Source organism: Myxocyprinus asiaticus, chromosome 35 (genome assembly GCF_019703515.2).
Source record: "Myxocyprinus asiaticus isolate MX2 ecotype Aquarium Trade chromosome 35, UBuf_Myxa_2, whole genome shotgun sequence".
NCBI classification, from domain to species: Eukaryota; Metazoa; Chordata; class Actinopteri; order Cypriniformes; family Catostomidae; genus Myxocyprinus; species Myxocyprinus asiaticus.
The window spans coordinates 27372127-27444215 of record NC_059378.1 but is presented as its reverse complement, the minus strand read 5'-3'; the positions used below and the strand labels follow the sequence as shown (position 1 = coordinate 27444215).

General features: G+C 40.6%; 1 protein-coding gene across 1 annotated transcript; it reads right to left on the bottom strand.

Moving 5' to 3' along the window:
* Positions 1-17337: 17337 nt before the first annotated feature.
* LOC127425943 (sodium- and chloride-dependent GABA transporter 3-like) lies at positions 17338-56673 on the bottom strand. The gene is made up of 15 exons (XM_051672298.1): positions 56461-56673; positions 55522-55758; positions 54219-54353; positions 53919-54059; positions 53366-53447; positions 51978-52110; positions 43335-43469; positions 33422-33525; positions 33020-33144; positions 29044-29156; positions 28694-28831; positions 26573-26675; positions 24040-24140; positions 23763-23933; positions 17338-19769 (listed from the first exon to the last, which is right to left on the bottom strand). Exons 2-15 carry the CDS (start codon positions 55742-55744, stop codon positions 19620-19622), a joined length of 1854 nt encoding a protein of 617 aa, XP_051528258.1. The 5' UTR covers positions 55745-55758; positions 56461-56673; the 3' UTR covers positions 17338-19619.
* Positions 56674-72089: the final 15416 nt, after the last annotated feature.

Below are 72089 nucleotides of genomic sequence, written 5' to 3'. Positions count from 1 at the left end.
ACATCCATCCAGCACGTTTTCATGCACCAACAATTAAAAAACAGCGCAGACTGGCTAAAGAACGTGTCCATGATGCGTTTGTGCTCAAAACAGTTTTGTTGTTCATTAATAGTTAGACCAAAGTAGACTTTGTTTGTCCTTCTGTCTATGTTTATGAACTGAAGCACTAGTGAGTGGGGGACAAGGATGAGATTATTTTAAGTAGGCGTTAATGTTTTTGAGCTGTAGAGGCAGTCATGAATTAATGTACCCCAAATGACATTGGGAAGTCACGGAAATGTAAGCGCAGCGTAGTTCTAGCAGGAAGACTCGCAGCTGTATATCATCGCACCATTAGCTAGGTAACTCCTAGCCAATCATGTGTCAGCCATTGCTAAATAAGTCTACTTACAATCTGTCATGTTGCTGTATCAGTGTGCCTGCACTGTAACCTCAACCACCCCACCGCCACCAGTTGAGTCCTGTCCTGCATGGGGTTAGGCTCCTCACCCTTGCCTCCTATCTCCAGCAGGATCAGATGGTTCCCTGTACAACTTCTTCGGACCGCCAGACAGGGCTTACGCCAAAGAGAGATATTACATTCCAGTTTCATATTCATCAAATAAATGTCATCTTAAACTTTACTCAAGTCTGCAAGTCTTCCTGATAGAAGTAGAGATGAGGCTTTTGCAGCTTGGTATCAACAAATTTCCTTTGGCACAGCTTTGGCCCAAATAAACAGCTGAAATGTGGCCCAGCTCAGAAAGTGAATGATGGCCCAAATCTGGAACAGATATTTTTTGCCAGAACCAAACCAAAACAGTGTCATAACTCCACCAGTAGAAAGCCAAATTAGTAAAGCTTGTGTGGGCCATACATGGGCCTTATATGTAATTCTTGTTTGGCTGAGTTCTGTTAAGGCCTGATGGCCTTTATTGGGCCATATATGGCTGATAGACTAAATGCCAGTATTCTCCCAGAATTTAACCAGAAGAACACCAAGCCTACTCAATATTTTAATTTACTGCACAATAAATCAAACATAAACCACAAAATTAAATCACAATCTTTTTTTATTTGAAGTAAAAATAATATGTTACACATTACAGAAGTGTGTTGATGTTGGTAGTAACACTGGAAGTGGTTAGATACAGCAGTTGTGAGGAGAGAAAGGAGTGGGAAAAATGGCCACTATCCTATATTTAAGTTGCTGCTGCAGTGACAGTATCACTCCACCACCAATAGGAATTGAAAGAAGATGCTACAACAACGAGACCAACAAATGGAATTGTTGAACAGGCAGAGGTGTGGACTCTCACACCTGCCTACATGTGTTTTTCCAAGTAAAAACCTAATGTTAACCACAAGTTAACTTTTCCATAATATCTTCCAATATTTGGAGCTCTATACATTATCATAGCAAAGGGAATGCAACAACACTGGGACTACAGGTAAATTGGCATGTGTCAACATAATTCGGTACGGCCTCAAAATTGGTCTCAGAAAAGTTTCTCTTCTGTGCTTGTCTACTCTTTAGCCTCCATGTGTATGCTGCAAAATTATCTACTACTACATCCACTCACTTCTGCAAATCATTGTTCTCTATAGAAATCTGTAGCAGTGAGTGAACGTGCCATTTGGTACCAACACAAATGGCACAAAATCACTCTCCAAAAACCTTCACATTCACTGTACCTCTGTGGTGGAATGATCTATCCATCTCCATAAGAAGAGATTGATCTCTTTCTACCTTTAAAAAACACCTAAAGACAACTCTTCTATGAACAATTGACTCAAATGTTAATGCATTTACTGTGTGCCAGTTGAAGTGTACTGTTATTTAGAAAATAAAATAGACATTGTATTTTTATTGTCTCATATTGCCAACATATATGCACAAACTTTTACTTTAGTATTTTCTGAGCAGTTCTGGAACTTTGTATTGCAGCACCTCTCATGTTAATGTCTACCTAGAATGAATCACCTTTTTTATTATTCCTCATTTGTCAGTAGCTTTGGATCCTCTGCTAATGTATAGATGTAAATGTAAAATGTAAATGTACAGGTATCTACACTAAAACCTCACACAAAATTTCTGAAAAGTTACTAAATCCAAGTGATCTTTGTAATTATTTGACTAAAGTGGCTCTGTGCCAGTTTAGTAAAATGGCATTGTAGGGGCCTCAGTTTATATCAGGGCCCCTCTCTACCTGTCACAGGAATGAAAAGTGGCTACATTTTGATTGGATCGTGGTGGACCAACACCAACAAATGCCAAGCAGACAAAGGCCAGACACCTCATGTGGGGCATTAAGGAAGGCCCAGATCAACCTCCACATTGAAAGGTACTTCAAGAGTGTTTTCTTCTTGCCAAAATCATGTGCAACATCTCAAACCCCCCATCCTAAGGTTAGGCTAAGATGGCCATAAAAATTCCTTACTTAACTTGCCATGTGGCAAAAGCTGAAACAGAGAAGCCGCAAAGAAAGACAAAATGTGCATACGTATGCCCTAAAATGGACATCAACTGCAACATCGCAGAGGCAACCCCGTTACAATGGTGCTGCGACCGTGCCTCTGGAATCAGTGTGCCAAAAAGGAGTGTTGTAGATATCCGGAGAAGTTTGTGCTGTGGGTGACGTGTGCATGAGCGTCAGGAGCTGTTCGACACAGTACCGCTTTTCACCACAAGAGAGAGTAAAGGACAGCGTTTGGTCATTGAAAATAATGCAGTACCAGCGTCCATCTGCATTTGTTTATTCTAGAACATTTGCTAACTTTGAAGAAGTACTATTTTAAAGACTGACCAAAAAAAAAAAAAAAAAAAAAATGGTAAGTTTGAATACTGAACTTTGCAGAAATGAGAAAAATATGTTTTATTGATATCAAAATAATTTTGTGTGGAGTGAAATTCTAACAAAAAACACTTCAAGGACTGAACTTTGAAAACTATAAAATATTTTTGGGACTGAATTTTCTGAATAATTTTTTTCTCTCTCTCTCTTTAAGGGCTGTTTTCTTTCTTTCTTTTTTTTTTTAAAGCAATGGTAGGGCTGTTTATTTGATTGTGGGTTTTTAATGTGATTGAAATGTGATGTGAAAAGCTCTTATTCTGAGTACATTTTTATTTCTTTATTAGAGAGAAGAATTACAAGGGGATATTTATTATTATTATTATTATTATTATTATTATTATTTTAATTCAGTAATACCTAAAAAAAAAAATTGCTGGAAAGAGCTAAAAATAACCAACAGGCAATTATTTTTGTCTTGTTTAGTACTTTGAACATGAAGTACAGTTTTGGGAGAGGTAGAGGTTTATTTATGTTCAGTCTTATGCCATCAGTTGGGAGAGGCAGATTTTCTTTCCTATCACATCTACTCCTAAGTTTACCCCAGAAAATGTGCCATATACATACGAAAATTCAGAATCAGCACCAAACCAGTTTGCCATTGGTGGTTTAAGTCCACCTGGTTCAAAAGAGAGTGAAACATCCATGGACTTAATAGTAGGCATGGCAGAATGAATTGGACATTCTATTGGGGGAAAGCATTGCTTTCTTGCTTAGAGTCTAAAGTGCACAGACTCATCTATCTTGAACAGGGTTCTAAAATCTGAAATCACAGAACCTGTTTGTAGAGGTCTGCATGGGTCCACCTTAACCCGAGGACCCGAGACCCGACCCGGGACCCTTGCGGGTTCGGATCCACGTTTTATACGGTCAGCTGGGTCTGGTCCCATTCTATTGCTGTGGATACCGGGTCTGTTTAACATTATGTGTAATACCCGAGTCGATCCGAGAAGACCCGGCCAGAATGAGCTGAGTGATGTCAGAGGCAGAGCGGAGTTAAGGCACACGATAGCAGGCCTTCCCCACCTTCCATGACCTGGAAGGGAGACAAGGGGAGGGAAAAACAAAACAAGAATAAGAGGAGAGGGAAAGGCCAACGCGGAGTGACAGTGAGAGAGAGAGAGAGAGAGGAGAGAGAGGAAAAACGTACTCGCCGGTTCCCAGACACGCCATCGCCTGGTCCTTGATCACTCCTCCACCCTTTGGCAGACAACAGCCACTTCTCCCCGGGCAGACCAGAGCCAGTCCTCTGACCCCTGGTGGATGGAACGCCCCTCCGTGTTTCGGCGGCCGGTAGGGAACTCCTCTGCCCCTGGCAGTGGCTCTACCGCTCCAGGCAGTTGGCAGTGAGCCCCTCCTCCCCCACGGATGGCGGCCATTCTTCCGACCCCGCCGCATTTCCATGTCCGGTAGGGAACTCCTCTGCCCCTGGCAGTGGCCCCACTTCTCCAGGGGGCCAGCAGTGAGCCCCTCTTCCCCTCGTGGATGGCGGCCATTCCTTCACGTCCAGGCGGCCGGTAGCAACTCCTCCATCCCCCGGCGGATGGCAACGGCTGCTCCTTTGGGGTGGATGGTAGTGGCGAGGACTCTACAACGGCGCATCCCTCCTCCTTCCCGGGCTTCAGCACCAGTTTAACAGGGTTCAATGGAAAGAAGGAGGCGGGAACCGGACGAAGCATCAAAGTAATGTTTTTAATAAACTTAAACACAAAGACACACAAACAAATGCATATAGGGCAGCTGCCTGTAGCTCTCTCTCTCCCGAACTGCCACATCTCGTTGCACCTATCCCTCTCCTCGGCTGACTAGCCCGATTGGGGGCCAGGCATGCGTAGTCATGGCCCAGCCCCGCCCTCCTCCTTGTCGCATTCTGATTGTACAGTTGTACTGCAGAACATGCAAAAACTTCAGCCATATAATTAATAATAATTATATTTATTTATCACACATTTGCACATATACAGTGAAATTCTTTTTTTCACATATCCCAGCTAAGCTGGGGTCAGAGTGCAGGGTCAGCCATGTTACAGTGCCCCTGGAGCAGATAGGGTCAAGGGCCTTGCTCAAGGGCCCAACAGTGGCATCTTGGCGGTGCTGGGGCTGGAAACCCTGACCTTCTGATCAGTAACCCAGAGCCTTAACCACTGAGCCACCACTGCCCAGTTTGCTTTTCACTATAGGTGCAAAAGTTGAAGTCAAGGCTATGCTCGACAGTGGGTCAATGGCTTGTACCCTGAGCTCCAGAATTCTACCACAACTGCTGAGTGCAGGTGTGTTGTCTAGCCCTTCTCTTGCCCAAACAGAGGTAGTTTTGGTAGGATGTGGTGGCACCAGATCAAGTCCTTTAGGAGTGTGTGAGCTAGAGATGGATGTGTACGGCTGTCACATCACTGTTCCGACTTTGGTAGTTGACGGCCAGGGTTATGATCTCATTCTTGGCAGTAACCTGTTAAAACATCTAATTCGTCAGCTAAGGAACTCTGAGGAATTATTCATGAGTGTGTCCAAACATGAACATGAAATTACCGAACAAGACAAGATAACTGAGCTTCTAGCCAGTGTAGAGAGGTGGAAAGACATTACTGTCCCTGACATAGTAGGAAGTGTCAAGATCAAAAAGGCAGCGTCTCTTGAGCCTATGAGTGAAAATTTAGTCTGGGGCAGACTGCAAAGTGTTAATGACATTTCAGCTGGTAGTGCTGTCATTCTGGAACAGAGCAGGGTGAAGTCTAGACCAAGGTCAGTGCTGATTGGAAAAACAGTGGCTTTGCTTCGAAAGGATGGATGGGTTCCGCTTAAAGTGATAAACCCTTCTGATAAAGTTGTTACTTTGAAGTGAAATTCCAAGCTTGCTGATGCTTTTCATTGTATGGCCTTGCAAGACTTTGACTGTTCCGACATGTATGATGGTTCCTCACTCAATTTGGAGCACAAAGTACAGAAAACAGCTGACGTTCTGACTGATCGGCAGGGTGAAGTAATGAACAGCACACCTGACTTTCTTGACGCACAAGACAAAACAAGTGTTGCTGATGAAACGGCGGTTTTACGTGATTTAGGCTTAACTGACTTAGACATTGACTCTTATGATGTATCTTTGGAGTGCAAGGCAAAACTCATTCAGCTTATAGCTCCATACCATTCCATCTTTTCAAGACACAAGTTGGACTGCGGAAAGGTGACAGGCTTTGTTCATCGGATTCGTCTCAGTGAAGACAAATCCTTTCGCCATATCGGCATCTTGCTCCCAATCAGGAAAATCCAGTAGTGAGTTTGCGTCACCTCTTGTCCTAGTTTGGAAGAAGTCAGGGGATTTGAGAATATGCACGTATTTACGTTGGATTAATGCTCGTACCATCAAAGATGCACACCCTCTTCCTCATCAGGCGGATGCTCTTGCTGCGTTGGGTGGAAATGCCTACTTCTCGACCATGGACCTCACTTCTGGTTACTATAATGTAGAGGTGCAGGAAGATGACCTGAAATACACAGCTTTTACATCACCATTCAGATTATATGAATATAATCGTTTACTGCAGGGCCTGTGTAACAGTCCGTCCACCTTCATACGGATGATGTTGCCGATATTTGGGGATCAAAATTTTATCACCCTACTATGTTACTTAGATGATGTCCTGGTGTTTGCACCCACAGAAGAGCTGGCATTAGAGTGCCTGGAAATAGTGTTTAAGCATCTAGAGGCTCATAATCTAAAGCTTGCTCCAAAGAATTGCCATCTACTAGAACTATGCTGCGCTTACATTTCTGCAACTTTCCGACGTCATTTGGGGTACATTAATTCATGACTGATGCGTCCCAATATTTTGGGACACATCATCAGTGCTGATTGTATTGCTACGGACCCAGAAAAAGTCAGAGCCATTAATGCTGTCACCGAGGATGATCGTATGGTAGACGGTACTGATATTCCTTGTCAGAAGAAGATACAGTCTTTTCTGGGCATGGTAGTGTTTTACCAACAGTTTATTGAAGACTGGTCAGCCATTGCCAAACCTTTGTTTAACCTGACTACGGGAATCAAGGCTCCACGTGGTAAAGGCAAGAAGCGCCACATTCATCAGAGAGAGTTGTCTGCTTCTGATTGGACTGAAGAGTGCAGACAAGCATTTAACAAACTGAAGCAAACCTTGCTTGATCAAGTCCTTTTGGCTCATCCAGATTTCAATGAGCGGTTCCTACTGACCTTTCGATGGATGCGTCCAGTAATGGGCTCTGGGCTGTTTTGTCCCAGGTTCCTAGTGGTGGAACAACAGGTAGGCCAGTTTCTTTCATAAACAAGTCACTTACCTCAATCCAATAGAAAATTTGTGGGCAGAACTGAAAAAGCAAGTACAGGCAAGGAGGCCTACAAACCTGACTCAATTACACCATTTCTGTCTGGAGGAATGGGCCAAAATTCCAGCAACTTATTGTGAGAAGCTTGTGGATGGCTACCCAAAACGTATGACCCAAGTTAAACAATTTAAAGGCAATGCTACCAAATACTAACAAAGTGTATGTAAACTTCTGACCCACTGGGAATGTGATGAACGAAATAAAAGCTTAAATAAATAATTCTCTCTACTATTATTCTGACATTTCACATTCTTAAAATAAAGCAGTGATCCTAAATGACCAAAAACAGAGAATGTTTTCTACGATTAATGTCAGGAATTGTAAAAAAACATCATGGTTACTTGCTTAACCTCCGTTCCCTGATGGAGGGAATGAGACGTTGTGTCGATGTAGTGACACTAGGGGTCACTCTTGGGAGCCAAAATCAAGCATTTCAGAAAGAGGGCCAGAGACAGGGTGGAAAATGATCATATATTATTAAATTATGAATAAAAATAATAAAAAAAAATAAATAAAAAAATAAATATATATATATATATATATATATATATATATATATATATATATATATATATATATATATTTACTAACATTATCAGTGGACCTCAGGGAAGATAATAAAACTTAAAAAAACGTCATGGTTACTTGTGTAACCTCCATTCCCTGATGGAGGGAATGAGACGTTGTGTCGATGTAGTGACACTAGGGGTCATTCTTGGGAGCCCGAGACACCTCTGGTCTTTGATAAAAGGCCAATGAAAATTGGCGAGTGGTATTTTCATGCCACTCTCCCGGACATACGGTTATAAAAGGCGCTGGTATGCAACCATTCATTCAAGTTTTATGCTGAGGAGCCGAGACAAGGTCTGGCCATTTCAGCGGGTACTTCAGCATTGTGGCAGGAGGGACACAATGTCTCGTTCCCTCCATCAGGGAATGGAGGTTACGCAAGTAACCATGATGTTCCCTGTCTGTCACTCACTCAACGTTGTGTCGATGTTGTGACACTAGGGGTCCCTATACGAAACGCCACAACTGGCTAAACTGTGTTATGTGAACTGGCGGTGTGTGGCGGGCAGACCACTGTGTGCCTCGTAGCCAGCACACCAGGTTGATACGTAACCTCCCCCAACATAGTTATGAGTGTCGAACGGCCCTTTGGGGACAAGTCAACTACCCAAAAGATAGAGACAGGCTAACCCAGTCGTGGCCTCTTTTCCCCTTCTCTTTTTCCACTCCCTAAAAACAAGGGGGATTATCTGACTGGGCCGCCAGGTCTAGTTGGGTGGTGTCCCTCCCAAGGGGAGGACACCGCGAAGACCACACCTCGCCCAAAGAGTGGGGGGGATATTTAAGTGGAAAAATATGTCAGATGGTCTTCCGACCATGTGGAGAGTCTTCAAGGTAGATCCTACCCAACGGGGGAGGAGTTACTACAAACATGGAGACTGGGGCAGAGGGGCTCTGCCCAAGGAAGACGCAGTTTGCCAACAGGGAAACGAATTAGCAGAAGATACATATTGCATGGGGTTAGCCTTACAGGGAACCACCATATGCGGAGCACCTACCCCAGAACAGGACTCTTAGTTAGCACGTGTACTGGGCCGGCAGCGAGTCTCTCCGTAAACTCAACTAAACTCGACTGCCACAGGGCTCGGAGGAAGTCAACCAGGGAACAAAGTTTGTGAACACTACTGGGAATAAATGGTGCACGTCTTCAGCTCAAAAGGAGGTGGAAGGCGCTAAGTGCAAGCGATACACCCAGCCGGCTATCCCGGGCTTATCTGCTTGTATTGCATGCCACTACCTGGGACGAAACCGGTTCCAACCGGAGGTTGTAGAAACTTGCAACTCCGAGAGTGAGCTAGGATTAGCCAATCGTCGAGATAGTTGAGAACGCTAATGCCCACTTCCCTTAACAGGGCCAGGGCTGCCTCTGCGACTTTCGTGAAGACGCAAGGAGACAAGGACAGGCCGAAAGGGAGGACCTTGTACTGATACGCCTGACCCTCGAATGCAAACCGAAGGAAGGGTCAGTGTCGAGGTAGAATCGAGACGTGGAAGTACGCGTCCTTCAGGTCTACCACCGCAAACCAATCTTGATGCCAGACGCTCACCAGAATACATTTTTGCATCAGCATCTTGAACGGGAGTCTGTGTAAAGCCCGGTTCAGGTCCAAGATTGGCCGCAACTCACCGCCTTTTTCCGGTACGATGAAGTAGGGGCTATAAAACCCCTTCTTCATCTCGGCCAGAGGGACAGGTTCTATCGCACCCTTCCGTAGGAGGGTAGCGATTTCTGCGCGCAAGGTAGCAGCATTTTCATCCTGCACCAAGTTGAAGTGGATACCGCTGAACCTGGACGGACGCCTGGCGATATGAATTGCGTAGCCAAGTTGGACGGTCTGGACCAGCCATCGCAACGAACTGGAAAGCGCAAGCCATGCATCCAAGTTCTGTGCAAGGGGGACCAAAGGGACAACGTCATCGGATGTACCGGCAGGTGGGGCCTCGCGGTCGGGTGGAGCTCGAGGTGCCACACCATGTCGTGGCCATGCTGAGTCTATGGACATCAAAGCACTTACCTTTCCGAGCGATGGAGGTCACGGCGCAGTCTCTCGGGCGGACGATGTCCACAATAGTGGTCCAGGAGCACCACCTTTGGCTCAACCTGGTCGAGATGGGTGAGGCCGACAGGACACGGTTCCTTGCTGCCCCCATCTCCCAGGCTGGCCTATTCGGTGTCACCGTCAAGGACTTTGCCCAGCAGTTCTCGACGGTGGAGCAGCAGATGGAGGCTATCCAGCATATCCTGCCCCAGCGTAGCTCAAGATCCCGCACCCTGTCTGCTCGTTGCCAAGGGCGTCCCCCTGCGGTGACTGCACTGGCTTCACCGCAGCCCGCCCCTTCGGCCTGGCCCCGGCCTGGAGCCTACCGCAGGAAGCAGAAGCCACCCGTCTCGCAGCCGCCAAGAACACATGAAAGGCTTCAAAGCGCCCTTGAGACGGGTGACCCAGGGACGACGAAACCCGCTGCTCTGGAGCTGGTAAGCAGACCTTTCTATCCACCGGTCGAAGGCCGGGAGGAGAATCTTTTTGTTACCTTTGCATTTAATTGCTCTGCATGCCCAAGTGGCTGCAGTACTCAAGAGTTCAGCAAGAGCGGTTTCCTTGTTCCCTGGGTCACGTATCCGGTGTGCATGGCAATCATCACGATCACTGTCCACCACTCTATTTGGCAGGTTTGGCGCTCCAGCGGCGGTCTCCCACCCCTGAGCACCCAGCTGTGGCACAAATCCGCCCCCAATGTGAAGTCTCCACGGGTCACGAGGATAAGCCTCTTCCTCCCCTGTCCCAGGCTGTTCTGGGGGTGGTCACAAGGAGCCAGGTAGATCTGCATCAATCCCGGGGCGAAACTACCCTCGTGAAGTTCCTTTAGCGCCTTGGTGGACTTGCAGGAGAGCCATGGCATGCAGTGCGGAGGCGGCTTGTCGAGCAGCACTGTAGGCCTTGGCCATCAGAGACGACTTAAACCTACAAGCGTTGGACGGGGGCTTTGGGTACCTGCACCAGATGGCAGCGCTCTGCGGGCATAGGTGCACCGCGAGCGCCTTTATCCACCGGGGGATTGCCGAATAGCCCTTGGCCCCCCCACCATCGAGGGTAGTGAGGGTGGGGAAGCTGAAAAGATCGGGACCGGGCAGTAAAAAAGTGCCTCCCACAACCTTGTCAGCTCTTCATGCACTTCAGGGAAGAAAGGAACGGGGGCGGGCGTGGCTTTGAGCGGCGCTGCGAGCCCAGGAACCAATTATCGAGCCATGAGGGTTCAGGGAAGATCAGAGGGTTCCACTCTAGCCGACGCTCGCGGCTGCCCGGGAAAGCATGTCGTCATCTCCGCATCGGCCTGTTATTGGGCAATCGTCCCCAAAGGGAGGAGCCCAGCTGAGGCTTCCGCATCTGACTGGACGAGCCCACTCTCCGATGCTGCGCTCTAGAGCTCATCACTTTCTCGGGCTCTGAATAAGAGGTCGAACTCTCCATGAGACGAGCCGGCGGACTCATCCGGAAGCCCATTCGGGGCAGACGAGCGTGCTGGGGAATGGGAGGTCCACGGGGGGATACCCGGCGAAGGCGGTCCCATTGGGGTCCCCAAATCGCCCCCAGTGCTAGCCGCGCTGGCCTCATAACCGTGGGTAAAAGGACCGAGGCGGGGAGCCTCTGGGGTGGCTTGCTTTCTTATGAAGGCGAGCCGCGACCGCATCGTTGCCATGGACATGTCCTCGCAATGAGTACATGACCATCCACAAATGCTGTCTCCACGTGAGCAGTGCCCAGACATTAAAGACAGTGATCGTGACCATCAGAAGGCGAGAGAAAACGAGCGCAACCAGGAATAACACACAAAGGAAAGGCATCTTTAAAAAGACGTTCCGTGTGTGCCGCTCCTTTAGAGAAATATACTCTTATTTCTGCCGAAGCGCCCAGGGGTATTCTCTGCAGTGCACCAGTGCAGAGGAGGGAGAAGCCGCTGAAATGCACCGAGAGGTGAATGAACAGTCGTGGGAATTCAGCTCAGTGAGCATGACTGTTCGGCTCTGAAGAGAAAATCTGAATGAGTGGTTGCATACCAGCTCCTTTTATACCTGTATGTCCGGGGGAGTGGCATGCAAATACCACTTGCCAATTTTCATTGGCCTTTTATCAAAGACCAGAGGTGTCTCGGGCTCCCAAGAGTGACCCCTAGTGTCACTACATCGACACAACATTGAGTGAGTGACAGATAGGGAACTGAGTTTAAATGTATTTGGCTAAGGTGTATGTAAACCTCTGACTTCAACTGTAAATGGTAAATTTGAGATCAGTCTATAATTAGCCAACTCTCCAGGATCAAGCTGTGGTTTCTTGATAAGTGGTTTAATAACTGCTATCTTATGCTTTTCTAGGGACATGCCCTAAGAATAATGAGGAGTTAATAATATTAAGAGGTTCTGATTACAGGAAACACCTCTTTTAACAGCTTGGTTGGTATTTAATCTAACATAATGTTGTGATTTTGATGTTTTGATAAGTTTGTTTTGCTCTTCCTGTCCTATGACAGCAAATGATTGAAGTTGCTCATGGGGAATTATATGAAACACTGTCTTCAGAGGTGCTATTGCAGACAGTTGCATAATTCCAATTTTGTTTCTGATGATTTCAATTAAATAAATTAATAAAGTTTTTACTACTGTGCTACGATGGAATATCTGGTTCAGTCTAAGCTTTATTCCTTACTAATATTTCCACAGTACTGATTAAACACCTAGGATTATTGTGGTTATTTTCTATGAGTTTGCTAAAATATGCAGACCTGGCTGCTTTTAGAGCCTTTCTGTAGCTAGAGACACTATCATTCCATGCACCACAAAAGATCTCTAATTTTGTACTCTTCCACTTGCACTCCATTTTTCGAGCTGCTCTCTTGAGAACATGAGTGTGTTTATTGAACCACGGTGCAGGGCTTTTCTCTTTAATTTTCTTTAATCAACGGGGGTGACATTATCAAGAGTGCTAGAAAAGACTGTATCTATATTTTCTGTGATTACATCAAGTTCTTCTAAAATTTCTTCTAAATTACTGAGTATTTGAGACAAATCTGGAAGGTTATTAGTAAAGCTATCTTTAGTGGTCGAAAGAATAGTTCTACCCGATCGATAACGCGGCATAGATTGAGTGATCTTTGCTAAGCATAGCATACAAGAGATGAGGTAATGATCTGAGATGTCATCGCTCTGTGGCAGAATTGTTATTTTATCAACATCAATTCCATATGACAGAATAAAATCTAGCATATGATTATGGTGATGAGTTGATACTGTCACATTTTGTCTGACCCCAACAGAGTTAAGAATATCGATAAATGCTAATCCCAGTGTATCATTTTCTTTATATATGTGAATGTTGGTCATCAACGTTTAAAGCTCTATCCACAGTAACTACTAGATCTGACAGAAAATCATCAAATTCTCTAAGGAAATCAGAATATGGCCCTGGTGGTCTATATACTGTTGCAAGAACAAAAGACGACAGATTTTTTATTTGTATCTGATGATGTCACATTAAGCATTATCAGTTCAAAAGAATTTAATTTATATCCTGACCTCTGAGTAACACCAAAAACATCACTGTAAATTGCAGCAACACCCCCTCCTCGATCTTTCAGGCGAGGCTCATGTTTATAACAATAACCTCATTTTTATACATTTAAACAAATATATTTTTTTCTAAATGACTTAGTGAGGGTCTCTATATGATATCTAGGTGATACAGGCTCTATGTGTTGCAGTTTATGTGACCTGTGTGATGTCTCAGGTCAGCTAGCAGATATTCGGATTAGCCAGTTTGTCTGCTTCCTGACCTGGGCCCCACTTAGTCAAACAATATTACTATTAAGAATATGAGCCAAATTACTGGAGGAATGGAGTCCACCTCTCTTTCCAATAGATAGAATCTATTGGAAATCCTAACAGGAACGGGAGAGTGGGATCACTTTTCCCTACGAGTATGCTGCCGCAACGTCACCTAAGCACCTTGCTGCAGGGGCTCTACAAGTGGAACCGAAGTGTGTGTGTTGCTCGCTGTACTATCCACATCAGAAATGATATCTACAGGCTTCTCTTTCTCACTGACCTCTACTAGCATTCGGATGTGTGTCTCTAACACATTAATTTTCTCCATCAGCCTGAATAATTCCTTACATTTATCACATGTAAATCCCTCACTGCTGACAGATGAAGCTATCATAAACATGTGGCATGCATTGCAAGTAGCAATAACGTGTGCTGATGCCATGACTTACCACAATTGTTTGTTGTTGTGGTGCTTCTTGGGCAGCGTGGGTTTGAGACTGATGTGAATCCCTCACGCAATTGTTTGTTGTTATTGTGGTTCTTGATAAGCGGTGCTTTGAGATCGATGCAATAATCCATGTTAACACAGAGGAGAAAACGGGTGCATGCGGTGAAATCCCATTAGTTTAATCGCAATAAAAATAGAAGCGGATGCACGCTGAAAAATACATGGAGTTGAATCGCCATAAGAGAATGATGCAAAAAAAACACAAAAAAAAACAGATGCGTGCTGAAAAATGGCAGAGATTAAAGTATAACGCTGAAAACACAAACATAGAGCTAGGCGCCAACAGCAACAGGAAGTGACGTCAACTTTCATTGTCGAACTCCCTCCATTTTACATATTTCTAATTTATTGAATAGCCCATTTGGAACATTCTTAACTGGATAGAAAAGGTTTCATGTTTGAGACTTTTTTAAGCATTTTAATATTTTCTTGAGTATGTGTGGTATTCATGTAACTATTTGCTAAAGCAATCTAACAGTCACAGAAGCTGTTCAGAACGAACATGTCTTGGGCTAAAAAAAGCAAGACACAGCACAACAAATAGAGCAGAACGCAGCTGTCTCGAGATGCATTTTTAACAATTGAAGTTCTTTTCAATTGGACACATCTTCTAAAAAAGCGCATCACTCAGTGAGATACTGAACAGTGAGACATAAAGTAACAAACAAAGATGTTCATCGAGCACAAGTTTAAATAGTAAAATAATTGAAAAACAGCAGACGCAATAGACACAAAACAATTTCAGTGTGAACAGCCCCTTATGCACATAACATTACATCTCAAAGGGAACCCTTTTGTTTCAACTGATTGTTGGTAAATATCCACTTCATCATATGCTTTATTTGTTCTATATTCTAAAGTATCCCGATACTATTTTACTGAGTGAGAAACCACTCCAAATGATTGAGTGTGCGGTCCAAATTAATTGAGGTTAATCACGAATTGATTCAGACCATTTTGCTAACCTGTTTGGCCAATTCACTTAAAAGAATAAACTCAAAAGAATGATTCATTCAAATCATTGATTCGAGTTGGGCATTGCTAGTAATGATTCTACACAGCCAACAGAAATAAGGGACACATTTCTTGATATTCTAAGGGAAAATATTTCTCAGGTAAGTCAGGGGACTTACGTTAAAAACAGTGTGTACAGCTGTACAGCTGCAGGTGCAACTGGCAAAGGCTTTCCCAAAACTACTTTAAAAAAATCAGAAATAAGATTGTTTTGTGATGTTTTACTCTAAGATGTTTCTGTTTTTGTTTTGTACTGGGTTACTATGCGTATGGCAATCTAGTCCTATGGCCTACAGTATATCATTATAAAAAGGACAGATATTAATTTCTTTGCATGTCCAAATAAATCTAGAACTCATTATCAGGACTTTTAGCAGATTAATAACAATAATTGTTAATAATTCACTTCAGCAAGAGAACCTTTCATTTAATAACGTGTGGCGGCATTCAGCATTCTCTCATATGCACAAATTGTTTATGAAATCGGATATCTATGGGTGATACACGTCCCAGGGCAGTTAATTTTCTCCCTCATGGAAATAATAACAACATGGACAGGTACACTGCTCATAAAATGTTTGTGCATGGCCCTGCTAATTTAATTAGTGATTAACATTAGCATTAGTGATTCTGTACAGAGTAAACTTAGCTTGGGCTAAATGAAAAGCTGTCACGAAAATCAGTCATTAAAGCAGAGATTGATAGCAAGCATATAATAGCAAACGTTAAAATATAAACTTAGCTTGTCACATATTTTAGTTTTTAAAGTGGAAATTTGGTCAGACTAGGGGGATTTTCAATAGGGTTTTGCAATTAAAGGGGTCATGAGGAATACAATTTCCCTTGATCTTTTAAGATGAAAGAGTTCTTTGTTCTATGAAAACATAGGCTACTGCAACTATCAGAACTCAAAACTTCCTCCCCAGTCCAAAAAGATTATTTAATGAACTAAGCTGCAAAAATGGCTCATTCTGAAGTCCTTGGATTTCAGACATCACAAACATGAAACATTATATGACTGTCCCAATTTACACATCAAAAACAATCTATTGGGTGATGAGAAACTTGACTCACCCAGTCACAGTGAGGTAATAAGGAGCAGGGATGGGCGGAGCGATACTAAAGTATCGATACTTCCAACACTGATGTGGCATCAAGAATATCGATACTCACATAAACATATTGATTCTAAAGTTGTTGTTTTTTAACAAGTGATCTTATTATTTAGATTACATGAATATTAATGCATCTCACGAACTTCGAAGTGGAAAAAAACAATTATATTAGCGAATTGTTGCATGGTGCCGGAACTCGCTCATCTTGGCTCATCTTGACGCGCATAAATACTAAAATACACTAGCAGTTCCAGACTGCCCCTTCAGACAGTTTTCCATCTGAAAGGACCAAATATTAAATGAAAAAAATGACAATAAAATGCAAAGTAATCTCTTCAATAATCAAAATACTTTTTGAATGTAACTGTATTCTAAATACCAATTATTTAAATTGTAACTGTAGTGGAATACAGTTACTTATATTTTGTATTTTAAATATGTATTCCCGTTACATGTATTCCGTTACTCCCCAACCCTGTATAGCAGCGATATTGGCCTAAAAGTACTTGGTATCGGATCGAAAAGAAAATAAGAGGTATCGCCCCTCCCTAATAAGGAGGAGGTAGGGTAGAGTGGATACTATTATTCCTAAACACCAGAAGAGTAGGGTGAAGGAGGGGCAGCACAAACAATACCAGACCCGATAGCAAAGGTGCAGCTTGTGTGTGGGGGCTGATTTCCATTTAACATGTCAAAGGACATTTATAAAAAAGTCTTAAAGGCACAGTAAAAAAAAAAAAAAAAAAAATTTTTTTTTTATAAATTTATGTTTATTTATAATGGTCAGAAAGAGAGTGGAAAACGGTCTTGAACAATTTCAGACTTTATTTGTATGTTTTAAATGTATGATATGATTATGAAATATTATGATCTGATGTGACCAGATGACGTAGGAATTTTACCTAAAAACAAAGTCAATGGCGTGAGTTTGGGGTGGGACTATTTGTTTTTAGACCAATGGAAGACAGACGTATTGTTCAGGAAATCTGTACCATTTGGTGAACAAGTGGTGGAGAAATTAATGTACTTCACCTTCAAAACCTGCATACTTCCATTGCTATGGTAGTGTAGTTGGATTCCCTTTTAACTGTAGTTAAGAATCATTCAGATAGCCAAACAGAAACATCCCTTTTCAACTTTTATTTTTAAAAATGAGTAAGCAGAAAATTCATGTCCTGTGAATACCAAAATCTGTGTAAACAGCACATATCAATTCCATCATAAGTCTACAACATTGTTGAATGACATATCAAAAGTCTTTAAAGAAACAATGTTTGTTTTTTTTTTTTTTTTTTCAACAAGAAATAGTACACAAAAAAACTAAAACAATGTAAAAAATACACATATATCTGAAAAGTTAACTGGCCATTAATCAAACAAGTTTACTTTCACAAACTGATGATGTCACAATGAAACAGGCCAGTCCAAATGTTGCATGCATGTGCAAAGGACTTGCAGTGCATCCTGGGGATACTACACTGAACACAATAGTGCTCTTAACTTTGATAGTACATTACAGATCCAGCACAAATTGATGTAGGTGCATAAGGCTGTTGGATTGCTAGGGTCATTCAAACACATTTCCACTGCTTTCTAATGACTTAATGGATGTCAATGACTTGGCTACAATCCCTTAAAACAGAAATTAAACAGGTAAAAATGACTGTAAATCGATTATACTGCCTTGTCGCTTGTACTCTTTCCTAGGGGATCAGCTTCCTTACATTTATTTAAATTCTTGGGCCCATTTATACTTTGCACTTTGCCATTTATATCTTTCCACACCAAATCTGTTCTTTACTGTATCTATACCATTAATGTTTTCCCCACATGCAAACCTAACCTTTATCTGAACCTCTGCCGACAAGAATAAAAAACACCCTTGGGCCAACAAACTCCCCTTAAAGGATATTTCAACCAAAAATGAAAATTCTGTAATTTACTAACTCTCATGGCATTCCTAACCTGTGTGACTTTCTTTCTTCTGTGGAACACAAAAGCATCACAAAAGAAAGAAAAAATATCCCATACTTTTATTTATTAAGGAAAGCATAATGTGACTGGGGCTGTCAAGCTCAAAAAAGCATAAACTTAATGACTTGTGCAAAATATTCTGAATCTTCTGAAATCATACGATAGCTTTGTGTGATGAAAACACCATAGCTATCAAATTTCATATGCGTGTGCACATTTTCAAACTTGGTATGTAAAGACACCTTGCATCTGGTTTGACATTAATGAAACCAAATGGCATTGGTTTTTAGTCTGAGAGCTGCAATGGAGGGAAAGACGTTTTAGCAAATATCGACTTTCTGTCTGTGAAAATTCTGTCTGTTCCTGACACAAAGCCATCGTCCAGCTTCAGAATACTTGGTATATGGTGGCAGGGGTGGACTGGCCATAGTGAGAACCAGGACTTTTTCTGGTGGGCTGGCCGCGAAACGGTGCCAAACGGGCCGCAACTGGCTGAAGAGGCCACAAAATGGCACTGTGATATGTTGAAGGGGGCCATGATATGCAGAAAAGGACAGTGTCAATACCGCACCCCATGCACTATACATGTTCATACAAGTCTTATGGACTACTTTTATGGTGCTTTTTTGTTTTCAGCCCATGGTCACAATGTACTTACATTGTATGAAAAAAGAGCAGCTTGGAGATTCTTGTTTAGTTTTACATTGAGGATTTTAAATGACATGAGGGTGAGTAAATGGTGACAGAAATTTTTCTTTTGGGTGAACTATTCCTTTAAAGGCTACAAAAGCATCACAGTATAAAGACTGAACTTCATGTACTTAAAGAGTGTGTACGAATGACTCTCTGGACCCTTAATCCGAAATTAGAATAGTGATAAACTGTGCTTGGTCTGTCACCTTCAATTAAACTCAGTTTAATTGGTGTGAAATGGCCAAGTATTTGAGCTGCTAAAGAAACCGTGGAGGAAGGGCTTGCTACGTCATGCTCGCCCCGCGAGTCAAGCAAGCTGAAGGATGGAGAACCACAGCACAACCAACAACACAGAGAGTCACCTTCAAACACACAGCCAACATTTGGAATGGTCTTCAACAGGTCTCCTAATCATCAGAATATAACTCTACAGTAATCTGCACAGGGCCAAGAGTCAATGTGTAACAAAATTTCACAGCACATTATACCTTGGCATCTTTCTAAAAGAACAGAAATGACTAACGTAACAAAGAGTGACACAATATGACAACATTTTTATCTAGATTTAGATACACTCTGATACAAAACAGTTTTAATCATGTTAAATTGTGATGTGTTACCTGTTTGTGCAAAAAAGCAAGACTACAAATGTGATCATAGTTTTCTTTCTTTAAAAATAAAGGCAAACATATATTTTATTCTTTTTTCTCTTTTGTGTCAGTAATGTCCATGTCCTGGGTTTAGAAATGTGTCTCTTTCTCTGTAATGGTGGAGATTTTGCCATCCGCCTTCATTTTGGCATCAGCGTCATTGATAGCACAGGGACCGCTGGACCCGAGTCGACCCCTCATTCTCAGGTCAGAGCTGGGGGTGGTCAGCTTTTTGATTCTCTGCAGTCACATGCACATAATATATAGTGTGAGTCCATTTGTGGGCCATTTTAACATGCACAGATTTATTTTTCTGCATAATAACTAACATGTCAATTCAAAAGTCAAGGACAATGTAAGGTACAACAAGGGTCTTCAATATATTTATATAAGGACCCCTCGTTGGAGAGATGGAGCAGGGACCCCTTGTTACATTCTGTAAAAACTAACTTCTGTACAATATTTATGTATATACATACTTTGTTATGAGGTCTGGAAAGCTATGGAAATCTGGAAAGCTATGTTACATAAATCATTATTGATTTACAAAGTCATGTACTTTGTATCTATTCATATATATATATATATATATATATATATATATATATATATAAATTATGGGGGGCCAAACAGGAAATATTTATGTAAAATCTGAATATATGTAACATTTGCAGGAATGAGGCAAGAGAAGGAGGATCTAAGTGCAGGCTTCTTTAATTAAAACTCAGAGAAATAAACAAACTCAAAACACGAACACAGAACAAACCATTACATCCATCAAGGTTAACAACTGACAAAGACAGAGAGAACACGAGGGCAATTCCCCCCCCCCCCCCCCCATCTAAGGAGTGGCTCCTGACACTCCATAAAACAAAAAAAACAAAAAAACAAAAAATAGTTCATGGTGGAACCAGTGGAGGGCCTGGAGACAGGCGTAGACCAGGAAGCCAGGATGGAGTTGGTGGCCAGGGAAGTTGGTCCACAAAGGGAGCAAGGTCTGGCAGCCAGGGAGGTGGAGACTCAGAGGGCGGAGCTGCAGTGGGCGGCGTCTCAGAGGGTGAAGCCACAGTAGGCAGAGACTCAGAGGGCGAAGCCGTAGAAGACTCAGAGGGCGGAGTCGCTGGACAAGGATCAGCAGACTGGATGGCGGTCGCTTGACAGGGGTCATACTGGAAGTGGGTGGCTGCTGGACACTGAACATACTGGTAGCTTGTGTCTGACAGGTGCTGTTACTGGGCTGAGCAACAGCCTGGTGCATGGTCACAGAGGACCCAACAGGCTCGAAAGTCACCGTGGACCCAACAGGCTCGAAAGTCACCTGGGGCTGGATGGATGGACTCGTCGACAGCCTCGGAGAAATGGACAGGCCCGTCGTGGTCGGGAGCGATGGCAGTGACTGGGGAACGGCCTCTAGGGCCGGGAGCGCTGACAGCGACTGGGGAACAGCCTCTGTGGCCGAGAGCGCTGGTAGCGACTGGGGAGCAGGAGCTCTTCTCCTCCTCCTATTCCGGATGGCTGAGAGCACTGCTGTGGGAACGGCATCTGTAGTCGAGGACGCTGGAACTGGGTCGCATGAGGCTTCAGGCGCTGGCTCGGGGACGGACGAGCCTGCAGGAAGTGGCTCATTGACCGTGGCAGGTGTGGGCGCTGGCTCGTTGACCGTGACAGGCATGGGGGCTGGCAGCAGCATAGGATTACTGCCATACCTCACAGTGTAAGGGGAGAATGTGAGCCTCAAAGCATAGTCAATGAACTCAATCAAGGAAAGATCACATCTGCCTCCTTGCAGACAGGATTTCACTGGCTTGTTGAGTCCAAAACGATAGTAGTCCTTGAGTGCTATATCTCCCCAATTGAGAACCTGGGCGAGACTGCAGAACTGCTCTGTATATTGCTCGATGGTCCCCTCTCCTTGTTTGAGATCATACAGTTGCAAAGCCGCTAGATCCGTGGTGTTGGTCAGTTGTTCTGTAATGTTTGCAGGAATGAGGCAAGAGAAGAAGGATCTATGTGCAGGCTTCTTTAATTAAAACTCAGAGAAATAAACATAAGAAACTCAAAACATGAACACAGAACAAACAATTTCATTGTAAGTCCTGAATATATAGTTGTAAGTCTGAATATATTTTTATAAAATCACTTTTTGATCAGGCCTATTGACAGACAATATTTAATTTTTGATATGTGAATAAAAGAGTTAACATGCTTAATATAATTATTTGTTTTACACCATGATTGTCATAATCAGCCAGCTTCAGTGTTTTTATTTTTATTTTATTTATTTATTTTTTATTCTGCTTCATCAATTTCTTGTTGGCCAGGGTTTGGAAGCCCAGTGGTCCTTCTTCACAGTCAGTAAAAAAATGGCAGACTACTCATTATTCTGCTGAACTGTGGCTCAACAGCTCAAAAGCTTGCAGCCGCAGTGCTCATATAGGCTTCTCTATTTATTGGTTGAAATGTGATTTAAAGAAAATCAGTTCAGGGTTTTTTTGGCTTTGTCTGAAGTGCAAAAACAACTACACAACAGCTTTTCGTCATGTTTTTCATTGTTACAATTGCCAAATCTATCTGATATTTCTCCCCGTTTTTCTCATAGGAATGAATGAGTAACTATGGTAATGGGGAATCGATTTCCCTCACGCTAAACCACACCCCCAGTGAATGACGCGTTATCTATTAAGGACCTCAAAGTCTAACACTGGATTCACATATCCCCCGTGGGCGGGTGTGAGCGAGGCGTGAGCAACGAGTTGCGTTTGGGCTTTCACATTGGCCGCGTCTCTTTTCAAGGTTCATACAACAGTTGCTTATTAGTATCAACGTACTTGGTCGTGATTGGTTGATATATCAAAGCCCCTTTCAAGGCAAGTCAGTCCACTCTTGGGCAGGCTGGGCAGCTATTTTCTTTGTAAGCAAGTGGCATAAAAGTACAGCTCCTATCTACTTGAATATGGAAATTAATGACTGAAATTTCCAAAACAGTTGGTCAAGATTACGATCATAGAACATATTTAAAATCAGCAGTAAAATCTGACAATAACAGTATCATAAACCGTGCTGCTGTGATTGATGTCAATCAACAAAGAACCAAGGTGAATGGCTCTTTTACCTGTAAGGCAGGCATTCAAATTTCTCCCATTCATTTTAATACCAGTGGTCCGTCTTTTCTAAACTGTCTCTGTATATATACAACATGGGCAAAAGTCCTGCAGTTTATTTATTTATTTATTATTTCCTTTATTTAGTTATTTTGTGTATGCATGCATGCAGAGCTAAAAAATTGTAGTGTATTGTAGGTTCGGTTTAAATATTTTTGATCTGCTTTTGTTTCTTTTCTATAATTTCCTGATTATTTTAATTTTCTACTGCACTCAGAGCCGCTATCTGAGTTATCTTAGAGGTCAACAGAGAATGGCCAGACTGGTTCCAACTGACAAAGTATACGCTAACTCAGATAACCGCTCTGTACAATTGTGGTGAGAAGAATAGCATCTCAGAATGCTAGTCTGAGATGTGGGTTTTGGCGGCACGAGGGGGACCTACACAATATTAGGTAGGTGGTTTTAATGTTGTGGCTGATCGGTGTGTGTGTATATATACTGTATATTATTTATATTTGTATATATAAATATATATCAGAAGCACTGTTTTATATATAGTTATTCATATTTATATATTTTAAATCTAACTTGTTATGTGTACTGAATGTGTATAGCAGTAAGCTGGTATAGTACACAAACCCCATCAAACAGCTCTGTATTCTTTCTGAAGCAGACACAATCAATAAGACATGGCACAATGGGGTCACGTCAGGGCAGCATCCTCATCATGCCCACAGTGTGGCATCAAATCTGCACTACACTCACAATATATCTGCACTCCCGCTGTACCAGAGCAACTTTCATTTTTTGGCATGTCACGGCATCTCAAGAGATATGACGTTTTTCTCAAGTAATCTTGCTAAAAATTTGGTCATTTCTACATCCCTTCCAAAAATATGACCAACAATGTAAGGGTGCTCTTGGGGGAATCAAGAACAGTGAAGGGGAGAGCAAATGGACAGACATTTCTTCACTGATGTTACAAAGATGAATGTGAGTGGTGTTTGCCTGTGAAAAACTCACCTACACAATACTTGTTGCTATGAGTGGTTGCCAGGGCGTATCATTTAATAGTGTAATTGTGATGCTTGTCTTAGCAAAAACCTCTAATTCAGAATAAGGCTTTTACCTCACGGAAAGTGCCTTCTGTTTTCCAGATCTGAAACAAGATTCCCAGAGGGATGCAGACCATAGAAGACATGGCCATCATCCAACCAATGCCATAACCCCAGTCTGGATATGTGTACACATTATTATACTTCAAAGGCTTGTACTTGATTAAGAAGAACAGAAAGATGCCCTGAAAAGACAGCAAGATTTAAAAAAATCATACATCCAAGACACTAAAATGTATCTTGAATTAAAAGAAGAAAAAAGTTATAGATGAGACAAGACATTAAACTTACTGCACAGATGCCTGGAGTGAAGAACTTCCAGCACCATTTAATGAAGAAGATGGGTTTGTATCCAATCATATCCTCAATGTTCAAATAAAATCTGTCGCTACCTGAAGATTAAACAAATGACATCAAATACAGCATGATTTACTTTTATGCATTTAGCAGGAACTTTTATCCAAAGTGAAAAGTTCATCCAACAATAATGCATTCAATGAATATGTTTTATCATATCAGTATACTGTACATCAGTCTATATGTCAACATGAAATGCTGTTCGCAAGCCAATTTGCTTCTGTAATGTGACATATTTCTGAGTGAAGATTGAATGAGAAAAAAACAAAACAAATTGGAATAATGTAGGATTTTGCAGTTTCGGAAGGAAATTGGTACTTTAATTCACCAAAGTGGCATTCAGCTGATCACAAAGTATAGTCAGGACATTACTGATGTAAAAAACAGCACCATCACTATTTGAAAAAAGTCATTTTTGATCAAATCTAGACAGGCCCCATTTCCAGCAGCCATCACTTCAAAACACCTTATCCTTGAGTAATCATGTTAAATTGCTCATTTGGTACTAGAAAATCACTTGCCATTATATCAAACACAGTTGAAAGCTATTTGGTTCATTAAATGAAGCTTAACATTGTCTTTGTGTTTGTTTTTGAGTTGCCACAGTATACAATAGACTGGCATGTCTTAAGGTCAATATTAGGTCAAAAATGGCCAGTTTTCTCTAGAAACATGTCATTCAATCATTGTTTTGAGGAATGAAGGCTATACAATGCTTGAAATTGCCAAAAAAAAAAAAAAAAAAAAAAAACTGAAGATTTCATACAAAGGTGTACACTACAGTCTTCAAAGACAAAGGACAACTAGCTCTAACAAGGACAGAAAGAGATGTGGAAGGCCAGATGTACAACTAAATAAGAGGATAAGTACATCAGAGTCTCTAGTTTGAGAAATAGATGCCTCACACGTCCTCAGGTGACAGCTTCATTGAATTCTACCCGCTCAACACCAGTTTCATGTACAACAGTAAAGAGAAGACTCAGGGGTGCTGGCCTTATGGGAAGAATTGCAAAGAAAATGCCACTTTTGAAACAGAAAAACAAAAAGAAAAGGTTAGAGTGGGCAAAGAAACACAGACATTGGACAACAGATAATTGGAAAAGAGTGTTATGGATCTTAACCCCATTGAGATTTTGTGGGATCAGCTAGACTGTAAGGTGCATGAGAAGTACCCAACAAGACAGCCACATCTATGGCAAGTGCTGCAGGAAGCGTGGGGTGAAATGTCACCTGAGTATCTGGACAAACTGACAGCAAGAATGCCAAGGATCTGCAAAGCTGTCATGGCTGCACGTGGAGGATTTTTTGATGAGAACTCAAATAAGTAATTTTTTTTCAAATTGTAATAGTAATTTTTCACGTCATTAATGTCATGACTATATATTGTGATCAGTTGAATGCCACTTTGGTGAATAAGTACCAATTTATTTCCATTAGAGCAAAATCTGTACATTATTCCAAACTTTTGGCCGCCAGTGTATATAGGGACTTGATTTATCCATAGAGGGAATTGATTGGATGGCAAAAAAGTGGTCTATATATGACTGTCATATTTATTTATAATAAAATAAATATGCATGTATTAGCAATACAAATATTTTCCTTAAAGGACACTAAAATGACTGTACACCTGCTTGTCAACTGAAATTATGTATTACATGCACTCTCTGACTCTTGCCAGCAGGTGGCACAACAGCTACAGAAATATGACAATGCTGTGAACAGCCTCAACATTTACATTAATAATTTAAATAGAAAAAACATATACTCAAAAATATAGGTCTGTTAATTACAGATTATGATAAAGATTAAATTATATTAGATTAAACATTAAATTAGATTGTCTCGTTTGTGTTATAAAATTATTCCATTATAATGAATGCACTAAATTGTAAAGTTTAAGTAGCAAGCCTTTGTCTTGCTCTCTGGGGATCTAAAGATAAATAATTTTTAAAGCATGATTTTCATGATGTGCTCAATGAGCTCAATGCGGACTTTAAGACATTACAAACAATACAGCATCATTTTCTGTTACAGCATAACTTTCTGTAAAGCTGCTTTGAAAAGTGCTATATGATTAAAAATGATTTGACCTGACTTGAGAATCCAGATAATTTCTAATGTTGGAACTCAGCATTTCTGAACCAAGATTTGTTATTTTTATAATAAAAACATTCAAAGAATAAACGTGTGTGGCTTTAACAAACAAACAAAAATATTATTATGGCATTGCCAAAAATAAATAAATAAAAAGAAATATGATGCCTACAACATGTTCATCACAATGGAACAAGAAGCAAACAATGTTTCTACGAACTCTGCAGAAGAACTTAATGCAACAGTAATTTTAGAGATGATTTTGTTTAACAGCCAAATTAACTAGACATGAGTAAAAATTAGCCACCTGAAATATTTTTAGACTAAAGATACAGAATATGCATTAAGGTAATAGAAAAAAAATACTCACCATAGATCCAGCCAATGCAGATGGACTCAAAGATGGCCACGAATAACAGACACATGCCACTGGCAGCATATGAGTCAAAGAGTTGGAACACATACATGCCACCCTGACAGAGAACAGAGTGTCATGTCAAAGAAGACTTTTAGTTGTAGATTACTGAGTTTAAAAGCATAGAATAACTATTTTTTTTCCAAAAAGAACCATGATGGTATCAGAATAACACAGGACTACTATGGTACATGTCTAAAAAACATAGTATTGTCATTGTACCATGTCCAAAAAACATGGTAGTAGCATTGTACTTTGGGGTAGTTTTTGTTGCTTACTATCTGATGTATATATATAAAAAAAAAAACATGGTTGATGATATTTTGTCTCTAGCTCGGATTACTCCTTCAATAAAATTCAATTCTATTTCATCTCAAATCCAACTACTTGAAGTAATATCTTACTGTACCTCTCCTATAATGTACCTCCTGAATATTCCTAACTTTTGCTGACATTGATGTTAGATCTTCAGATGGGAAAATGCCAAACCGAGTGGCTGCACATCTTTAAAAGCATCTTTCCCTGCCTCTCCTCTTAGTAACAGAGGATTTCTGACATTCCACACTAGAGAGGCTCCATTCCACAGTTGGATGGTTTTATTCATGATACCCAGAGTTGAAATGTTCACCTGACTGCACTTTACAGGCAGAAAGCTCTTCCTCCTGTCTCAGGCCTATTTTTATCCACAGTCCAGCCATTGAAGCAGAACAGGAAGTCACAGTAACTTGCTAGGTAGCGACAGCAATATGCCAAGACACTGCAGTCACTTATGCTGGTGCCTCAGACATTAAAGGTAAAATCCAGTGCACATATTTTTTATAATTATTATTATATAATTTGTTTTCATGACATAACATAAAAAATAAATAAATAATAATAATAAATAAATAATGTTTACCAGCATTAAATGGTTCCAGGTAAAGGAATAACAAATTTTATCCAAGTGTTTCCATTAGGACAAACAAATATGGAAATTGGAAATTCTGCTTGTTTTTGACAGTTTTGATCTTATAAATAAGACATCTGGCTTGTTCATTAAAGTGTTTCATGCTTATTTTATCAGAATAATTATTGTGCCAGCACATGATTTAGACACCTCTAAGTATGTCCAGATCTGGAGAAGGTGGCATATGTTAGCGATGGAAGGTTGTGTTCTATCTAATAACATTTTTCAATCCTGAAACCTGAATGGTCAATACAGTGACACAACAATATTCATGTTATGCCAAGAATTATATCTTCAAGCAGAAGGATGGCACTTAATGGAATAAATTCCCTCAAAATTAACTCACCCTCATGTTGTTCCAAACCTTTATGACTTTCCATTTATGCGTAACACAAAAGATGTTTTAATGAATATCACCTTATCGACTTTTCAGTACTAAGGCAGTGGATTGTGCCTCACTTTAAATCTTAAAAACAATAAACTTTCTTGTGTGAACACGCAATCCACTGTGAACAAACTTCTCTCAACGCTCATGTACATGCATCATACGTACGTTAAGATTTTCACTTTCACATGACTTAAATTTCAGGTTTAAAACTTATCGTATGCCTTCAGAAGAATATGATGCATGGGCCACATTGACAACTTTTATGACACTTTTGGATCCTTTTTTAAGCTTCAAAGTTACTCTCCACTGTTATTTTATTGAAAAAAAGGCACACGATATACATTAAAACAACTCCATTTGTGTTCCACATAAGAAAGACAGTCAACTGCGTTTGGAACAAATGACATGATGGTGAGTAAAAATAAATAAATAAATAAATCAAAAATAGAATTCTCATTGAGAAGTATTCCTAATGAATTTGCTTTTAAAATTATTGAGGACACAAAATGCAATTAAAAAGTTGTTCTATTGTGTAGTTTTATACTTTTTTATAAAAATCAACTTTAGCAGTGACAAAATTCACAATATATAAAACTATTTCCTTCCTATTTTTCCTTATTGCTTAAATGCATCATCGAGAAACATGTATCATTCTCAACTTTTTGGGACAATACTAATGCCAATGTAAAGACCATGTTACATTCTAGAGAAAATGTATCAGTACATGGAAAAATGACTTTACCTCTGTCAACATTATTAGACCCAGGAAGAACGAGGCCACAGACATGCCAAGGATGAGAAGCTCTCTCCGGTAGCCCACGCGAAAGGTTTTAGGATACATGTCCACAATTGCAGTCACAAGACTCTCCACACACACAAACTAGAAAGACAGGAAAGTAACGCTAAAGCAGACAGAGCAATTCTTCATTTGGTCAAGAAAATGTTGCATTTTGTGTTCCTCAGAAAAACAAAAAAACAAAACAGTACATGAGTTTGTAATGTCGTGAACGTGAGTAAATAATTACAGAAAATTTGTTTTTGAACGGACTATTCCTTTAAAGAAATTGTGAACAGGCTGTGTGCATCTATCACCTGACTGTCGAGTCCAAGGAAGATGAGCATCATGAAGAAGAGACAGGCCCACAAAGGAGACCACGGCATCATGGTAACAGCTTTAGGATATGCTATGAATGCTAGACCAGGACCTGAAATATATGTCACATTAAAATAATAAATATGTGTTCAATATATTACAGCAATATCACATCACCACCATCCATTTCCAACATTTTCTAATTAATTTTATTGGACAGATGGAAAGCAAGCACACCAATCTGTGTTCATTGGTTGTTAATCATCTAGGGCAGGAACCCCTCAACCAGACTCTCAGCCAACCCACCCATCTTTTTTAACAGGAATAATGAATAACTTTTGATAACACTTTACAATAAGGTTGTATTGATTAACATTAGTTAACTATAGTAGTAGAATGAACAATGAACAACATTTTTTAAGCACTTATTAATCTTGGTTATTGTTAATTCCGACATACACTACACTACCGGTCAAACGTTTTGAAACACTTACTCAAGCTTTTATTATAATTTTTTTTCTTCACATTTTAGAATAATAGTAAAGTCATCAAAACTATGGAATAACATAAGCTGAACTATGGGAATTATGTTGTGACTAAACAAAATCCAAAATAAATAAAAACTGTGTTATATTTTAGCATCTTCAAAGTAGTCACCCTTTGCCTAGAATTTGCAGACATGTACTCTTGACATTTTCTCAACCAGCTTCTTCAGGTATCACCCTTGGATGCTTTTTAAACAGTATTGAAGGAGTTCCCATCTATCTTGGGCACTTATTAGCTGCTTTTCTTTATTATTTGGTCCAAGTCATCAATTTCAATTTTTTAATTATTATTACATTTTAGTTTTATAATTAAATAAATTAATATGGTGGCACAATTATATTTTTGTCTACAAAACTAATTTCAAACATTTAAGCATACGCCTTCAGATCAAAAGGTTTTTAAGATCATGAGAAACATTTCAGTCAAATGTTTCAAAACTTTTGACCGGTAGTGTATATTAGTGCATTTCTAACATTAAAAGTTGTATATGTTACCATTAGTTAATGCATTATGAACTATCAATGAACAATTGTACCTTTATAAATTACCATTAACCAATATTAATAAAAAAAATGTGTTGATGGTTAGCTCATGATACCTAATGCATTAAATAATATTGATGAATAAAACCTTATTGTAAAGTGTTACCTAACATTCAATAAAACATAACCTATCATTATTACATTACTGATACATAATGCTTATCAGATCATTAAGTTATGTTTATTTAAATAATTAGAAATGTCATGAGAAATTTTAATGAAAATTCTATTTGTTTTAGATATCTTCTCCAAGGACCCGCTACAGCCCTCATGGTCCCCAGGGATCTTGTTTTTACAAACTGTCAAGTCAAATTACTTTTAAAAGCAAGTCGTGGAAGCTGTTGATAGAATGTCCAAGTTAAATATTACTTAAATGAATAGTTCACACAAAAATGAAAATTCAGTCATTGTTTACTCATTCCTGTGTTGTTAAAACCATATGACTTACTTTTTCTTAACACAAAGGAAGAAACTGTAAAAAATGTTGTGCACAGAAATGTCATTCAGTGGCAGTTTATGGTGACTACCTCTTCAAGCTTCATAAAGAGCACAAAAGAGTAATTCAGAATTCTAATAAATTATTGACTCATGACTTGTTCTGAAGGCATACGATAAGGTTTGGTGAGAAACAAACCAAAATCAAATGTATTATTAAATGAAACTCTTGACCGATAATTGCTGTCCTGTGTGCATTCATGAGAGTGCACGAGAACAGCAGTTACATTGCCCCTGCTCATGAGATGGGGCGTTCAGGCAAAAACATTTTTGTTTTATCCAAAAACAGGTTCACAGCGATAGTAACAACAGAACACAGCTGCGCAAAAAACAGAGAACAAAACTTACTAAACATGTCTGAAGAGTTTGTAGTCAAAGAATATATGCATTTCTATGCCCAGCCTTATATGTTTGAACCGGTATAGTCAATCAAACTAAGAGAGATAGAGGTATAGTCACCAAAAACTGCCATTGTATGACATCACTGAGCACAAATTTGTTTCACAATTTCTCCCTTTATGTTAAGAAAAACAAAGAAAAGTCATATAGGGTTATAACAACACATGGGTAAGTAAACAATGACTGAATTTTCATTTTTTGGTAAACTATACCTTTAAGCTCTATTAAAACCTTGATTGTCCAAACCGACAGTCTTTGGGCAGTCCTGGTGAAATACTATACTGATGCCATTTGGCTTGGCTCTGGTTTTGGAGTGCAGCGGCACCTGTCCCAGACCAGCAGGCCAACAGTAGAGATCACTACAGTATATCAGAAGAGTAATGTACTAGAATATCATGTCAAATCTACTGTTCATGAAATACTCAGTGTAGATACTGGTTGTAGAAATATGCTATGACTCCAACTAAAGGTTCTAATATTGGATTTATGGATTGCTTTGTGGATAAAACAGTGGCTGAACACTTGTTTCCTTATCTCTTAATGTGCTTTCTTGTGCAAAACTTGCTATGATATTGTGGGTGATCGCTTAGGCTTTCTGAGTGTTTTAAGCATGTTGCTATTCAGTTGCTATGATGTTTTTGGCAGTTGCTAGGGTTTTGTAATGTGCTTGCCCGGGTGTTCACAGTGTTTGCTTGCTGGAACAAGTGAAAGAGTCCACCCACAAGTTTCTATGATATTCTGGTCCCTAGATAGTATGTTTCAGGTCCCTCAATTAATGTATCACTATGGGATTTTTTACCCGTTTTGTAGACTTACCATCCATCAGGTGGACATTTTCTGATCACTTAGAAAAGTAGTAGAACACTTCTCCTCAACAATCCACAAGATTTGAGAGATCATTTATGTCCATAGCCCAAACAGTGATCAGAATTCATCACTCAGGCTTAAGCCCACAGTAAACTTCAGTCAGGCATCTGCGTACAGGACTTGTGATGCAAATTTCATCATCAACAGTGTGCTCAAGCACAGAACGTGTGTGTCCCGATTTTTCTAACCATGTGTACTCTGAACGTGAAGTATGTACATGCGTCTGGAATTATTTGCACTAATTAGTGGGTTTTCAAGGTGGCAACACTCACTTTTGAGCCGTTGCTGTCACGAAGAAGCGCTAGAAGAAGATGAAATTACTGTTAGACAACAGGAGACGAATGTGGAAACAACAACTGTCAAGCATGTCAATAAGTGTGTGTGAAGAGGTCAGGAGATACCTGCAATTTGAATAACTTGAGTCTTTACTTTATATGAAGGAATATAAAGACATCATTTTGGGTCTAAACTTAGAGAAATTGTCAAGTCTCTGTTATCAGTTGTAGCATGCATTCGCCAACCTCCTGTGTATGTGCGCACAGTCCAATTAAATATACTTTGAAAGACAAGCATTTGACTGTACGTAGACGCTAAGCATTCACGTCAAACCGAAGTATACTTTAGGAGCTTTGCATTGAAGCCTTTATTTTCTTTAGCATTTTTTTTTTTTTTTTTTCACCTTTATCAGTTAGAAAAGTGGAGAGAGAGGCAGGACACTACAGGGTAGAAGAGCAAAAGCAGGATTGGAAAAATACTTCAAAATTGGGTCACCCGTGATGCTACTACACTATATGGCTACAGCTCTGACATGCAGCAAATTTTAATATTTAAAGCTAGTGATTTGTTCAAATCTCTAACCCTAACAATGCACAATTGTGATAATAATGCTTGCTTTAGCAAACACAAATTCTAATCATTATTCAGTTCCCCTTCAAAGTATATATTTCAGTCAATATTCAGTCAGTTTTGAAGTCAGTATTGCTCTATTGCAGTAAATAAGTAATGCAGTATTGTTGAATAAGTCTTACAATAAAAAGCCTTTCTGAGAAGTGAATTTAAATTACATGAGTCCAAACACACTACACTTAGATATCACATATCCTCTCTCTATCACACACACACTCACCCGACTCTGCCACTGCCTCTATTGGTACATTCTGTTCATACGCCATGAAGCCCAGCACAGAGAAGATTGCAAATCCTGCCACAAAACTTGTGCCACTGTTCAGACAGCACAGCATGATGCAGTCCCTGCAAACAGAGATGCGTCATGTCACATTCACTGTGAATATATGCTTTTAAAATGGGACCACAAATGCTACATTACTGTTATTTTGGTAACACTTTACAATAAGGTTGTATATTTTAACTTTACTGCATGTAACACATTTTAACATTAAATGTTGTATATGTTACAGTAACATTAGTCAAAGGGGATAGCTCTTTGTGTTTAAAACTGAATTTAAATGACGTGCCCAATAGATGTTATGTGATACAGTAATGTTATAAGATGTGACTATACACTTACTTGTAGCAGTTGTTATTATAGCTGTTGTAGCTGCCAAGTGCAGTCAGACAGCCCAGACAGATGGCATATGAAAAGAAGATTTGAGTGCCAGCATCCACCCACACCTGCAAAAATCACCAATTAATAACATTGTCATAGAACTATTAAGAGTAGTTTTGTATTAATTTAAAACAGATCATTCCAATTCTGAATACTAAATGGTAAATACACTGTTCCAACCATGTTAAAACACACAATACAGCAACAGCTATGATGTGATACACCTGTTTACCTAGGTACTGTGTATATCTCTGCACAGCACCCATAGAGGCTGGATATTAAACATAGTTTACATGTCAGAGACTATATCTTCAATCGGAAGGATGCCACTTAATGAATAACAGCTTCATAAAAGAATGTTTTAGTATAAACTTTCCTCCTTTATCTTTTAATCATGTAGTAACATTTTAAAAAAGCAATAAGGGACTCGAAGCTCTACTATATTTTGAATACAGTCATTCCACTGCATATTAATAAAAACATGCTAATTATGCATAACAACACTCCTTAGCCATGCTTATTTTTACAATATAGTGCAACCTCTTGTGTCCTATTGTATCCTAATGCTTAATTATAGCTGTGGAAAGACCCTATAATATTCTAAAATATATTCTATTTCTGCTTTTGGACTACAACTGCAGCTCAGGTGCTGAGATTTAATAACAATGAAATATGATAATTAGGTGGTTTTAAGGAGTATTTATACATGGTCACTTAAAACGTTTTTTCTGTTTGGCAGTGTTAGGAGAGCTACTTTGAAACTGTAGCATCCAAAGCTATAAGTTACTCATAATTAAAAGTAGTTTAAATACAGTCAAGTTACTCAGGTGTTAGCTACACTACAAGTTACTAACAAGACGTAGCTAACTACAAATTAGCTAACTTAAACAAGAAAATATATATATATATATATATATTTAAATATAGAACAATTAGATGATACTATTAAATTTTGCAATCAGAAGTTATGATTGCAGAATTAAATAATATCACCTTATACACTCACTGACCACTTTATTAGGCACGCCTACTTATTAATGCGATTATCTAATCAGCCAATCGTGTGGCAGCAGTGAAAAATCATGCAGATACAGGTCAGGAGCTTCAGTTAATGTTCACATCAACCATCAGAATGGGGGGAAAATCTGATTTTGACCGTGGCATGATTTTTGGTGCCAGGCAGGTTGGCTTGAGTATTTCTGTAACTGCTGATCTCCTGGGATTTTCACACACAACAGTCTCTAGAGTTTACTCAGAATGGTGCCAAAAACAAAAAACATCCAGTGAGAGGCAGTTCCGCAGATGGAAATGCCTTGTTGATGAGAGAGATCAACTGAGAATGGTTCGAGCTGATAGAAAGGCTAAGGTAACTCAGATAACAACTCTGTACAATTGTAGTTAGCAGAATAGCATCTCAGAATGCACAACAAGTCGAACCTTGAGGCAGATGGGCAACATTAGCAGAATACCATGTCGGGCACTTTATTAGGACCGTAGTGTTCCTAATAAAGTGCTCAGTGAGTGTATACTATTTTAAAAATAGCTGAACTACTGTCACACTACTGAAAAATTTAGTCAAGTTAGTAGTGTCACTAGTTTTCATTAGTTACTCCCCAACACTACTGATTGGCCAGCTATCAGATCATAATAATTCCAAGTGCAAATGCCCTCCTAGATGCATTTGAGACAGATAGCAACCCGATCACTTAAACCACCTCAAAATGTGGTTTAAGAAGTTACTCGGCCTCGTGTAAATACATCAAAGATCAACAAAAGCATACTCTTAGTTTAATTAAGGTTACAGCAAACTACATTTACAACATTTACATTTATTAATTTGGCAGACACTTTTATCCAAAGCGACTTACAAAAGTGGAATACATGATAAGCGAATCATCTTAAGGAGACAGTGGTACGAAAAGTGCTGTATTACAAAGTTTCACTAGCATCAGAATAGTAGTATTCAAGACAGATTAAAGTGCAACAAGAATTTGTTTTTTTGTTTTTTTAGTGACTGGTTAAGTGCTCATGGAAAAGATGTTTTTTGAAGACAGAAAGTGAGTCAGCTTCAAGGATGGAGTTGGGAAGATCATTCCACCAACGTGGTGCCTCTTTGTGTTGGTACAACAAGGCGCCGTTCGTTAGCCGACCGCAGGCTTCTGGTGGGAACATAGCTCTGCAGAAATGATTTTAGACTACAGAGCAGCTCCAAATAATCAGCATGCTCTATAAAATGACTTGAGCCCTGAGCACAAAAACTAATTATGGTTATTTAAGCACTATTGAAGGGATAGTTTTATTCAAAAATGAAAATTCTGGCATAACTGATCCTGACACGGCAAGTTTAAGGATCTGTTCCAAAACTTAGTGAGCTGCCTTGCTGTCTCCTGCCTACATAGGCAGCTGTCTTCTATGGCAGCATCCTTACTGAAATGATGCCTCATAAGAGAGCGATTTGAAACGCTCTACATAGGCGGCAGCTCCGCGCGTCATTCAATTTCAATAGAAGTGATGCAAGAGAAACAATGTGATACTCTAATAAGTAAATACGCATAGTACACACACATTTTGGGTCAAATAGTCAGTTTTCTATGACATTAAACAGTTTTTTATCAATAATTTTCAGTATTGAATATATTAGAATTATATTCATAATCCAAATTTCTGTCACTTCGTCCACCATCTTGGATTTATTTTTCCATCAAGCTCATCACAGTGCATTCAGGGAAGGATACATACGATGTTACCTTAAAATTAGTCAAAAACGAGGTATCTTATGAGGCATTATAATTAAGATGCCTACGTCTTGGAACAGCCTTCGCGTCGGGAGCACGCCTATGATGTCATAAAATGTTGCCTCCGGAGAAAGCTCACTAGGTTTTGGAACAGACCCAATATGTGTGTAAGCAGGAATGAAATGTGAGACCTATGGTGGGTAAGATTTTCAGTGAATAATGACTTAAATTTCGAGCTGTTCCTCACACAAATCTATCCTATAGCTTCAGAAGACATGCAAAATAATGCACTAGTCATACGGTAGACTTATTTTACAGTAAATTTGGAAACAGTAGGTTGACTTTTCTTGAGCCAAATTCAGTCTGTGCTTACAGAAATTTGAATCAGTGCCCCCAGTGGCTGAAGTGAGAAGTGGTTTTTAATGTGGGGGCACATTTGAGTAAAATTTTCCAGGTGAAATGCTTACAGAGTGGTGCCCAAAGCACCACCAAACCCCAACCCTAAACCTATATGTCAGTGGACTAAAAATGTATTTGTTTTAAATGTAACGTTTAAGAAAGGAAAATGTAACCTCCGAATTGAAGTCATCACTAATTATGTGAACACGATTAATTCTTATTAGTTCAACACGACTCTCCCAAGTTGCTGATACGTTGCGCTTCAGGTCACACCACAGGATAAGATAAACACATCTAGAGCAATGCAAAAAAAAAAAAAAAAAAAAAAGATGGCGCTTGTCAGTAACTTGACATGATGGGGCCAATGCCAGATTACTGGAACATTTAGAAGCATCATGGTGACTTCCCGTGTGATCATGTTGCATAAGGACTACTCTTATGATACTTTTATTGTGCTTTTTTTGTAATTTTTGAAAAGAGGAGCATTAACATACATCCAAGCAGATATGTAACACAAAGTGAATTTTATCTGCATGAAAAGAAATTAAAACAGCTACAACAGTAAATTACAAATAATAAACCAGAAAAACAGTATTTGCAGTTGATATATGAGACATTTATAAGCCTCAGGTGAAGCCAAAGCTACAGTAGATTTTGGATGTTTGATTTAGGGTAACATTGGCAACAGGAAGTTTCAAGCTCCTGCCTGCACTAATGCACACAGTGGTCACTGACTTTTAAGAGCCGGCACTTTCTTTGAAAACTAGCTTCTGAGTCTGGTGCAAGATTCTCTCACCTGCAACTTGCTGCAATGCTCTTGTAGGGTTCAAGCACTCTGAATAGAGTCATTCTGTGTAAATATGTGGCCATAGGGGATCTATTTGAGTCGTTGGAAAATAAGCCAGCATCTCTTTAAAATGCTCTCACATAACCATTGAGACACTAATCTCCTTTACTGGGAAAACAATTGACAACTCACAGTATTTACTTCCTCTTTCGCGTAACCAGGGTAACCCCTCTAACATTAAAAACAGAGAGCAGCCTCCCTCCAAGAACATCTATTCTATGGGGACAGTCATTTACGTCTTTTCTGTTTCACACTTGACCAGCACGAATGCTCTGGTTTTCAGAGGCTACGCTACATTCTTTAAAAGTTGCTTATTGATGTTGTGGCTAATTTAGAGTTTTTTTTATTTATTTTTTTGTCTTGTTTTAGCCAGGAAGTGCATCTTAAAGACACATTACAACTGCAAATTCGTCTCTGGCTGTCTATGTTGAAAATAACTCAATTATGATCTCTAAACCCACCGAGAAACACAACTTGCTGTTGTTCATTCCAATTCCAACGCTCCTCTGTCAACAACGACTTACTGTTAGTTTATATTGCATGTACAAATCGTTCTGCCATTACCAAAGTTAAAGTTTACATTTGGATAAATCCAGAATTAACTTTCATTTCCTGAAATGTATCCTGCATCACAGAATAGCAGAATAACAGTCTTGAAAGTTAACTAACAATAGTGAAAATCTAAACATACCTGTGTGTGTGTGTATATATATATATATATATATATATATATATATATATATATATATATATATATATATACACAGTATATATAAAATGTGTTTGATTCTATTTACAGTATGCTTCTTAACACAAAATTTTATGAAGACCACAACACTACCATAAAAAAGCACAGTGTATAAAAACACTAGGGGCTCTGTTTTCATGACCGAGCTAAGCACAGTGCAAAATTTCTAAGTGCAATTTTCATGCCAGAGCAAAGCCGATGTGGGCATGTATGGGGGTGTTTGCTCTATCCGTGGGTGTATGCACACAAACTGTGGGTATGTAAATAAAGTGCCACAAAGTGCAATTTACTATTTTCCTGAGAAATAGGTCATTGCACTAAGACATTTGAGAAGCACGTCTACTCCCAGCGCAAAGTCTAAACTGAGTTACTGCATTTGCAGTTTGGAGATTCTTCCAGCAGGGAATAATAAAGTTCATTTCCAAAACTCTGAAAGTACAGAACATCAAATAATGTCCCTGACAATAACTGTTGTAGCCGTTTTTTGAAACAAAAATGTATGAGATTTGTGTTAAACTTTTTAGATGTCATGGTTTAATTTTTCAATTCTGATTCTTAATCTTATTCTTCTTATTATTATTATTTTAAGCTATATTTACAATTGTATTTATGATCAAATTTATATTGTTATTTTTCCACCTGTTGTTTTAGAGTGATTTTTAAGTCACTGCAAAAGGGGCTGGTAAAAGAAGTTGGAGAGGGTAAAATGTTTAAGTTTTGTATGATTTTTTTGACCACTTAATTATTTTGATGATATTTTCATTTCGTTTAAAGTGTAATTTGAATTTAGAAATATTTTTGGTTTAATTTTTTCATGTATCAATAAATTAATTTAATCTTTCAAAAATGACCGGAAGAAGTGAAGTGCGTGCAAAAATCTCTCGATCCACAGCGTAACCTGGAAGTCCGATACAATCACTGTTACTATTAGCCATGATTTGTGTGTCAGTGGATGAAAATGATTAATAACACATTCTCTATCATTTAACGGAGCCTACAGCCTACATTCAATTTCTGATAAGAACCTGAGCATGTCACTGTCATAGAAACAGAACATTCAACAAGGACACAATAAATGCACAAATGATAGGAAGTCCATATTTCTATTCTTCTAATTCATTGTACTGTAATACAGTCCAATTACACTATTAACTTCTTTGGAAAGTGCTGTCTTTGTTTATATCGATAGTGCTTGACAGGGAATGGACTAAATAATAGGACAAAGACGGTGCAAAAACCAGAGAAAAATCTTAGAATTAAATTGCACTTGACTCAGCCCATTTGCTCATTGCAGGTGTAATTTCGCCAAACCCACTTGCACCTAGACTTAATGCATGGTTGCAGGAAAATAGCAAAACTTTGTGGCCATGCCCACTGACTTTGCATGTAAGATGCTTAATGCTAGCGCTCTTAAAATAGAGCCCTAAGTGTCGGTTTGTGTCCAGATTACCCTTCTGGAAAACAAACAAACAAACAAACAAATCTTAAACCAGCCTAAAGTGGTTTGGTGGACATAGCTGGTTTAAGCTGATCTAGCTGTTGCCCATAGGGGAAGCTGGTGTTTAGTTATCTAGCTGGCCTCTAAACCTGACCAGACCACCCTAACCCGCTTTGCCAAGCTGGGAAACCAGCTAACCACCATAGGCTGGTTTAAGTATTTTTTATTTATTTTTTTTTACAGTAGGGTAGACATAATTTTATAGTTTCCAATCTCTTTGAATGGTACTTTTAAACAGCGATGGATGTTTTCTGGCACAGAACCCTGAATGGTGTGGTGAGATCATAAAGGAAAACAACAGAGCACAGAAAGTGTGAACAGACCCCTTATTGTGTGGGATTAAAGCTAATTAAACATTGGTGTCAGAGGCACCCCTTCAACAAACAGCAACTATTTATCACCCTTTCTCTCTCTCTCAGGCTACCAATGCCAATCCACATACGTTCCTTCTCTCCTGCTTTCTGTTCACTGTGATGATGGACACACATATATCTTCAGCCATGAGTAGACATCCTGTAACCAGACTAAATGTCTTGAAAATTCCCTGCCTGTTTCTCAAAACTCATTCTGGGTAATTGATAAAAAATTGTTTTGGAAAGCTAACATGTCCTCAGGTGTGACATGGCATTCACTATAATTATTTTTAACAGCACTTGCTAATTATTTTATTAGTATTATGCATGCGCTTTTATGAATTCTTACTAATTAAGACATTACATGGTATTTTTGTTCTTTATGTTCCAAATTAATTTGTCACACTGCAGGACCACTTAAAATGAACTAGTGAAGCCAAAAGGTGTTTAAAAGCAGTGACCATTTTAAAAGTAATGGTGACCAATTACAGTACCTAAAATATGCACACATATCCCTTATACATCCGGTTAAAATTCAAGCTAAAATCTTGATGGTAATAAAAATAAAGTTCATGGACATGTTATATGTCAACTATCCTTCTACAGAACTAAGAGGTAATGTAAACAGTCAGCTGGTTCTTATTAAAAAGTAAACCCCAACAGGGCGATCAGGACCTTGAATCAAAGTGGAGGGCTCTTGTATCACCCTGAAAGGGTTTATTTTGTGGTAATGACCAACTGACTGTACATTACTTCACTTATAACATTTAGCAAATAAACAAATAAATGGACATGAAATATTGATATGAGTTTAGAAGAAAGAAAGCAGAAAGTGATACAAAAGACATGAAATTGGCACAGTATAACGTTCTAGTATACAGTTTAGCGGTCATTATACAAAATTATTACATGGCTCTCTGAAATACTCGATTGTGATTGGTCAATTGTGCCATCCAGCTGTCTGATATTTTTGAATACTGACTGCACATCTGAGGAAAAAGTAATATTTCACCAGTCACCAGGATATTCAAACCTAATCAATATAATATTGATATAATATCATACAATATAATCTTTTCATTTATTAATTTATTTGACTACTCGTGTAATAAGCAGGATAATGAGTAGTCAGATGGTCATTTTCTCAATATAAACACCAATCTGACACAAAATGGATCTGGAATTCAGCTGTTTCTGGAGACTCTGCATTCTCTTTCTTCTCACATACTAACATACTCAATCAATTGAAAACTGCTTCATGGTGAAGTCCTGACTATGCTGTCAGGGACTGTACATTATCCCTTACATATTTTCAAAAGCCACAATTGACCAATCACAGTCAAGTAATCCAGAGTGCTGTGTAATAAGCATCTTTATCTGAATCTACTGATGTGTTGCCTTTGTAAGTGCTATAACCTAAAGACACCATTCTTAGTCATGGCCAAAGCTAACCACCAGCTGGGACAATATTAGCTCAATTGACTTGCAACAGCACAAACATTGCAGCTCAAGTACAACACAGATGTTCACAGCCATTTTGGAGGATCAGCAAAGAAGCCCAAAGAAAGCAATCAGAAAGGATTTACGGAGAGAATTGCTGGCAAAATTATTTAGCAACCTTAGTGTGACGGTTAGTGAATTTTGGATCATTTTAAGTTGATCATATAAAGTGGTGGGTTCTCTCAGCCGATCAACTTCAACTGTATGCTCTAAAGAGATCAAGTCTTCATTTAGTTGGAGTGATGGATCTTTTATCTTCAAATCAACCTGGGAATTCCTTCTTAAGAGTTTGGAAATCATAATTTTAATGTGATTTCATTTAATTTGAAATTAAATTAATGCACTGGGTGATTTCATATTTCTGTAAAAAATCTGCACTTCTTCACATGCTTCATTTTTCATGCTAGTGCAACAAAATGAAGAGCAAAGAATGTGCGTTAGGTGTGTAATATCTTTATCTGTGCATTTTATCATTCCTGTGCTGCCCAGAAAATGCTGGCAATTAAAAAAGAAACATGTCTTTCACTGATTGCTGATGGTGTTCTTGTGGTGCACTCTCCTTTTGTTTTCAAAGGAAGAAAGAAAGTTCCTGGAGCCTTCACAAGGATACCACTGCAGGTGAATGACACTGCAGGAACACTTAGAGGAACTTTTATTACTTTATATTTATTTTCAGAGAAATACCTTTTTAATGGCATACTGTATTTATGTATTAATGGCATTAAGATAACTAATAAAAGTATAATGATTTCCACTTTGTATACCTGAATGTAATTATCATAAAACCTCAGCAAGTATGAAATATAAGTGAAACACTGTTGATGTGCTTTATTCATTTCCTGATTTATCTGTGTGTATGTGAACTAGCCAAAGCAACACTACATACTGTATACACTATATGGAAACAGACAAAAATATGGATTTGATTTGGAAACTGGTGAAATGGAGATTTACTCAAGTTTAGCTTATTCTTGACTCTGAACAAATAATCAAGACTCAAACTATTGGATTGTTGTTTGGTTGTTAGGTTGTTTAAGGCACTTTCCAAGAATAGTGTACAAATTGGTGTATCATGACTTTTTTTTAAAAAGCAATAAAGGCACAAAACCCATGTGAAAATAGCTAGTTAACACTTTTCACTTTTTTCACTACAGGTTTAAGCACCTGCAATCTTATTCAATTTAGTGAAATTAAAAGACAAAACAATTAAACTATTATTGACTTAATTATCAATCACATAATATTTAGCTGAGTTCCACATTTTGTGTGGAACCTTGTTACTGCATGATTTTCACTCAAAAGAAATCCATAGAACTGTCATATCATTTGGATCCTTTCTACAGTATGGCAGGTATTGTTTACTTGTTTTTATGCTTATTTAATGTGTATTGATAGGGAATATCAAAATCACAGACATCAGGGTTTTAAACTGTATTTCGGCATGTTGCAAATAAAAATAAAAAATATGGTAACCAACAAAAATAGAAAATAAAGCAGCTCAAATAATATTTATTTTCACCTCTTGAGGTGAGTGAACAATATTTTCTGAAGGTTAAGCATCTCATTTCACTGACACTTTGTTGAAAATAAGTTTTTCAGTTTGACTCATTTAACTTTTTTTCTTTTTTGTCTTGTATAATTTCTAGCCCGTTTTCGTGGAAAATGCCTAAAGAAAATGCATCAATCTTTTAAAACATGAAACATGTTGTAAAAAAAAAAAAAATAGAATGAAGAACAGGAGGGTTCATAATCCATAAGAAGGAGCATGCCACAGAATGAAGGCATTGCTAGTACCTGAGGGTCAGACAGACGAGAGATGTCAGGATACAGGTAGAACTTAATTCCATTAGTAGCACCAGGCAGCGTGATTCCTCGCAAAAGAAGTATCAACAGCATGAAATAAGGAAAGGTTGCAGTGACATACACCACCTGCAGAAGAAAAACAATGTATATGACCTCTAGTATTCTGTCATGTTCAGCTATGATACACCTGAGAACCCATGCTGCTTGCTGCCAGTGATGTCAAATCTGGCAAGCCGTTTCAACATAATCTAAATGTGGGAGAAACTTCACAGTTTGGGGAAGGGAATTATTTAAATTTTGTTCTGTTCCCCACACAAAGTTATCTTATGGCTTCAAAAGACAATATAGCGCACAAGTCAAATGGACTATGATTCTCTTGTAGTGAATTTGGCATTGTCACTGTCTTTGTATGGAATATCATTGCGTTTCGATTCTTAAAAGAAGAAAAATAACAGGTTACATGTTTAGAATGACATAAGGGTAAGTAAATAATGAGAGAATTTCCATTTTGGGGCTAAAATCAAGTTCCTTTAAAATTAAGTTACTGGGTCAAACCTCATGGTCTGTGTTTGTCTTTCGTTGACAATGCAACTTAATACATGACATGATTGTACCCTCCTTTGCGAATGCCTAAGATGTGCAAATCAGCTATATTACTAGTATACCTTGTAGTGAAAAGGTTTGAGTGAATGAAGAAGTACACTTAACGTGAAGGGGTTAAGGAATGCTCTGAGGGTCTGCCAGAGGGGGCAGGTACTCTTCCCAAATGCTTAATTGGGTGTAGATTGAAAGAGTGATTCTCAGGAGTGGATGAGATTCAGCTTTGAGCCAGAGGTTTTGATGGAGAAAACACTTTATAGTGCAATATAGCACAGAAAAAAGACAAAAATAGAACAGCCATGACCACCATGGTCTGTGTTTGTCTTCCGTTGACAATGTAACTTAATATATGATTTGATTGTACCCTCCTTTGTGAATGCCTATGATGTGCAAATCAGCTATATTACTAGTATACCTTGTAGTGAAAAGGTTTGAGTGAATGATGCAGAACACTTAATGTGAAGGGGTTAATGAATGCTCTGGCAGACCGCCAGAGGGGGCAGGTACTCTTCCCAAATGCTTAATTGGGTACAGATTGAAAGAGTGATTCTCAGGGGTGGAAGAGATTCAGCTTTTAGCCAGAGGTTTTGATGGAGAAAACACTGTGTAGCGCAACATAGCACAGAAAAAAGACAAAAATAGAAAAGCCAGACTGTAAGGGGGTTTAGAGGAAAGGAGGAGGCGAGAACCGGCTTGACAACTTAAATAACAATTTATTAAACAAAAACCCAACCAAAAACACGCAACTAAAAACACAGCACAGCTGTCTGTAATTCTCTCTCTCTCGAACTGTCGTCCCCGGCCGCCTTTATCCCTCGCGCGCCCCATCAGGCTGATTGGGGACCGGGTGTGTCTCATTCCAACCCGGCCCCGCCCTCCTCGGCTCTACACTCCTCCCGGCGTTGCCTCAGGCCGGGGAGCCCCCGGCATGACGTACATCCCCCCTCACCCTTCCTCTCCGGGTGGGGGGGCATGCCTTATGCCCCGACTGCCGGCGGGTCCTCCCCGCCTTCCTCGACCTGGGAGGAGACAGGAGGGAAAAAAAAAAAAAACACAAAATGGCGAGGGAAAGGCCAACACGGAGCGGCAGAGAGAGAGAGAGGAGAGAGAGAAAAAAAAAACCTCACCGGTTCTCTGATGCGCCGTCGCGTGGTCCTCGATCACTACTCCACCCCCTCAGGCGGACTGCAGCCGCTCCTCCCCGGGCGGACCGGAGTCAGACATCCGACCCCCAGCGGACAGAACGCCCCTCCGCGTTCCCGGCGTCCCGTGGGGACTCTCCTCCGCCCCTGGCAGCGGCCCTACCACTCCAGGCGGTCGGGGAGTCACTTCCCTCCTCCCCCCGCGGACGGCGGTCTTCTCTCGACCCCTCCGCGTTCCCGGGGGACGGCAGGGCACTCCTCCGCCCCCGGCAGCGGCTCCCTCGTTCCAGGTGGTCGGGGAGTCCCGTCCCCACTCGCCTCGCGGACGGCGGCCGTTCCCCGCGTCCGGGTAGTCGGGCTACTCCGTCCCCCGTCGGACGGCAGCGGCGCTCCCCTGGGTGGACGGCAGTGTCGAGGACTCTGCGACGGGAATCCCTCCTCCTTCCCGGGTTTTGGCACCAGTGTAAAGGGGTTTAGAGGAAAGGAGGAGGTGAGAACCGGCTTGACAACTTAAATAACAATTTATTAAACAAAAACCCAACCAAAACATGCAACTAAAAACACAGCACAGCTGTCTGTAATTCTCTCTCTCTCGAACTGTCGTCCCCGGCCGCCTTTATCCCTCGCGCGCCCCATCAGGCTGATTGGGGACCGGGTGTGTCTCATTCCAACCCGGCCCCGCCCTCCTCGGCTCTACACAGACCACCATCATGTTGTGACTTGTCAACATGATGTACACAGTCTTGAATTATTACCAAGTCTCTACCAACCAGCGTATGAGGTTTGTCTCCTAAGACACATGGAGGTTTGATTCCTCAGTGCATTCAGACCATCTGCATTAGAACATCACGGCTTGATTCTTCTTTAAAGCACATTCAAATTCTAGAACATAAAATGTTTTTTGCAAAAAGCCATTCATGGTCCACAGAAATGAGTTCAACATTTTGTAGCTCTTTCAGCTGTGTGAACAAAACCGCTCTTGGGGGCGGCACTAGGTTCTTATTTCTCTGGCATCCAGTCAAGACCATACAAGGACAAGACAGGGTTTGGACACAAAAGCTTCCACCCTGTTTCTCTCTAGAAGGAGCCCAACTGAGTTGTTTTGGCAGTGTGGGAAAATGTGTGGCACAGAAATGTACAATTACCAATAAAACTGACCTGGTTAATTTACTGTACCAAATGACAACAAACATGTCTTTACATTAGTTATATATATCACCCATTGAGCAACTTTCTCAAAGTTAATAAAACTTCAAACAGGAGACAGGAAGCTCTTTTCTCCTAAGCTGAAAATTCTTTCCTTAAGTGAATAGTTTACCCCAAAAATTCTGTCATCATTTACTCCCCCTCGTGTTCTTTCAAAACCATATGACTTTCTTCTGTGGAGCAGAAGTTCCTAAACATAAGTTCGGGAGGAGCGAGCCCATCTAATCTTTCAATTAACAGCCAGAGTATATAAGCAGCTGCTTACCTCTCTTCGGTCTCAGCTGTTTCCAGCATTTGGCCCCGCCCACTCGCGACAGATCCATGAGATGTCCTATTACTCCAAGTGAAGCATTCGTCCTCCTTATCAGATAAGCTATTTTATCAAAATCATTATGTTATTCAACGAAAGCTGCCGAAGCAGCTCACTATTTGCATACACCGTGATAATGGCGGCTGCCACTTTAACTGTGGTTTTCTACCCTGCCTTTCTTCCTTTTTTAATCATTACTCGCCGAATCAGACCATATTGCATTGAGGCTGCCTCCGCAAAACCGGCCACTGCTTCGCCATATACCAGTGCTACCGCTTCATATGGCTGTGCACCGGTCCTTTCATCTCAACTGTCTACATTTTATTCCCACACGCTTGATTGTTTAAATCTCATTCTAGCGCACAGGTGTTTCATCTTAGCGGCACTTCAGCGGTCTCTCGCTCTCTCTCGCTCTCTCTCTCTCTGAATTTCTGGGGGTAGTATGGAGTATCTCCTCAAAATCTTGCAATGCAGATACATCAATCATGCGAGATGTATATTGTACAGCAGGTGGCGGTCATACAGTACTCCTAAGGAGTGAATGGCCTCAAGTGAATAATGATTGCAAGTCTATTTTCTCCTGCATTTCTGTTTGCAGAATTTTTCAGATAATTTTATGCTGTTGTTCGCATCGTTTTTAAAGCTGTATTTCCTAGGAAGCCCTCTTTGCAGCCCTCATTATTCTTAGATAATTGTATGCTGTTGGTCACGTAATTGTTTCTAAATGTCACTAATATTCATTTTCTCTTCTCTCTAGACTTATGTCCCCGAAACATCGACCACATGCTTTCCCCTCAAATAAGAATTAGCAGAAGTTTTCCATCTACCGGTACAAGTGCAACCCACTCTCCAGTGGCCATGGATCTAACTTTTCACAGATTATTTCTTATTCACAGGGGTGTGAAATGTCTCCCTAGTATAAGTTTCACCTAAATATGACCATTTTGTCTTTTCTACAGCAATGCCTGAATTGTGGCTTCCACAGGGGTTTCACCAATATTACTTCCAGCAGGTCCCTGCGAGAGCCCATTTAAATTCCTGTCACTGGATTGTACGCAGGTTTACCTCTCGCTTTCTCTACCTAGGTGTCTTTCCAAGACTTCACCATTACCTACCGAGGAGCCAAAGATGGCAAACATTTTAGTTGTTAGGAAAGCACAACTGCGGTGCCCCTGCCATTGGCTCAAAACATCCCTAAGCAGCACAAATGTGCTGTCCACATGCCACAACTACGGCATCTTTAGGACCATGCAACAAACTCCCATGACACCACAAAGCAGTGCAAATGTGCTGTACAGGTGCCGCAACTGCAGCGTCTTTTGGACCATGCGACAAACTCCCACGACAATGCAAAGCAGCGCAAATGTGCTGTCCAGGTGCCACAACTGCGGTGTCTTTTAGGCCGTGCTTCTAAACCTCCGCCATGCGACAAACTCCCACAACGCCGCAAAGCAGCACAAATGTGTTGTCCAACTGCGGCACCATAACACCGCAAACATGTTTCCTCTTAGAAAGTCTAGAAGCATAGCTCCATAAATATATACCCATCGCAAACCACAATTCGGCAAGGTTCTTTACTCTGCGCCACCCATCATTCGAATGCAGTGTGGGCTCTCGCGTTCGGACGCAGTGTGAGCCTATGCAATTTGGCCACAGGTTCTCCTGTTTGTACCGCAGTGCGGGCCCTCCCGTTCAAACGCTATGCAGGCTTTCCCGTCGAATTGCAGTGTGGGCTCTCCCGTTCGAATGCAGTATGAGCCTCAGCGCATTGGTCGCAGGCTCTCCCGTTTGAATCGCAGTGTGGGCCCTCCCATTCGATCACAATGCAGGCTCTCCCATTCAAATGCAGTGTGAAATTTCATGTCATTCACTCCGTGGGCTTTCCCGTCCAAAACGCAGTATGAGCTCTCCCGTTCAAATGCAGTGGTGGTGCAGTAATCTTAAGAGCCTTTAGCATTTCCCGTTAGCCTTCGCATTGGCATTTCTTTCGCTCATGGTTACAATGAGCCCAACACATAATAAATAGAGCCTGATATGACCTCCAAAATAACCTTGTGCTTTCCTTACAGGCGTGTGTAAACGTAATAAAGCCATGTGTGCCCACTTGATTCTGCCACAGCAGCTCCCCACTTGGTACCACCGCAGCACTGCCCCATTTGATACTGTGCCTCAGCGCCCGATCACGCTCGATACTGCCTCAGCAGCTCCTACCTATGCTCGATATCGCCACAGCAGTACTCCTTTCGCTTTCGATACTGCCGCAGTAGTGCCCTGACATGACAAACTTAATAAAGTTACGTTTTCATAACTAACATTTTTCTTCCCTTACAGGTGTGTATAAAGTTATGTATTCCTAACTAAATATTTGCTTCCCCTACAAGCGTGTGCAAAAGTAATTGTCATGTTTTTTCCTAACTAACCTTTTGCTTCCCTTATAGGTACATACACAGAGTTATTTTTATTTCTCTCCACAGGCGCTTTCAACATCTAAGATCCATACTTTTATAGCAGTACATCTACAGCAATGGAAACACAGCAGCGCTCCCATAGGAGCACCTTCACTATGCCCCCCTTTTTCCATCTCCTCTACTCCACTGCCACAGCACTGCCTTAACTCTGCTCCGCAGGAGGCCCACTTTACTCTACTGCCGCAGCAGTGTTTTAACATGCTTCCGCTAAATCCCTTTGTCTTCGCTTCACAGCAGCTGTAACGAGCATTACAACTGCGTTTACCATCTCCTCCTGTTCATTTCAAGCACCATATTTCCCTGTCTCTGGGTAGACCTTTGAATGAGGCTACCATCGCAAGCGAGTTGATCTGACAGTATACCTATGGTTCAACTCCCTATTGTCGTACACCGGTCCTTTAATCTAAACCTTCCACCCGGATCGAGCCCTTACGTGAGACTGCCTCCGTAAGCTGGCCGATTAGATGCAATATATCAATGGTACAGACCCCTATAGCTGCATAAATGTCCTTCGTCTAAACATTCCACCCGGATCAGGCCCTTACGTGAGGCTGCCTCCGTAAGATGGCCGATTAAATGCAATATATCTATGGTACAGACCCCTATAGCTGCATAAATGTCCTTTGTCTAAACCTTTCACCCAGAGTTGGCCCTAACGTGAGGCTGCCTCTGTAAGCTGGCTGACTAGATGCAATATATCAACGGTACAGCCCCCTATAGCTGTATAAATATCCTTCGTCTAAACCTTCCACCCAGAGCAGGCCCTTGCGTGAGGCTGCATCCGCAAGCCGGCTGCTTCAATGCAGTTTACCATTCGAGCACTTCTGTTAGCCTATGATTTGGCATTTCTTTCACCCATTTTGGGGGGGGTTAAACATCGCACATAATAAATGGTTCAACTACAGCATACACGTCTAAGGATATAATCGTCTATAAAGCATTTACAATTTATCCATGCGCTTGCTGTCCTTTATTATAAGCATCTTTTTGGGGGGTAAATTTAGAGCTCGAGTTGAAGCTGCTTCCTCGAGCCCCTCCACCGTGGACAGCAAGCCAAATAAGTTTAACCTTAATAGATTAAAGATTGCATGGTCAAACGAACTCGTGAATCAGACTGATGCCTCAGTCACCATTCACTTTCATTGTATGGAGAGAAAAAGAAGATACAATATAAGTGAATGGTGATTGAAACTAACGTTTGCCTAACGTCTCCTTTTTGTGGGGAGTAAATTATGACAGAAGTTTCATTTTGGGGGAAGAATACAGTACAATTTTGCATATTAAATCATTTATTTATCTTATGCCAAAATGCAATGAATTACTTAACCAGGTCTTAATGAACAAAGTATTAAGCTCAGTATTAAGCCTGCACAACAAATTGTGTGTGTGTGTCCATTTTCAGAAAAGATATCCTTTAATCCAAATGCACCTCACAGTTTGAAAGCAGCAAAGCTCGCCCAGCTCACTAATTCACACCCTTTTCAATTAGTCCCATAAAATGATTACATATCCATATCCAAAAACCATAGCCACTGCAATAGGCCAATCCCCCCGCTTGGCATTCAGATGCATGCGTGTGTTTTTTTGCTGAATGAACAGACCAATGTTTAAACTCGCCATGAGACTTTGACATGCTGACTCTCTTCCAACTCTCCCTGGTCAAACATTTAAGCCCCGCATTCACAGGTCAACCCCATGCCATAAATCTACCGCTGGCTTATGGGAGAATCACAAACCGCAACAAAAGACCTGTGGGCGAAAAGCTTAGCAAATTTTCTGAATGCTACTATCTGTATAGCAGTCAAAGGAGAGGAAGAAAGCAGTTTGCTATCTGCCAGACATAATTCCTCACAGAAGGGAAGAGGCGAGCAAAGCAACTCTGCATGCTCCTCATGAACGCTCTACTTTCCCCCTGTGAATACAGAAATCAATCTTGGACAGGCTGCTAAAGCCTCGCCATGAAGGAGCATTCTTCCCCTTACTTCACGGCCAAACAAAAGCTACTTCAGGATATATAGGCCTTGCTGCCGAGCTCTTTTCTCCTGGACCTGTACAATGTGAACCCATTTATTTTTCCCCACACATCCCGCTTCCTTTCTTTGCACTTTCTTTCTGCCTCATTGAGTCCATTAGACTTTCTTAAAGGCTGTTGGAAGAATAGAATCCAGAGGAAGGATAGTGACTGAGTTTTAGAGATTGGCAGAGGGACACAGGGCTTCATAATGTAGTGGACTGTGGGTACAAGGCGAAGGTAGAGGAAGGCCAGAGTTGGAAATGGAAGGCCATTTCGCGGTCCAGACACGGGAATAATGCAAGCTGTTTGTTTTCCAAAGGCACTGAGGAGTAGGTTGGTTTGAGTTTACCAATAAACCGCTTGGTTATTGTTAGGATGCATCTTTGTTCAACTATGTTTCCGTTTTCTTTTGGACCACTGCCACTTTCTGTTCAATGGACTTTTTGAATTACTGACAGTCTGATATGCATGTCAGTAGTTTTGATAGCTGACATTCTCTCAATCTAAAGCCAAAAGATGACAGCCACAAAGTACAAATGTCTTCTTAAAGAGTTAATGTTTTATTCAGATGATGTTCGCATGTGAGTCCATTTCAATTGCTAATCAAGTAATTGCTAATACCAGTTATATCTTCACAGTGGTGCAGGTTAGTGCATATTTAGCATTCCACACTTCAGACTGGCACTGATGACATCATTTGCCAGGATGGAATACACGTCTCACTTGCACAATTGATTCCATGCTGAACTGACCGCATAACATTAGGGTGCTAAGTTTCTCTATTCATCAAAGTCTCTCACTGAGACATCTCTAACTCACCCTCTAACTCTTTGGTTAACTTCTGCACACATTCTCAAACAACCATTTTCTGGTCACTGGACCTTTTGTTTTTACCTTTCCAGTTGATTTGGGACCTTTCCAAATGCAGAAATAGCATATGACCCAGGCTATAGCAAGACAGATAGCAAGTTCCCAGCGAAGACTGCCGATTTCTTCAATTCCAGAGGATATGCTGAGAACACGGCGTCTAGGAAGAGACACATTTTGAAATTAATTACTTTTTTTTAGTAGTGACCCTATACAAGAACACAAGTCAAGTGGACAACTACTCTGCAAGGTGACTTGATCATATGAACATGCTTTTAAACTTCAACTGAGCTTCTCAAGGATGGCTCAGTGCTTAAAACTTTATTCTTTTTAACCAACAAAGCTCTATATAGCACCAGCTCTATATGGGACTACAATTAAATCCATTACCCTTGTTGGCTATTTTATTCAACTCCGCTCCTGAAAGGGCACTGTCCTGCAGAGTTTAGCTCCAACTCTAATCAAACATACCTGATCAAGCTCATGAAAGTCTTTAGGATAACTTTAAAAATTATCGGCAGGTTTGCGATAGCAGAGTTGGACTGTGGCCCTCCAGGACTGGAGTTGAGTAGCCCTGCTGTATAGTTTCAATTAATTACATAAAACCCATTGCATTTTCTGATACACTTTCTGCAAAATGCAATGACCACATAGCTGAACTACACTGACATGCATCAAAACGACAAGACGTTCTTACTTCCAAGATAGTTAAATGCCCATACCGAACTATCTGCCATAACTTTAAGGTGGACTTAAGTTTTGTTTAGCATTGACTGGCTGTGATGCAATGATATATGCTTGCAAGATATTGAGGAGTAGACAAAATTCTCTTTCTTGCACTGCCATTTATCATCTTTGACATGTTCTTGGGTGACATTCACTGCCTACGTCATGCCCCCTTTGAATAAACCTTCCCCATTCAAGCTCACAACTGTACTTCTCAGTGCTAGAGTCCTGTCTGCTCTACAGTGTGTAAGTCTAAGGCCAGCAACATGCGAGAAATGTCTAACAGCTATGGCCTGACTGCTTCCTCTGGATCTTGCTTTGGATATGTAACAGAAATTCTGTGCAAAAAAAACAAAAAAAACAAGCCAACTGCGGCCAAATTTGTGTCCATACCATTCCAAGCTGTGCAAGTGCCCTTTTGATGCTTGTTGACAACAGCAAAGCAAAAAGAATGACAAATTATCATTGATAAAGGTTACAGTTTTCCATGAATAGTAGGCAGTGGTCAATGGCTCTACACATGAACTGTGCCAAAGGTTGCCTGGTAAGCCAGCATGTCACTGTGCATATTAACTTGCTTTGAATTTTTGATGAGTTACAGTCTTCATATTTTTTTTAGGAATTTTCCCAAAATCAGCTGCAAAATTCTGATATCTGTATGAAAATGTACAATAAGACTATATACTCACTCCCAAAACTCAATGACTGGTGATGTGGCATATGGGTTGCTGAGGTTGGCAATGCTTGCATTGTTGAAGTCCACACAGTTTTCTAGAATGCAATTATTATAATAGTCAGTTTTTTATTTATTATTATTATTATTATTTATGCACCAAAATTAGAATAGTTAGGTGCTAGTACTTGCATATCTACAGTCATGGTACAGTTATGAATCCAATTTCACAAAAAAATCTCAAAAATGTCATATTTACGAACGTTACATATATTCTGCATACTGTACTCTACACTTTTAAGCATCTTGCACCTACCATTCCAACAAAACAGTACAAATACTTGTGTGTATATTGTACATTACGTGGATATTGTGTATTATGTGAATATTATGCATAGTGATTATATTGTCTATTCTGTGCATCTTGTATATTGTCTTATTGTATGCTGTCACTAGATGACTGTAATGTTGTTGGACCATGCACCCAAAGCTATAACTCACTGTTAAACTTGTGTATGGTGTAGTGACTATAAAGTGATTTGAATTTGATTTATTTAAAATACACCAACCCGTGTTCCAGTAGTGGCCACATGATGCCCAGGGCAGCTCTGTTGTAAAGCAGTTGAACAGGTAGAAAATAGCCCAGGCCAATATGACCACATAGTAAACATTCAGATGAGCTTCAATAACTTGGGTCGCATAGCCAATGCCTACAATAAGACATAAAATTTACTGTATGATGACAGGAAATAATCCAGTTTTTGCAACTCTTCATAGTTCCTAGGATTCCATATGTTCCGCGCAACCAGTAAAAATGTAATCATGAGGACAATATTATTTTAAAATTCAATGAGTGAACAAGGCCTTACCTTCAAAGAGTGGGCAGACTTTTCGCCAACATGTTATGCCCCCCTCACTAGTGAACTGACCCAATGCTGTTTCCAGGAAGAAGACTGGGATACCACAGCAGATGAAGAATATGACATAAGGCACAAAGAAAGCACCTAAAACAGACACAGAGAGTTACGAGGCCCATGGATATCCATTAAACACATCATGTTTCATCAATTAATTAATACAAAGCCAAACAAACAGTAACCTTGATGTATGTGGTTGACATAAAATCATAAATCTGCATCTGAGAGTGATGAATTAAGGAATTAGCTTAATTAGCTGCCAGATGTTTTCCAGGCCTTGTGGTTTTAAAAGTGCAACCACAATGCAACAAGTGGTGATGTCTCTCTATAAATATTGTTGTTCTAAAGCTGTATTGTTGGTCCAGCTGGATGCAGGGCCACAGCTTCCTGTTGTATGATTTTCTGACTTCTGTTGTATATAATATTCATCAGAAAGGGGTAAGTACATGTAGCTAGCTTTTGTTCACATTCAACTTCATTATTAGAGCATTGTATGTGCTGAAATTTACATCCTTATCCATACATCCATGTTACACATGCGGCTTCACAATTATGCTTTAAAAATATTTGTATTCAAAAAAGAAACTTACTCTTCTAACCTAATTACAATTGCCCTAATATTATAACATAAATTATATATTTTATTTTCTGCTGTATATTTTCCAAATGGTCCTTAACTCAGTCTTGTTGGTTAAAAAAAAAAAAATGTATGAGACTAATATCATTCTGTCAAGTTCTAGCATATGGTTTAGCATCTAACAGTCATAACAGTCTTTATTTGTAGCATGTACTATGTAATTATGGTTGTTTGGACATGGTGCCATAGTTATACCATGTGTGCACAAGGGCATAGATTTGGCTTGAATACTGGGGTGGAGTGGGATGCAGCCTGAAGCATCTACATGTTTCCAATGATCATGGTATACATACTGGGGGGTTGTATCATATACAATACCATAGTATATGATACAACCATATGATACCATCGCTATCCCATGGTACTGCCACTACTTTTAGAGAGGGATCTGACTGATTAACTTCATGTTATCATGGGTGGTCTTATTGGGGTTTTCTGATGTCCTTTTCCCCAGTGTTATTGAATCATAACGGAGATATGCATGCTCTACCCACGTACAAGTACATGTTTCATGGAGGACAATGTTTTGTTTTTTATGGAATTCGAAAGGAGTAGATTCAAGTGTGACTTTGTGAGGTAGAACAGAGGTTGAATGGGGATGAATGAATGATCTCCTACCTCCACCGTTCTTGTAACACAGATATGGGAACCTCCAAACGTTGCCAAGGCCGATAATCTCTCCAGCCACTGACAGCACAAACTCAACCTTATTATTCCACTGCCCCCTCTCATTCACCACTTTCTTATCATTGCTGCGCACCGCGCTCGGGTTCGACGCCTCGGGATCCATCGTGTCTTCTGCTTTTCCATTGATTATGGGAATCGTCTTTTCGGCTGTCATGACGTCCTAACAGCCTGGAAAATATGGATTACACCTGGAGTTGAACCACATGCAATGGGAATAAAACTATCTTTTTCAAAGTTGTCGAGAAGTTTGTAGAACGCATTATTGCGCCGAAAAACAGTTAGACGGTGAGCAACTAAATGGAACAGAACGCAGAGGTCCCATGGCGTTTGTACTGATTAAAATGGATGCGTTCTATATTAGCTCGTATCGCATCTTTTATTATCATTATAATGGCTGCGTTCCACTTTGTCGAGTCGTGTTTTTCTTTATCATGGCAGCGTTCCAATTTGTTGTGTTACATCTTTGTTGAATATAATAGGAACGATCTAATTTGTCACGCCGTTTCTTAGTCAAGTCATTTTTATTTGTATAACGGTTTTCACAATAGACATCGTTTCAAAGCAGCTTTACAGAAAAAAGTTTGAGCTGAATATAATAGGAACGTTCTAATTTGTCACTTCGTTGATTATATTGCGTTCCAATTTGTCGCGTACAATGGATAACGGTAAAGCGCGCAACAGCGGAGCGCAGGACTATATTATCTCTATGCTAATCCAGCGTCTTCAAAGTGACGCGCGTCAAGTCACAAATTCAATTAAACTGGGTGTGACACAAGACTTAATAGAGTTTGTACTCTGGTAAACCCCACATTCATGAGTAGGCTACTCACTCCCCCAGAGAGCTGAAGCTGATGAAGATATAGGACTTACCGGTATAGGTGGAACAGTAACCCTCCTTAGATCTCCCGATAACCACCTGCTTTATTAGATGCTTCAATATGAGCTCGTTTGAGAGAGAGAGAGACAGAGAGAGAGAGAGAGAGAGAGAGAGAGAGAGAGAGAGAGAGAGAGAGAGAGAGAGAGAGAGAGAGAGAGGACATAAAGAAGAAAAGTGAAAATCTGTGACTGTGACAGTGGGCAACTCACAACTGCTGTGATCAGAGCCCCTGATCTGATGTCCAACGCCTCTCATTGGAGAAGAGCCATGTGTCCAATACCACTGGAGTCTACCTCACACTACAGCTCACACCTCCTCAAAACATTACAAATTGAGGAAGAAACTTCCTATTTATTTATTTTTTATTATTTTTTATATTATTTTAGGTAGCTTTTTATTGTTATTTTCAGTATTTCTTTCTTTATTTTTTTCCCCTCTGTTCCTAACAGCATTAGGCCGACCCTATAACTTACGGTCTACCATTACAAAGGTTAGGGACCTGATACTGGCAGCCCTTCAACAGTAAAGATGAAATCAGCCATACAAGTGCCTAAACTCTCTGTTGTTTAGAATATTACAAGCTCTGTTTGTTAGTGTTTATTATTAAATACAATGTAAAACAAATACTTTGGCAAGTTAAATTTGTCTGAATTAGAATTGCTGTAACATTGAACATAGGCTCAAAAGGTTTAAATTGTTATAATAAATTGTTTAAATTGTTACATTCTTAATGTATTTTATATTGTATACTCTGGGAAAAAGTCTGTATGTTCCATATCAATAGGCTTCATTCACTCACACTACCTTGACATAGTCTGGTGACTTCAGCCTGAAGCTGCAAGCTGCTACAAATGTTTTCTTCATGCAGCCTAATGAGTCTCATGAATTTTTTTTTTTTCACACCCGCTTGCTTGGTCTCTCAACAGAAAGAATTGCTTGGAAGGTGGGGAGCTTTTTGCTCCCCTAGTGTTCTGAGTAGCATGGAAAAGAGTGACCTAGTCACTATACACCCCTCAATTAAGGGTCAGTTGTCATTTAAAGTTGAATAAGTCAGGACACTGCATAGAGAAAGGCCACCAAAGATGCTGGCAAAGACTCCCTTGAGACACAACTTGCTGATTTCTGCATTTATGCTGCTTCATATAAGTAATCTTCAATGTAAAATTATTTATGTTCTTGAGCTAAATAGTGATACTTAAATTATTACTGTTAGACTTTGTATCATATTTGCCTTGTAGATTTTAATTCATGGGCATTTGGACCTATTTTTCATTGATTAAATAACCATTGACGATACAATCAATACCTGACCACTCGTGACTCAATCATAAATCATAATCATTTCCAAAAACCCATGTCTCAGTGAATTCCAATATTATTTAAATAATTTATGATCTCCCATATCTAAGAATATAAGAGTAATATGTATCGTACTCAGTTCTCAAATAGTTAATATTTATATAAGAAAAAGTTCATATTTAAATCAAAGTCGATTTATTGTCATTTCTCTCCTGCATGTCAAACAGTGTCAGTATTGCCCTGCATTGTGAGATGCTACACTTTATCTAAAACTATAAAATAGTGTTTATTAAATTATTTCATCATTGTCATGTATGTTGTTGTCATGACTTTATTATTTGAGAGAATATATGAAATATTTTTGCTATAAAAAATATAATTGTCACACTAGACAGGACTATTTAAGTAACCTCCAAAAAGCGAAACATCTTTAAAGAAACAGTGAACAGTTACATCACCTAAAATACACTTCATCTCACATTCAGTCATTATATATATATATATATATATATATATATATATATATATATATATATATATATATATATATATATATATATATATCAAAACAGCTCTCTCTCAAAAAAAAAATATTAGACAAATTATTAAATTGTGCTATATGCATGCAATAACAACCAACAATTGTCAAATTTATGGCTCAAAAATGATATATTTTTATGTATATTTAAGCTAAAAAATGATATATTTTATATGTGTGTGTGTGTGTGTGTGTGTGTGTGTGTGTATATATATATATATATATATATATATATAGTATGAGCCATACATTTGACAATTGTTGGTTGTTATTGCATGCATATAGCACAGTTATTATTTATACATAATTTTTGAGAGAGAGTGCGGTTTTGAGTAATGGAATAATGTGTAGTAGAAATGGCAGCAAAACCAGATTAAATAAATTTGTCTGAAATACACTGATTCTGAAAATGTCTCTGGGAAGTGTCACACATTCATCTCCTCAAGGAGGCGCTATATACATGTACCTTCCATAACAGTTGAAAGCAGCTCTTGTGCTACCCAAAGGAAGCATCATCCCTCTTCAACACACACAAGAGAGAAGAAAAAGGCCCTTATTTAAATCCTGGTTGTTTTATGACCTGAAGTAAATGTCTTTTAGCTTGATTACTTTTTTGGGCTAATCGAATCACTTAGAAGGTGATATTATCGAAAAGCATGAAATCAGAACAGTTTGCACTAATGGCCCACATACTGATGTTGAGAAACCCCCCACCCCCCAGTTTTAAAGTATATCTATGCAAAGATCACTTCATGGAGAGTTAAAGGGATAGTTAATGATCGTAGATGAAAATCCTGTCATTATTTATTCAACCCAATGTTGTTCCATACTAAAAATGTCATGTTTGGGTGAACTATACATTAAAGTTATTGGCACGGGTGCGATAAATGGGTAAATGGAATACTTTTGGGAAGTTTACATGTTTTGTAGTATGACATGCATCTAAAACTATTCTGAACAGTATTTTACTAATTATTTTATAATTATTAGGTTTTCAGCTTTTATAACCATTTAAAATAAGCCAGTAAAAACCTAAAGGTAATTAAAAGTGGTGAAAAAGAAATAGTGACCAGGCAGTCACAGCAACTTAAATATACGCTTACCCTTAAGCATTAATTTAAATTCTAATATAAAATCTTTATATGATAAAATAAAAAAAGTCCATACTTTCATTCATGTTGTGTCTCAACTACCCCAAAAACAGCATACACATACCCTTACTGAACAGGTTTATTTGTTCACATAGTATTATCACATATGATTTAGGGGTATGTGACTGGGAAAATAATTTGTGACTGACCCTGAGATCTTTTCTCAAAGACTCACAGGCCCCTGCCTGACCATTGCTGAGATACTTTGGAATTATACATTGGAACGGACATCCTCAGCCATAAAGTTCCATTCCCCCAATAAGATGTAATTAGGGAGGTCAAACAATCTGGACTTATCCACTTTTTTTGTGTAACTGATCCTGTGAAAGGATGGAAGGAAAACACACATATATCATGGTGGACGTGATGCATAAAATGTGGCCCCTTGCTAAGTATTTAAAACAGCCCCTTTGAAGGCTTTGGAAAGATGCAAAGTTGACAACAAGGTTGAGCAAACAAACAGTGCAAGTCTCTATGACCATGTTGGTTCCAGGGAGGAGAATGACTAGCCCTTGTGTTCTTTCATTCTCTCCGGCTGTTCGGGGGCTGTCGGAGTGGGCAGAAATTAAATAGGAATTAAAAGCTCAAGAAAATGTGTGTGAAAATGAGCGCCGTTTAGTTAGAGTTAGTGATGTCTTTGGACCATAGAGTATTTGTCATCAAATATACCTCTCATATTATTTTAGGTAAACTCAGCTATATCAACAAGTCCTTCATTGCGGAAATTCCACATCTCTCAGTGCATACTATACCATATAACTAAATATAGAAAACTTTCACAAAGACAACATTCCTTTTAGTCACTGACGTGAGAGTCAGTGCAATATGATTACATTTTTTGATCATCTGCTAGTGTAATACTATATTTGCACTCTGTAGAAGTGAAAGAACAATGTTTTGTTCTCAGTAATATTAAGGTTAGGGTTAGATTTAGGGTTTTGGATTAGGGACCCATTGTGGGGAATAGGACTTTTGGCTTCAGACCCGGTTTATGGCCTGCCAGCCAAAACCACATTTCCTGGAATATTTACATTTATGCATTTGGCAGATGCTTTTATCCAAAGCAACTTACAGTGCCCTGATTACAGGGACAGTCCCCCTGGAGCAACCTGGAGTTAAGAGTTAAGTGCCTTGCTCAAGGACACAGTGGTGGTGGCGGCTGTGGGGATTGAACCAACAACCTTCCACTTACCAGTTCAGTGTTTTAGTCCACTACACCACCGCCACTCCATTTAGGGATCCTACTGCAATAGTCTGAGTCTAGATGTAATTGCTTAATTATATCAATTAGTGGAGCTGTTGACTTATGTGGCAAGAGCGCCACCTTCTGGATCCACATATAGGCTATATTCCTAACTACTATGGTAATAGTATATTAATGTATATGTTAGGAGTATATTAATGTAATTGCTACTCAAATGTTTGTGCATTTCACGTCACATCCATTCAAAAAAGTAAGTTATTGTGCTTGCACAGTGCATCTGTAATTCCAGATTCAGCCACTGGGAGAGGCAGTTTGGACATTCAGAAATCATAAACCAATTTTAGCAGACAAAATATTCAACCTCCTGTCTAAACTGTCAATGTGATGGAAAGCATTTGCATTATCAATCAATGTTTTTAAAATTTGCTAACAAACTGAGAATCTTCTGTCACCACAGCCTGGTGTAATTTGTAAGTAGTGTGTTCCATTTGTAAGTGTGATCAGATCACTATCCGGTGATCCAGATATAGTATACTTTAGTTGACCAAGTGCCGCTTCATGCTACAAAATTTAGTCATCCCACAATCCGAATGGACTGGTCGTGAGCAGCCCAAATTTTCTAGCCATGCACACTTGTGGCTAGCCTAATATAGAGTTTTAAGGACCAATCTGTAAAGCAGCATATACAGTATAGTAAACTAAAGAATGCACAGTAAAGCTAGATTTCTTGGAGTAGGGGTGTATGAAAGGCCAGATTTCCCATTTATCAACCTGCAGGACCACATATTTGCTGTAATACAATCAATGAAGGTCAGTTGGTTATCTAGAATGACTACTGCATCTAAAGGGACCTTCAACAGAGATGGACAGAGTAGAATAGGTCTTGGCCAAGAGGAAGCGGTCACCCCAATGTTCTCTATCAGTTGATTGAGGAGTTTATTGCATACCCATGCATTGGGCCTTATTCAAGATATACAAGCATAACAGATGTTGTGTAAATTGTTTGTAAAGCCATTGTTACAATAACATGTTACATGTTAAGTCACATTCATGAAAGTTTTAATATTCCTAAAATGTTAGTTGGTATGAACAAAATGTACACCTGCTCCTGACCTTATCCAGAATCAGCAGTCCTCGTGCAAACACACGTCTGCTAATTTCCGGATTCTCAGAGGGATCGCGCCCTCTCGGAATCATAATAGACATATTCTGACCTCTCCAGGCCACAGGAGAACCAGCGCACAGAACACCTCTGGAAGCCCGCCTTCCCTTCCCAATGACGCCCTCTCTTCATCTCAACTTCTGCCCGCATCAAACCCATGGGGAGTAAACAATCAGCAAACCCGGATCTTCGTCCATATTTCATTTACTTAGGAGATCTCCCTCAATCCAGCCACTGCATCCTCAATCGGAATGCACGACCCGGCGCGGAAGGAGCGCGCTCCTCACCAAGTCTGTCAAAATCATCGGCTCAGGCAGCAGCTGATTTCCATCAGAAATAAGCTAAGTTCTTATCATATCCATCAAATGCATTCAGTTTTAGTCATGGGTCTAGGCCTTCTGTTGCCTATGCTGTCTGTTCATCATAACGCATCTGCATCAATATCAAAAAGCAATTTTTCATATTAACAGTGCATTCGCTCACATAGTAACGGCAGGCAATCACACGTTCACAGTGTGATCACATGAGGGTAACTGGTCAAGGTTCACTCGCATGTCATTCACCTTGTTGCATGCCCGAGTGTTCCCCATCGGGGGATTAAGATCAATACTCAGGCATGTTAAGATGTACAGTGCTTATTGTACGGGGTCTCATCACTCCATTCAGTAAGTTATCCCCGTTTTGTTGGTCGCTCTTCGCTCTAAATCACGTAGTGGGCACTTTCCAATACAAGGTACCATCCCTATGCCCTACTCATTAGGAAAGACAGAGCTCATGATGTGGGCACTCCGAGGGAGCATGACATCACAGTTAATATAGTCTTCACTAAAGTCTCATGAAAGGGTCCTTAGTGAAATAATTAACTTATTTCGTTGGGTTCAACATTTCGAGCAGTGTTCCCTACCCGAGCACTTTCAAGGGCGCATTAATGCTGCTTCGGAAAATGCAGTGTTTTCTTAATCTATACATACATCCTTGTTCCCTCGGAAGCACCACTGTTGCGGTGTGCCTCTGACACCTAGCAGTAGGCTCCGCACTGCATTCCCTTATTTATCAGATAATTTCATTACCAGCGTATGCATATCGCCTATATGATCAGGTCATACAGGGGGTAATTCGTTTTCACGGCATATTTACATTTTATTACTCATTCAAGCATCATTAAAGTGCAGAAATTTGTATCGTATGCCTTCATAAATCATTCACTTTCATCTACGGTTAGACCCTGTTTCAGTCTACGGGGATCTTCAAGCATTGGGGCTTTATCAATGTTCAAAATTTCAAAGCTCATGAGTTTAACAGTCATGTCAGCCTAACTACATTACTATAATTTAAGTATCAAAGCATTTCAGTATGATGCTGTTCACTTTTAATGCACATAGTCGGGGATGTTACATTTAGTAGCAGGTAAGTAGGTTTGACAATCATTGGATAAAATGTCATGGTTGCTTGTGTAACCTCCGTTCCCTGATGGAGGGAACGAGACGTTGTGTCGATGTAGTGACACTAGGGGTCACTCTTGGGAGCCCGAGACACCTCTGGTCTTTGATAAAAGGCCAATGAAAATTGGCGAGTGGTATTTGCATGCCACTCCCCCGGACATAAGGGTATAAAAGGAGCTGGTATGCAACCACTCATTCAGGTTTTATGCTGAGGAGCCGATATAAGGTCTGGCCATTTCAGCAGGTAGTTCAGCGTTGTGGCAGGAGGAACATAACATCTCGTTCCCTCCATCAGGGAAGGGAGGTTACACAAGCAACCATGACGTTCCGTATCTGTCACTCACTCGACGTTGTGTCGATGTAGTGACACTAGGGGTCCCTATACAAAATGCCACTATTGGCTGAATTGTGTTACGTGTACTGGCGGTGTGTGGTGGGCAGACTACTGTGTGGCTCATAGCCAGCACACCAGGTCGACACGTGACCTCCCCCAACATAGTGATGAGTGTCGAACGGCCCTTTTTGGGGACAAGTCGACTACCCAAGAGATAGAGACAGGCTTAACCCAGTCGTGGCCTCTTTTTCCCTTCTCTTTTTTCCACTCCCTAAAAAAGAAGGGGGATTATCTGACTGGGCCGCCAGGTCTAGTCGGGGGGTGTCCCTCCCAAGGGGAAGACACAGCGGAGACCAAACCTCGCCCAAAGAGAGGGGGGGATATTAAAGTGGAAGGATACGTCACATGGTCTTTCCAACCATGTGGAGAGTCTTCAAGGTAGATCCTGCCCAATGGGGGAGGAGTTACTACAAAAATGGAGACTGGGGCAGAGGGGCTCTGCCCAAGGAAGATGCAGTTTGCCAACAGGGAAACGAATTAGCGGAAGAAATATATCGCATGGGGTTAGCCTTACAGGGAACTGCCACATGCGGAACACCTACCCCAGAACAGGACTCTTAGTTAGCACGTGTACTGGGCTGGCAGCGAATCTCTCCGAAAACTCGACTGCCACAGGGCTCGGAGGAAGTCAACCAGGGAACAAACTTGTGAACACTACAGGGAATTAATGGCGCATGTCTTCAGCTCAAAAGGAGGTGGAAGGCGCTATGTGCAAGCGATACACCTGGCCGGCTATTCTGGGCTTATCCGCTTGTGTTACGTGCCACTACCTGGGACGAAATTGGTTCCACCCGGAGGTTGTAGAACCTTGCAAAGGTGTTGGGTGTTGCCCAGCCCGCTGCTCTGCAAATGTCTGTTAGAAAGGCACCTCTGGCCAGGGCCCAGGAAGCCGCTACACCCCTGGTAGAATGGGCTCATAGCCCTACTGGGGGCGGCATGTCCTGGGCGAGATATGCCATAGTTATGGCGTCAATGAGCCAGTGGGCGATCCTCTGCTTGGAGACAGTGCTTCTTTTCCGCTGTGTACCAAAGCAGACAAAGAGCTGCTCAGAGATTCTAAAGCTCTGTGTGCGATCCAAATAGATATGTAAAGTGTGCACCGGACACAGCAATGACAGGGCTGGGTCTGCTTCCTCCTGGGGCAGCGCTTGCAGGTTCACCACCTGGTCCCTAAAAGGAGTGGTGGGAACCTTGGGCACATAGCCCGGTCGGGGTCTCAGGATCACATGAGAGTAACCCTGGACTGAACTCCAGGAACGTTCCACTGACAGAGAACGCTTGCAGGTCTCCTACCCTCTTGAAGGAAGTGAGCGCAGTCAGGAGGGCAGTCTTCAAGGAGAGCGCCTTAAGCTCGGATGACTGCAAAGGCTCAAAGGGGGCTCTCTGTAGACCCTGAAGAACTACAGAGAGGTCCCATGAGGGAACGAGGCGTGGTCTGGAGGGATTCAGCCTCCTGGCACCTCTTAGGAACCTGATGATCAGGTCGTGCTTCCCTAAGGGCTTACAGTCGACTGCGTCATGGTGTGCTGCTATGGCGGCAATGTACACCTTCAAAGTGGAAGAGGACAGCCTCCCTTCCAACCTCTCCTGCAGGAAGGAAAGCATTGATCCGACTGCGCATCTCTGGGGGTCTTCACGTCGGGAAGAACACCACTTAGCAAACAGATGCCACTTAAAGGCATATAGGCACCTCGAAGTGCCCCGTCCCTGAGAAAGAAGGTCCTTCCTCAGAGGAATTCGCCAGGGGGGAGCTGTCGCGAGGAGCGTGAAGTCCGAGAACCACGTCTGGGTGGGCCAGTAGGGTGCTACCAGGACGACCTGCTCCTCGTCCTCCCTGAACTTGCTCACTGTGGGAAATGCATATTTGTGTAGGCCAGGGGGCCAGCTGTGTGCCAGCATGTCTATGCCGAGGGGAGCCTCGGTGAGGACGTACCAGAGCGCGCAGTGGGAGGATTCTTGGGAGGCAAACAGGTCCACCTGTGCTTGTCCGAATTGACTCCAAATCAGCTGGACCACCTGACTGAGGTCCCCCTCGGCATAGACGTGCTGGCACACAGCTGGTCCCCTGGCATGCGCAAATATGTGTTTCCCCCAGTGAGCCTACTTGCAGACCCTGTGCAAGGTCAGGGAGGACGAGGAGCAGGTCATCCTGGTAGCACCCTACTGGCCCACCCAGACGTGGTTCTCGGACCTCACACTCCTCGCGACAGCTCCCCCGGCAAATTCCCCTGAGGAAGGACCTTCTTTCTCAGGGACGGGGCACCATCTGGCACTCGTGACCAGACCTCTGGAATCTCCAGTTCTGGCCCCTGGACAGGACGTGGAAGACCTAAGCGGTCTGCCACCTGCGGTGGTAGACACGATCGCTGAGGCTAGGGCCCCCTTTACGAGGCGCCTGTATGCCTTAGGTGGCATCTGTTCGCTAAGTGGCGTTCTTCCCGATGGGAAGACCCCCAGATATGCGCACTCGGATCAGTGCTTTCCTTCCTGCAGGAGAGGCTGGAAGGGAGGCTGTCCACCTTGAAGGTGTACGTTGCCGCCATAGCAGCACACCACAACACAGTCGACGGTAAGTCCTTAGGGAAGCACGACCTGATCATCAGGTTCCTAAGAGGCGCCAGGAGGCTGAATCCCTCCAGACCACGCCTCGTTCCCTCATGGGACCTCTCTTTAGTTCTTCAGGGTCTTTGCAGTCAGCTGAGCTAAAGGCACTCTTCTTGAAAACTGCCCTCCTGACTGCGCTCACTTCCATCAAGAGGGTAGGAGACCTGCAAGCGTTCTCTATCAGCGAAACGTGCCTGGAGTTTGGTCCGGGCTACTCGCACGTGATCCTGAGACCCCGACCGGGCTATGTGCCCAAGGTTCCCACGACCCCTATTAGGGACCAGGTGGTGAACCTGCAAGTGCTGCCCCAGGAAGAGGCAGACCCAGCCCTGTCGTTGCTGTGTCCGGTGCGTGCTTTATGCATCTATTTGGATCGCACGCAGAGCTTTAGGATCTCTGAACAGCTCTTTGTCTGCTTTGATGCACAACGGAAAGGAAGTGTTGTCTCCAAGCAGAGGACCACCCACTGGCTCATTGACACCATAACTATGGCATATCACGCCCAGGACATGCCGCCCCCGGTAGGGCTACGAGCCCATTCTACCAGGGGTGTAGCGGCCTCCTGGGCCCTGGACAGGGGTGCCTCTCTAACAGACTTTTGCAGAGCAGCAGGCTGGGCAACACCCAACACCTTTGCAAGGTTCTACAACCTCCGGATGGAACCGGTTTCATCCTAGGTAGTGGCATGCAATACAAGTGGATAAGCCCGGGATAGCCGGCCGGGTGTATCGCTTGCACATAGCGCCTTCCACCTCCTTTTGAGCTGAAGACGTGTGCCATTAATTCCCAGTAGTGTTCACAAACTTTGTTCTCTGGTTGACTTCCTCTGAGCCCTGTGGCAGTCGAGTTTTCAGAGAGACTCGCTGCCGGCCCAGTACACATGCTAACTAAGAGTCCTGTGCTGGGGAAGGTGCTCCGCATGTGGCTGTTCCCTGTAAGGCTAACCCCATGCGATATATATCTTCCGCTAATTCGTTTCCCTGTTGGCAAACTGCGTCTTCCTTGGGCAGAGCCCCTCTTCCTCCCCTTGGGAGGGACACCCCCCTGACTAGACCTGGCGGCCCAGTCGGATAATCCCCCTTCTTTTTTAGGGAGTGGAAAAAGAGAAGGGGAAAAGAGGCCATGACTGGGTTTGCCTGTCTCTATCTCTTGGGTAGTCGACTTGTCCCCAAAGGGCCATTTGACACTCATAACTATGTTGGGGGAGGTTACGTGTCAACCTGGTGTGCTGGCTATGAGGCACACAGTGATCTGCCCACCACACACCGCCAGTTCACGTAACACAGTTCAGCCAGTTGTGGCATTTTGTATAGGGACCCCTAGTGTCACTACATCGACACAACGTCGAGTGAGTGACAGATAGGGAACGTCTTGGTTACATGTGTAACCTCCGTTCCCTGATGTAGGGAACGAGACGTTTTGTCCCTCCTGCCACAACGCTGAACTACCCGCTGAAATGGCCAGACCTTGTCTCGGCTCCTCAGCATAAAACCTGAATGAGTGTTTGCATACCAGCTCCTTTTATACCTGTATGTCCGGGGGAGTGGTATTCAAATACCACTCGCCAATTTTCATTTGCCTTTTATCAAAGACCAGAGGTGTCTTGGGCTCCCAAGAGTGACCCCTAGTGTCACTACATCGACACAACGTCTCGTTCCCTCCATCAGGGAACGGAGGTTACACAAGTAACCATGACGTTATGAATGGCAAACTGTTTTAGCTAGGTGAGAATGTTTGCTCTGTTATGGTAGAATGCACTGATTTTGAGACATGTATAAAGTGTTCTGGTGGTTTTAGTACATTTTGGATGAGAAATTAACTGATCAGTCTGCAATTGTATTGAATTTCTTTCAATTGAATCTAAGACCCAAGTACAATGAAAGTGCAAATTTTATGTTTCAGTAACACTTTTCCTGAGGTGTTCTTTATAAATCTTTTAATTGGACAATATTGCAAGACAATGATTGTGTTGTGAAAATTGGGTAACTAACCTTATGTGCTTTTAATAAAGTAGGGCCTTTTAGAGAGGACTTGGCACTATAAAGTTGTTGCTGTCCAGTCAGCAGACAGACCGACAGACAGACTGACCGACTGCATAAACCGCACTTATCAGAGTTACAAATGCTCTAGGAAAGGCTTGAGAATTATGTTGACATTTTTGTACAGGCATTAGCATGGTTTAGGTCCTATTTATCTGACCTCAACCACTTTGTCAATGAGGAATTTTCAGATCAAGTAGATTATGGAGTGCCACAGCGCTCAGTATTAGGTCCTCTGATTATTTTCCTTGTGTATCTTTCCCCTGGGAGAAATTATTAAGAACCATGGAATTAGTTTTCAATGATATGTCGACAATACTCAGCTTTATATTTCTTTAAGACCTGGTGACATTTCTGAATTCTAAAAGTTAGCAGAGTGTATCAATGATATCAAAGACTTGATGGCTAGAAATTTCTTCTGTATAACTCTGACAAAACGGAGGTATTAATTATTGGACCAAAATCCTCTAAAAATAAGATGTTAGAATACAAATTTTCTCTCGATGGGTGTACTGTTATGTCGTCTTGAAATTGAGTGTTATGTTTAATAGCAATCTGTCCTTTAAAAATCACATTTCCAATGTTTATAGAACAGCATTCTTCCACCTAAGAAATATAAGTTATGACACATGCTTTCTGTTGCTGATGCCGAAAAGCTAATTCATGCGTTCATGACCTCAAGACTAGATTATTGGGTGGATGTTGAAGGGGCAGGTTTACCCCTGTCTTTTCGGCCTACTGATAAGTTTAATACTTTCACTAACAATTGATATAATAATAAAAAAGGAAGGAAGTGTTTTATCATGTTTACATCCAAAAGTGTGTACCTGCAAGCTGTAAGTCTTATCAGTGTTTTGTTCTAGAAGAAAAAGAAAACATTCAGCCTGGGTCTCAATGATATTCAGCATTAAGAAGATACAGTCTCTTCTTTCTCTTAAGATGAAGTATTTACTTTTTACTTTTTTGTATTTTTCAATTTCTCCTATAGTCTATTATCTTCTATAGTCTTTATCTAAATGACTACAGGAATTGTTGGAGTGATGGAGCCAGGTGATTGGGTGAAATGATCAGTCACCCTCTGGCACCAGGTCTAAAAGAAAAGTCCTTTTGGAATTACGATTACCTTTGACCCTCATCTGTGGACCAACTGAGACCTCTTGGTTCAACCTAATCAGTGTTATGCTTCTAAATAACTTTTGCGTAGATCGGCAGTTTATCATGTTTGGATAGTTTCCGAAAATATCTGTATGGTTAACCAGAAACCTGTTAACCTGTAAATATGATATCAACTCATTTGCATATGCCTATAATTATGGTTGTTTCTGTAATCTAAGCTAGTTTGAGGTTAGATCCTCAAGACATTTTCTGTTTCTGTCTTTTGCCTTTGGAACTGTGGAGAAATTTGTCTTCAGTAAACTCTTTCTCTATTGATTGAAACTTCAACTTTGACTCCTTGTCTTAATTGTTCAAAATTAGTTAGTTCAAAATGGAGCAGCTAGAGTGCTGACTAGAACCAAGAAATATGACTATGTCAGCCCAATTTTATCATCACTGCATTGGTTACCTGTTAAGTTTTGTATAAATGTTAAAATTTTAAGAATTACTTACAAAGCTTTGAATGGTCTAGCTACTTAAGTGACCTTCTCACGCTATAATCAGTCACGTTCACTACAATTGCAAAATTCTGGCCTGTTTATAGTACCTAGAATATCAAAATCCACAAAAGGATGTAGATTTTTTCCTATTTGGCTCCTAAACTATGGAAAGTAGCCTTCCTAACATTGTTTGGGACTGAGACACACTCTCCCTTGTGCTGTTGGGTAATTTTTGTTATATATGGGCAGGGGTCATTGTGGTACACAGCCAGTTGACGGCAAGCCCGGGAACCCGCTCCGAAAGCAATGACATCCCACCGCACATCGCATCATGCCTCCCTTCAAGTGAAGTGCAACTGAAATGATATGCAAAGTGAAATGTGGGGCTGTAAACATTTGCTTTTATATGTAGAGGCTTGCAGATGTTTGTTTTTTTATATGGTACCGCATTGTACTCATGCTATTAGTAAACTTTAAATTCCTATTTTACAATTTGCATTGGAGCATGTCGTCTACACAGACAAAATGGTCCCACAGCGCATGCTTCATTCCTTGTCATTCAGACTGAGGAAGTCGGTGGTTTACGTGTTAACAGCGCCCTTATGTGTACATAACATGCCCTACACGTTAAACCCATTAAAAATTAGATCTCTGTTGTTTCTTAAATTAACGTCTTGGTTATTTTTTAACCCATAGTATTATTTGAAGAAATAGTTAATGCTTTTTAACCGTCTATATCCCTACCACCAACATATACTCAGTTTACTCAATTAATACATGACTTGTATTATAAATAACTAATATTGGCTTTACATTCATGGTGTATAGCCAGAGAGGAACTGACTCCCTCAGCTGAGCCTGATTTCCCCTAAGGATTTTTTCTCTCCATTAACTACATCTTTACAAGACTTTAGACAGACAGACAGACAGACAGATAGACAGATAGATAGACTTGTTTTTATTAATAGTTTTTTCTTGAAAAGTGTGTTTGTGCTATTTATCTTTAAAATGAATTAATGGTTTGATATTTTGAAATGTTTTGTTAGAAGTTTTTGCTTGATGTTTTGTTGTTTGGTGACTTTCATACATTTGTAAGTGTGGTTTATGTGCCCAAATATTTTTGAGGGTGTCTGTACACACACACAAACACACACACACACACACACACACACACACACACACACATACACACACACACAAACACACACACACACACACACACACACACACACACACACACACACACACACACACTTCTATAGTACTGTAGTGAGGTATGTGGCAGTAATGGCAGCTTGAGTTCAGCATGTGGTCGGGACATCAGCTGTCGTGTTTCTCTTGCCTCATAAGATTGACATTCCCCTGCAGATATTCAGCATTTAAAGTAATAGTTAAACAAAAAAATTATAATTATCTCTTCATTTACTCACCCTTATGTCGAAAAAAATATTGAATGCTACACCTACGCCTGTAGCTTCTGAAAAAAAGATTTTTTATTTTTATTTATATATATATATATATATATATATATATATATATATATATATATATATATATATATATATATATATATAAAATTCAACTTTCCCTGAGTCAAGGTTAAGCAGCCTTGGAAACTTTACAAATTGCTGGAAATTTCTTCAAATAGTCCACAGAAGTATCCTCACACAGTTGCTAATATTTTCATCTAGCAGGTATAGTGTTCTATGAACTTCAATCTAGAGTTTGCTTTAGCACATGTTTTAGAAAAGATTAGATACACCATATAAGGCAACAATGACACATTGCATGAAACCTTTTCTTTCTTTCTCTTTCTTTCTTTCTTTCTCAATTCCTTTCTTTCTTTCTCTTTCTTTCTTTCTTTCTTTTCTTTCTTACTTTTTTCTGAATTTCTTTTTCTATTGATTTCGTTCTTTCTGAATTTCTGAAGAAACCCAAAACACTAATTCTGTTGACACTTCCATTAATTTCGAAACATCCATGTACCACCAGAGTACCATATGGCAGTGGTCTATCTATTACTGAAAAAAAGCTCAATAAGCATGTTAAGAAAAATAATTTAAGGCTACAACATGAAGCAACCACAGTGAAAATGAAGGGAAACAGTTAAACTTCCTTTAACTAAGTCACACTCTGTTTTTCGTCCTCTCAGTTTTGGTTGGTGGAGGTTCTGATGGGGTGTAAGGGAGGGAGG

What these genes read in the sequence shown, in the direction of transcription:
- LOC127425943 (XM_051672298.1), bottom strand. Translation starts at nt 55,744, where the DNA reads ATGACAGCCGAAAAGACGATTCCCATAATCAATGGAAAAGCAGAAGAC. An exon ending in AGAGGCAGTGGCAGAGTCGG is followed by an intron (nt 29,157 to 33,019) that starts GTGAGTGTGTGT and finishes CATATATTTCAG; the next exon opens with GTCCTGGTCTAGCATTCATA. An exon ending in CTGCATTGGCTGGATCTATG is followed by an intron (nt 24,141 to 26,572) that starts GTGAGTATTTTT and finishes TTTAATCTTCAG; the next exon opens with GTAGCGACAGATTTTATTTG.